Source organism: Manis pentadactyla, chromosome 9, assembly GCF_030020395.1.
Source record: "Manis pentadactyla isolate mManPen7 chromosome 9, mManPen7.hap1, whole genome shotgun sequence".
Lineage (NCBI taxonomy): Eukaryota > Metazoa > Chordata > Mammalia > Pholidota > Manidae > Manis > Manis pentadactyla.
In genome coordinates, this window is record NC_080027.1 from 16,424,190 (window position 1) to 16,485,137 (window position 60,948).

Consider the following 60,948-nt stretch of genomic DNA (forward strand, 5'->3'; position numbering starts at 1 on the left):
ATTGAAGAAGACTGCATTTTTTGTTTTCATTTTCCTAGAGAATGGCAGCTTTCCTAAGCCTGTGGTTAAAGTGAGGTGGTGATCATTCCCATTTTATCAAATGCTAAAGTGGTTGAGGACTGAGCTGCCACTTTATGAAGACTGAGCTCACCTCTGGTGACCAGCACCTACCTTCCTTCCTGCTGCTGCCAGCACTGACAATGCCTTGGAGCTCGTCTCTGGGTGGAGTGACAGGGTGCACTATTGCCCAGGTGTTACCAGAGAGGGGTCCTGGGTCTCATTGTGAGAAAGAGTTCAAGAATGGACTCAGAAGAGCCATTGAGCATTAAGAGTTTATTGGAGAATTAGAGTTGAAAAGAAAGGAGAGATACATGCCCTAGGGTTGGGGTGTGGGCAGACCCCAAGGGGGTCGCTCAGAGAACAGTAGGAAGTTTTTTTTACATGAAGGGAGATGAATATTCACAAAATGAGATTAGGTTTCAAAGTGGATGGGTGGAGTCTTCCTGGAGTTCCTGCTTGCTCCACCCTTTTGACTGTAATTGGTTCCCAATGGAACTGTCATGGTAGGGGGAACTGTGATTTTTTTACTATGCTAATGATGGAGAGATGTTATTTTCATTATGTTAATGGCCTTTGGGGTAAAGTTTGGGTCAGTTTCTCCTCCCTGTTGGAACCAGCCAGTTTGGGCCAGTCTGTTACCTATATTCTCATTTCATGTCCTGTGAGAACAGCTTACATGGCATTTGTAGAATATAAGCAGGCATCTAGGTGAATGTAAATAGTGTCTGAAGTCCCTCTTCATGTCTGTCTATCTATCTGTGACACAAGCACCACCAGAATACATATATACTGGGAAGTTTCTTTTTCCTTTGCCATCTTACCTTTGTCTTTTATCAGCAGATTTAGGGGACATATACAGTGAGAGTTAATTTTCATATAAAAAATATTGCTGTTGCTTTTGCAGGCTAGTCCAGATTCCAGTCCACCTCACTTGCCTCTGCTGAGGCTAATAGTGTGGCTAGCCTCTTTTTGACTAGATAAAATTTCTTTGCTTTGAGCTGGCCTGTTCCTCTGTCCCCCTGCACCCAAAATTAGCAATTGATCCCCAAAGTTACTGTCACTCACTAACCACTTAAGTAGTGCTCTTAACTCATGAGAACTTTCTTGAATATTTTGCTTCTTGAAAGTCTATAACTATGTATGAAGATTGTACTGTCCAAAATTTTCTTTGAGACAAAATGTCTTCAGTTCTTCTCACATCCTAAACTTAGCAGAACCAGTTTCTGATTATTTTAACCATGGACAAAAGAGGGAAATACAATCATTACCCAGGACATCACACAGGTAAAAACATACAACATATCAGAAATTATATCCCTGCAAAATATTTAATTAAATAAGAGGGATACTGAAATCTAGGGTTAACCAATGACACAAGTTTATCCAACAGTGAAGCTCACAGGTGGTATGTGCCAACTTTCCAAGAAACTTTTCTCACATTTCTTCTCTTCATGTGGTCAGATGACCAAAAGTTACTAGAAATCTCAGGAAATGTGAAATACAGAAACCAACATGAAAAAAAAATGCAGAACTATGTAGAAGAAGAAAGTTTGACCAAAAAAACCCATTAATACTTTCAGAGGTATAAAAAAAAATGTTGCATTCATGAAATGAGAACAGAAGACTCTAAAATGGAAACAGAGAACAAAGAGCTCTCTTAAAAATAAAAAATGATAGCTAAAAAGAAAATATCAGTAGAAAGGTTGGGATCTTAAGAAAATCAAAATATGGAAAAAAAGAGCAAGATAATAGAAAATAGGAGACAAAATATAATAGAAGTAACAACAACAATAATAATGAATGGATACTTCAGTAGGTTCAATAGCAGTTACAGAAAGAGAAAAGAGGGGAGAAAATAATTTAAAAATTTACATTTGAGCACCCAGAAAAATTGGTGAAAATAAATTCACATGAATAAAGTTCAGAACAGTTGGTACAACTGAAATATCCTTTAGGATTCTAAGGGGAAATAAGTCAAGTTACACATAAAGGACTAGAAGTCAGAATGGCTTTGGTCTTTTCAATAGCAAGACTGGAAATAATACAGTAAGGCCTCAAATATTCAGAAGAAAATTGCTCTAATCTAGAATTTTGTAGCCAAGACAAACTATTCAGGAGATATAAGTTAAAATATATTCAGACATACACACTCTCCAAATTTCCCATGTGCTTTCTTAAGAGACTAATGAAAACAGGAAAGGATGCTCAAACTCGTTAGTCATTAAGGAAAATGTAATTTAAAGCCACAATGAGGTATCACTAAAAATTAGAACAGTTAAAATGGAAAAGTGATAATACCAAATGCTGGTGTGGATGTAGAGTAATCAGATCTCTTGTATATAGCTGGCGGGAATGTAAAAATGGGAAAACCAGTCTGGAAAACAGTTTGGCAGGCTCTTAAAAAATCTTACATGTGCTTACTGTACAACCCACAATTACACTCTTAGACATTTATCCCAGAGAAATGAAATCTTATTTCCACACAAAAACCTGTACATGAATGTTCCTAAAAGCTTTGTAAATACATGAAACAGCCCAAATATCCTTCAATCAATGAATTGTTAAACAAAATCTGGCACAACTATACAATAGAATAATACTCAGCAATTGAAAAGAATGAACTATTGATACAGGAACATGGACGGCCCTCAAGAGAATTATGCTTAGTGAAAAAACTTAATCTCAAGAGTTTAAATACTGTATGATCCCATTTATGTAACATTCTTGAAATGGCAAAGCAGGGAGAACAAATTAGTGGTTGCCAGGAGACTGACAGGGCTGGTGGTGAGGTAGTAATATAAGAAAGTAGCATGAAGAGTTTTTCTGTGGTTATGAAACAGTTCTGTGTCTTGATTGTGGTGATGGTTATAGAAATACATATATAGGATAAAATTGTATAGAACTAAACACACACACACATATGGATGCCAGCTTAAAGATGACAAAAACTGAATAAGGTCTGCCGTTTAATTAACTGTGATGTACCAGTGTCAATTTCCTCATTTTGATATTGTACTACAACTATATAAGATGTCACCATTGAGGGAATTTGGGTGAAGAGCATATCAGATACTCTATCTTTACAGATTCAAAGAACTTTGAGCAAAATGTAAATTTAAAGCTTTACAGAGCTGGAAAAATAAAAAATATTGAAGTATGAAACAAAATAAAGTATATATGTATATTCATTTTTATTTCTGTGTTAAAAGATTATCCAGGAAACAGTTCTTAGGAACCCTAAAATCAAGAAATGTCATACCTATTTATGGTGAAAGTGGGAAAAAAGCTGAAGTGTGTGTGTGTGTGTGTGTGTGTGTTTCATAACAAGGGAGGGCAGCAGGACAGTAGTAGATGAAACATAAAGTTAAAAGACTATGAAAAAAAAACTCAGGATGATGGAAAAGAGGTCCTTGGATTATAGCTATGTACCAGTAGTGAAAGACGAGTAGGCCAGGCATCTCCAGGAGAGACTCCTTCAAAATGAGGAAATTGATGTGATTTGTAATATGAATCAGTGTGTTAAGAGGAGATGTAGAAAACTGGTAGGTGGTTTGGGGTTGGAAAGCAAGAAAAAAAAGAAAGAATGGAAGGAAGGAAGGAAGGGAGGTGGGGAGGAAGGGAGAGAGGGAAGGAAAGTAGGAAAGGAAGAAAGGAAGGAACAAAACAAAAGAAACAAAAAAGACACATTTCCAGGGGGAAAAATACTATGCAGGAGAAAGGAAAAAAAATTATTGAATGTCTCAGCTCTGATGGAATATAGAGTCATAAAGAGATAAATAACTCATATCTCTGTGCCCAAAATGATGAGTTTTATAGAGAGGATGGGGGATGGGAACTATCTCTGTGATGGTTGGGAGTTGGAAAGAGCAAACATCTTTATCTTTCATAGTGGAAGATTAGAACTTCTCAAGTTTGTTTAAGATAAAGGCTTCACAGAAAATGGTAATTGTCTGCTGAATGGCTCAATTAGAGGTATTTAGAGTTCCAAATGGGGCTACCTGTTACTCAAGGTAATCCTATATGACCAGTTGATATTTTAAATCGTATGAATTATGTAATTACAATTATTGAAACCTTAAAAAATGACTACTTTGGTCTCATGTGTCACAAAGCAAGTTAATGTATTAAAGGCAAAATAATACACCAAAACATATTGAATCTTTTTTTCTTCCCCTTTTATTACTTATTAGGGGTGTGACAGGAAGAATGATGGCCCTTAAGAAAAATTCCATGTCCTAAATTCCACGGCTGTGAATGTGCTATCATTCATGCCCGTGAATATGTTAACAAAATTCATGGCAAAAGGATCTTTGCAGATAAACTTAGCAAGATTACTTTAAAATAGGGAGATCATCCCAGGTTAAGTGGGCCCAGTGTAATCATGGGACCCCTTAAAAGCAGAAGCTGGAGAAGTTTGAGAGGGACCTGACAAATCATTGCTGGCTGAAGATGGAGAAGAGCACATGAGAAGAAATGTAGGTGGCCTCCAGGAGCAGAGAGCAGCCCCCAGCTGACAGCTGGCAAGGAAACAGGGACCTCGGGCCTGTAGTTGCAGGGAACTGGGTTCTTCCAACAATGAATGGACTTGGAAGAGGACCCCAGGCCTCAGGACCACAGCCCCGGCCAGTACTCTGATTTTAGCTAAGTGAGGTCTGAGCAAAGAATCTAACTAGGCTGTCCAGGGTTTCTGACCTACAGAAACTGAGAGGTAATAAATTTGTGTTGTTTGAGCAGCTGTGTTTGTGGTAAATTGTTACATAACAGTGGATAATACAAGGGGAAAAAGGCTAGGTTCTTCCCATTTTGAGCAAGATTTGAAAATTTTTGTCTTAGCAACGATTATTCAGAATAGGCTAAGTTCTGTGACAAACAATCCCATTCTTTCCTTGGCCTCGTTCAATAAGATTTCTCTCTCAGGTTACAATCCAACTGATGCTCAGCAGTGGATTTAATCTATGTAGTTCCTTATGGGCCAGGCTCAGTTCTGCAGTTCTCAGCATCTTCTGGGTCCTGGATTCTCTACATTTGGCCAGTACATGAGGGAACAGAGATTGTGAGAATAATGCAGGGGGTATTAAAGGCCAAGCCTGGAAGCAGTGAGCTTCACCCACCAACATTCCACTGGTGATACTCACCTTCTCACCTACATACATGCAGAGGGGGCTGGGAAGTACAATCTAGCTATGGGTATTTAATCTAGTAGGTGAAAGTGCCCCTTCTGTACAACCAGCTCATTTTTCCTACAGTGTCTTGGGAACTGGAGGTATAAGGTAGTAGCATTGGAAAATCCTGATTTTACCAAAAACAAGCCCTAACAGATTCTAGGAAAGACCTATTAGGTTTGGAATAAGATAGTTAAAACAAATTATATTGCCTTTATGTAAATCATAAATGCTCTGGCTCCCTACAGCCTTTTGCACCTTGTGTTATATACAAACTACTTCACATATTTTTTTTTTTTTGTAGATAATTATTTTTTATTGAAGGGTAGTTGACACACAGTATTACATTACATTAGTTTCAGGTGTACAACATAGTGATTCAACATTTATATACATGACAATTCTAGGTACCAGCTATCACCATACCAAGCTGTTACAATATCTTGACTATATTCCTTATGCTATACATTACATCCCGGTTACTTATTTATTTTACCATTGGAAGTGTGTACTTTTTTTTTTTTTGTGAGGGCATCTCTCATATTTATTGATCAAATGGTTGTTAACAACAATAAAATTCTGTATAGGGGAGTCAGCGCTCAATGCACAATCATTAATCCACCCCAAGCCTAATTTTCGTCAGTCCCCAATCTTCTGAGGCATAACAAACAAGTTCTTACATGGAGAACAAATTCTTACATAGTGAATAAGTTACATAGTGAACAGTACAAGGGCAGTCATCACAGAAACTTTCGGTTTTGCTCATGCGTTATGAACTATAAACAGTTCAAATATGAATACTGATTTGGTTTTTATACTTGATTTATATGTGGATACCACATTTCTCTCTTTATTATTATTATTTTTAATAAAATGCTGAAGTGGTAGGTAGATACAAGATAAAGGTAGAAAACATAGTTTAGTGTTGTAAGAGCAAATGTAGATGATCAGGTGTGTGCCTGTAGACTATGTGTTAATCCAAGCTAGACAAGGGCAATAAAACATCCACGTATGCAGAAGATTTCTCTCAGAACGGGGGGGTGAGGTTCTAAGCCTCACCTCTGTTGATCCCCAATTTCTCACCTGATGACCCCCCTGCGACTGTGCCTGTCTTAGGTTGTTCCTCCCTTGAGGAATCTTACCCGTCTCTGGCTAACCAGTCATCTTCCGGGGCCATACAGGGAAATGTAAAGTTGGTAAGTGAGAGAGAAGCCTTATTGTTTGAAATGGTTAGCTTTTGATTTCTTTGCATATTTATGCCCTGTAGCTTCTATGCCCAGCATTTGTCTTGAGGTATCTTTACCACTTGGAAGAATTATGATACTCGGTAAATTTGATATGAGGCACGAATTCTATTTAAGGGTTGTAATTAGGAAGGAAGAAGAAAAGCTATAGAAGTAGCAGGCGGAAGAAAACATGGGAAGATTGATTATTTCTTTGACATATCTTCTTGTAGAGTAACTTCAGCCTGTATAGGTTTTAAGCTACTACTTAAATTGCGCACACACATTAACATAATAGGAGTATAGTTACATAACCAAAGCATATCTGTAATTACCAGCCATCTCCAGTGAAACCAAGAAAACCAGTTAGGCACCTTAGGCATTTGTGAAAACTTATCTATGATATGGTGGATATTGTCCAACTGAACTTGAACAGTCTGAGAGAAATCAGACAAATTAAAACAATCCATTCCTGGGGAATGTTCACATCCCTTATGTTCTTTTAACAGTAAATAGTCTGTAGTTGTAAGATTTTGGAGCGCTACAATTTGCACTTCTTCTAATTCTTGGTTGAGTTCCAACAGTATAGATCCAGTCAAATTTGTTGTTTTACTGTATGCACAGGCCAGCTTAGATATCTCCTTCATTCCCATGGCAAGTCCAGGAACTGGTGGGATGAGTGCATCTACAGCTGTAGCAGTGCGTGGATCTTTGTTGGGGTTTTTTGATGATCATCTTCTGGCATGAGTCTTCCAGAGAGTGCAGATGTTGGAAGTTCTTTTTCATATCGTATCTTAGTTCATTTTCGGGGTAGCCCAATTAGGCTTTGATCTTCTGTATAGACGCAAACAGACCCTTTGCCTACACTTTTATATGCCCTTTATACCCTTGTGTAGAACTCATTGGAGGTTACCACACAGGAACTGCCCTTTTTTTTTTGTTTTTTTTTGTTTTGCTTTGTTTTTGGTATCACTAATCTACACTTACATGACGAATATTATGTTTACTAGGCTCTCCCCTATACCAGGTCTCCCCTATAAACCCCTTTACAGTCGCTGTCCATCAGCATAGCAAAATGTTGTAGAATCACTACTTGCCTTCTCTGTGTTGTACAGCCCTCCCTTTTCTCCTACCCCCCCATGCATGCTAATCTTAATACCCCCCTACTTCTACTTCACATATTTGTATTCCCTTATTGGCTTCAAAACACATTTGATGTTGTCAATTCTAGATCCAAAGTCATTGATGGGACATTACATGTCATCAATGGATGAATATTAGTAACTCAGAAAGAGGAGAGAAATGGGAGGATGCCATTAGGAAGCAAAGAGAAAAAAGTGGGAGTCTTGCAGATTGGAAAGGTCCAGGAAACATTAAGGTCTCTAACTTGCTCCCTAGCATCATTACCAGTGGGATGGAAAAAGAGGACATTTTTTTTACATTTATTTTTTCACATTTTGAGTCTGGACTCTAGGCATTGTATTCTTGCAATTTTAGAAAAACTCCCATGTTCCAAGTGTGGTATAGAAGCATCAAATTCATAGGACACATAGGGCCTAATGTGAACTGGGGCAGTGAGTTTCTCAGTGGTAAGTGGCATGGCCCAGTCACAGATGACAGGAATCATCTCTCCAAAGAGTCGGTATTATTTAAGACCCCAGGACACTTGTTCATGTGTGTGTGTTGAATAGGTATGAGGCTGAATGGCCAGGAATGACTGTGGATGGAATTCTCAAAAAATTTGATTAAGAATTGCAAATATATATTTTCTGAATACCCAAGTTTATAGACTGCAAACTAAACCCATTATACAAGCACCATACAAACATGTGCTAATCTAGCTGAAGGAAAAGAGGGAATTATTATTATTCAGAGCAAGTTGAATACAGAATGGCAACCATTTAGGAACTGGAGGCCAACTCAGGGAGGGACCCTACCCAGACTGAACAACCTTGGGAAGCTCAGGAAGCTCATTCTTATGACAGAAACAAAAGCAGCAAGGAGCAGATAGCCCGTCTCTCCAGCCCTGTGCCTCGTTATTCTACACATAACTTCACTCACCTCTAGGTGGAGAGTCCAGTCTTCCATTTATGCTTTTAAAAATGATTTACTGAATACCTACTAAAAGCAGTCCTCTATGCAGAATTCTGTAGAAGACACAGATATGACACAGTCTGCAATTATTCATAAGGACATGAGAGAACTGCAAGGATGTATGCGATTTCAAAAAGGAAGTTAGAGAGAGATCCCTGTAAATACTTAGACTTTCTGAAACAGGAAGAGAAAAACACAGAAACCAACAAGGGTGATTAAGGTTATAGAAAGAAGGGATGGTTAACAACTCCAGATGTATCAGGAGGAGGACTGAGGGTAACTGATAGCTTTTGAGCTCTCAATTCCTTTTGACCACGGAGGAAGAAATATACATAATAAGGGTTGAGAAATTAGAAGTAATGAATGCAGGCATATCGATGGGAGCTAGAGCTTGACTCAATATATGACAGTCTGACATTCTTTTTATTATGACATCTGTATTGCTTCCCTTCCCTGAATTCTACTTCCCTGTGTCTAGGTAAATTTTACTGTCTCCCTATATGCTACATTCTGTACTCACTACCACATTCTATCTCATTAATAACTGAACAAACTTAAGAGTATATATTCTCAACATAAATTTGGGGAGGAGGGAGTAAATTGGGTGATTGGAAACAGCAAAACAGGGGAATGGGGGATTGATTTTTGTTCCTTTTGACAATCTTGGTTCTTGAGTCCTTAGAGAGTCTGCATAGACTTCTTCCTGGTTGAGTTACTGAGCAAATAAATACACAGAGGAGGAGGCAAGAAATATTTGCACCATAGAAAAGTAGGTCCATTAAATATTTAGCTGTGAAATGAACTGGTGATCATCAATTCAAACACTAACATTGAAAACAAAGAGTTTAAATGTGAATTATTCCTTCACCCCCAGAAAGTTCTGATACAGTATTAATGTTTATTGTTGTTTTATTTTAATTAAGGAGAAAACCTCTAACTGTTCTCCATGCCTTTCATTTTCTGGTGAGTGAACAAGGTAGCAACTACACTTGAGAACATAGGTTGGAGGAGATTATACTATTTTCCCCTAATTTGGTTCCATTAATTGGGAGAAATGTTATTCAGTCTTCAAATTGCTGTTGATCTTTTGGATGTGAGGTAAGTGTTGAAGTCAGATCTTTGTATGAAACTGAACAAATTGAAATGTGTTGTGCATCTTGCTCTGAATCTATACTGGACAAATAACATGTCTTGTACTGTGCTTTGGCAGAAGGAACAGTGAAGATCTGTCCTCATGTCTTCTGATTGCAGGTCACTTGGGTTTTGGCACTGACATTTTTGGGATGGTATGTCCTGGTATGATATATATTGGGGTGGTATATCTTTGGATGGTATGTCCTGGGATGGTATATCTTGGGATGGTATGTACCCTGGTTTGATGCCGGTTGTTTTCATATCATCTATTTGCATATCTTCTTTTTCAGTACTTGTGGATTGAAGATCTTGTTGGTCATCATCTTGATACCGACTATCTTGAAATAGAGCATCTTGTAATTGCTGATCTAGGTGATGTTGATTTAAGACATTCAGAGTTTGAGTTTAAGACATTCTTGACATAGAGCTTTCTGCTTCAGGGATTTTTTTCTTTGATAGATCTTGGGTTTGCCAGGCTTAGGATCCCCAGTTGAGGGAATCCTGCATTTTGAATTGCAGTTCTTGTGCTTTGTTTTTCCAGTCTTGAGTTCTCTGGTCTTGGGATTGTTGGTCTAAAGATTGCCAGCCTTGAGTTTTCCAATCTGGAGATTGATTTATTGGGGATTGCCAATCTTGGTGTAGTTGCTTTGCAGATTTCTCCTCTAGGACCTGCTCATCTTAACCTTGCTGGTGTTGGGTTTGTTTTTTGGGGGATTGCTTCTTATCAGCCTGTTGATCTTTATCTTGTTTAACTTTGGATTCTTCCTTTGGGGATTGCTCCTCTTTGCCGTGTTGGTGTTTAGCTTGCCCCATTGGAGATTGTTTTCTTCAGGGATTGCTCCCCTTGGGCCAGCTGGTCTTCAGCTTGCTGATACGGGGGTTGCTGCATGGTTTGCTTAATATAGACTCGCTTATCTATGGAGTGCCTCTTTGGGGATAGCCAGCCTTTGATGTATGGGTCTAGGGATTTCTTCCTTGGGGATTGCTGGTCTTGGATTTGGACTAGACTTTTCTTTTTTGGAGATTGGCAGCCTTTGCTTTTCTGGCTGATGGAGAGCTGCTTTTGGGGATGGTCAGTCTTTGCTTTGCTGGTCTAGGGCATGCTGTTTTGGGGATTTCCCTTCTTGGCGTTCCTTCATACATTTCCATTCTTGGGTTAGTAACATGACTTCTGATTGAATGTTTTGATATGATATATGTATAAATTGCTGGTCTTGAGTTTGGACGTTTTGTAGCTGAAGATCTGGGGATTGCTGATGTAGGCATTGTATATTAGGGTACTGCACAGCATGGAATGTTGGGTCTTTGTACTGGCAGAACTTGTACTTGGGGAAGGCATGTCTTGGGATGGTACATGTTGGGATGGTATGTCCTGGTATAATATATCTTGGGATGGTATGTCCTGGTGTGATAAATCTTGGGATGGTATGTCCTGGTGTGATAAATCTTGGGATGGTATGTCCTGATATGCTATATCTTGGGATAGTATATATTTGGATGGTATGTCCAGGGATGGTATGTCTTAGGATGGCACGTCTTTAGATGCCAGGTTGTGAGACTGTGTGACATGGAATTGTGGGGCTCCAGATAGCAGGGTTGTACTGGCAGAATTTGGGCTGGCAAAGTGTGGGATTGCAGGTCTTGGGGTGGTAACAGTTGGAGTTTTTAATAGAAGGGGATGATATGGCTTGGGCCTGCAGCAGTTGGGTTTGTATTTCTGGGGATTGTACGATAGCATATTGTAGGTCTTCATCATTCAGTTGTCTACTGTGTATGATATTTTCTGAGGGCCTTTTCCTTTTATGTGGAAGTTAAAGGTTTCCACTCAGTTTGTTCCTTATAAAGTTTTAAAGGTGGATGGATATTTTTCTGTTGTTCATCAGGCACAGATAGAGAAGATGAGTAGTACACACTGCCTCTCCTCCCTGAATGTTGGAAGGCTAAAGGATCTCTTGAGACTCTTAATTTGAAGAAAGTATAAACTCCAAGGAAAACAGGTTGTGTGTTTCCTGTTGAGTCATCACTGGAAAACTCTTCTTGAAGCTCAAATTGAATTATAGCATTTTCTTCTGGGACAGATAATTCACTATCTTGTGTAACATTCAGAGGCGAGAAAAACACAATCTATAAAACAAGTGGGGGAAATGTTACTATAACAGAATCATCTTTGATGTTCTTTCCTCTTGTCTTTCTAAATGATTTTTTTATCTCTGCCTTAAGACCATAGATAGTAAATAACATCTGCATAAGGAGTCAGAAAGCAAATATGAGTGCTGCCTTTACTATCAACATATTGGTTTTATTTTGGACAAGTCGTCACCCTTTATTATCTCAAGTGCTTTATGGGAATGTAGAAGAGGACTTAATTCTGAGACAACCAGGAAATGCTTCACAGAGGAGGTGATATTTGATACCCATCTTGATGGATGAGTAGGAATTCATCAGGCAAAAAGTTAAGTAAGATAGAAGTCAAAATCCAGGTAAAGGAAACAGTAGAAACAGTGCATACAAAACACAAGGTTGTGATGCAGCAGTGTGAGGGCAGATGGTTAGCAGTTATTTGTTGTTGGATGGTATGTCCAGTGTCACAAGCTGAATATTTGTGTCCCTCCAAGCTGTTATGTTGAAACCTAGTCTCCAATGTGACGGCATTTAGAGTCTTTGGGAGGCTATTAGATCATGAGGGTGGAGCATTCACAAATGGGATTAATGCCCTTATAAAAGGGACCCCAAAGAGCTCCTTTGCCCCATCCTCAATGCAAGGGCACTGAGAAGACTGCCATCTGTGAACCAAGAAGCAGGTCCTCGTCAGACTCTGAATCTCCCAGCACCTTGATCTTGGACTTCTCTGCTTCTGGAATTGTGAGAAATACTTTTTTTTAAGTTACTCAGTTTTTGGTATAGCAGCCCAACAGACTAAGACAGAAATTGGTACCTAGAAGTGGGAGTGCTGCTAAATCAAATACCTAACAACGTAGAAACAGATTTGGACCTTGGTAATAGGTAGACGCTGGAAGAATTTTGAGGTACATGCTAGAAAAAGGCTTATATTGCCGTTAATAGACCATTAAGGGCAATTCTGGTGAGAGCCCAGGGAAAAAAAAAGAACTCTCCAGAAAGCTTCAATCTTCTTCGAGAATACCTAAGTAATCCTGAACAAAGGTAGAAATATGGATGGTAAAGGTCATTCTGATGACAGCTCAGACAGAAGTGAGGAATATGTTTCTGCAAATTGGTGGAAAGGTGATCTTGGCTATAAAGTGTCAAAGAACTTTGCTGAATTGTGTTTGTGTTTTGTGGAAGATAGAACTTATAGGTAATGAAATTTAACTGGAGAAATTTGCTATTTCTTTTTTTTTTTTTTTTAAATTAATGAATTTATTTATTTATTTATTTATATAAATAATTATTTTTTATCGAAGGGTAGTTGACACACAGTATTACATTACATGAGTTTCAAGTGTACAACACAGTGGTAGAACATTTATATACATAATTCTAGGTTCCAGCTATCACCCTACCAGGCTGTTACAATATCTTGACTATATTCCTTATGCTATACATTACATCCCGGTTACTAATTAATTTTACCATTGGAAGTCTGTCCTTTTTTTTTTTTGTGAGGGCATCTCTCATATTTATTGATCAAATGGTTGTTAATGACAATAAAATTCTGTATAGGGGAGTCAATGCTCAATGCACAATCATTAATCCACCCCAAGCCTAATTTTTGTCAGTCTCCAATCTTCTGAGGCATAACAAACAAGTTTTTACATGTAGAACAAATTCTTACATAATGAATAAGTTACATAGTGAACAGTACAAGGGCAGTCATCACAGAAACTTTCGGTTTTGCTCATGCATTATGAACTCTAAACAGTCAGTTCAAATATGAATACTCATTTGGTTTTTATACTTGATTTATATGTGGATACCACATTTTTCTTTATTATTATTATTTTTAATAAAATGCTGAAGTGGTAGGTAGATACAAGATAAAGGTAGAAAACATAGTTTAGTGTTGTAAGAGAGCACATGTAGATGATCAGGTGTGTGCCTGTAGACTATGTGTTAATCCAAGCTAGACCAGGGCAATAAAACATCCACGTATGCAGAAGATTTCTCTCAGAACAGGGGGGTGAGGTTCTAAGCCTCACCTCTGTTGATCCCCAATTTCTCACCTGATGGCCCCCCTGCGACGGTGCCTGTCTTAGGTTGTTCCTCCCTTGAGGAATCTTACCCGTCTCTGGCTAACCAGTCATCTTCCGGGGCCATACAGGGAAATGTGAAGTTGGTAAGTGAGAGAGAAGCCTTATTGTTTGAAAAAGTTAGCTTTTTACTTCTTTGCATATTTATGCCCTGTGGCTTCTATGCCCAACATTTGTCTTGAGGTATCTTTACCACTTGGAAGAATTATGATACTCGGTAAATTTGATATGAGGCACGAATTCTATTTAAGGGTTGTAATTAGGAAGGAAGAAGAAAAGCTATAGAAGTAGCAGGCGGAAGAAAACATGGGAAGATTGATTATTTCTTTGACATATCTTCTTGTAGAGTAACTTCAGCATGGATAGGTTTTAAGCTACTACTTAAATTGCACACACACATTAACATAATAGGAGTATAGTTACATAACCAAAGCATATCTGAAATTACCAGCCATCTGCAGTGAAACCAAGAAAACCAGTTAAGGCACCTTAGGCATTTGTGAAAACTTATCTATGATATGGTGGATATTGTCCAACTGAACTTGAACAGTCTGAGAGAAATCAGACAAATTAAAACAATCCATTCCTGGGGAATGTTCACATCCCTTATGTTCTTTTAACAGTAAATAGTCTGTAGTTGTAAGATTTTGGAGCGCTACAATTTGCACTTCTCCTAATTCTTGGTTGAGTTCCAACAGTATAGATCCAGTCAAATTTGTTGTTTTACTGTATGCACAGGCCAGCTTAGATATCTCCTTCCTCATTCCCATGGCAAGTCCAGGAACTGGTGGGATGAGTGCATCTACAGCTGTAGCAGTGCGTGGATCTTTGTTGGGGTTTTTTGATGATCATCTTCTGGCATGAGTCTTCCAGAGAGTGCAGATGTTGGAAGTTCTTTTTCATATCGTATCTTAGTTCATTTTCGGGGTATCCCAATTAGGCTTTGATCCTCTGTATAAACACAAACAGACCCTTTGCCTACACTTTTATATGCCCTTTATTCCCTTGTGTAGCACTCGATAGAGGTTACCACACAGGAACTGCCCTTTTTTTTTTTTTTGCTTTGTTTTTGGTATCACTAATCTACACTTACATGACGAATATTATGTTTACTAGGCTCTCCCCTATACCAGGTCTCCCCTATAAACCCCTTTACAGTCACTGTCCATCAGCATAGCAAAATGTTGTAGAATCACTACTTGCCTTCTCTGTGTTGTAGAGCCCTCCCTTTTCTCCTACCCCCCCCATGCATGTTAGTCTTAATACCCCCCTACTTCTCCCCCCCTTATCCCTCCCTAACCACCCATCCTCCCCAGTCCCTTTCCCTTTGGTACCTGTTAGTCCATTCTTGAGTTCTGTGATTCTGCTGCTGTTTTGTTCCTTCAGTTTTTCCTTTGTTCTTATATTCCACAGATAAGTGAAATCATTTGGTATTTCTCTTTCTCCGCTTGGCTTGTTTCACTGAGCATAATACCCTCCAGCTCCATCCATGTTGCTGCAAATGATTGGATTTGCCCTTTTCTTATGGCTGAGTAGTATTCCATTGTGTATATGTACCACATCTTCTTTATCCATTCATCTATTGATGGACATTTAGGTTGCTTCCAATTCTTGGCTATTGTAAATAGTGCTGCGATAAACATAGGGGTGCATCTGTCTTTCTCAAACTTGATTGCTGCGTTCTTAGGGTAAATTCCTAGGAGTGGAATTCCTGGGTCAAATGGTAAGTCTGTTTTGAGCATTTTGATGTACCTCCATACTGCTTTCCACAATGGTTGAACTAACTTACATTCCCACCAGCAGTGTAGGAGGGTTCCCCTTTCTCCACAGCCTCGCCAACATTTGTTGTTGTTTGTCTTTTGGATGGCAGCCATCCTTACTGGTGTGAGGTGATACCTCATTGTAGTTTTAATTTGCATTTCTCTGATAATTATCAATGTGGAGCATCTTTTCATGTGTCTGTTGGCCATCTGTATTTCTTTTTTGGAGAACTGTCTGTTCAGTTCCTCTGCCCATTTTTTAATTGGGTTACTTGTTTTTTGTTTGTTGAGGCGTGAGAGCTCCTTATATATTCTGGACGTCAAGCCTTTATCGGATGTGTCATTTTCAAATATATTCTCCCATACTGTAGGGATCCTTCTTGTTCTATTGATGGTGTCTTTTGCTGTACAGAAGCTTTTCAGCTTAATATAGTCCCACTTACTCATTTTTGCTGTTGTTTTCCTTGCCCGGGGAGATATGTTCAAGAAGAGGTCACTCATGTTTATGTCTAAGAGGTTTTTGCCTATGTTTTCTTCCAAGAGTTTAATGGTTTCATGGCTTACATTCAGGTCTTTGATCCATTTTGAGTTTACTTTTGTATATGGGGTTAGACAATGGTCCAGTTTCATTCTCCTACATGTAGCTGTCCAGTTTTGCCAGCACCACCTGTTGAAGAGACTGTCATTTCGCCATTGTATGTCCATGGCTCCTTTATCAAATATTAATTGACCATATATGTCTGGGTTGATGTCTGGATTCTCTAGTCTGTTCCATTGGTCTGTGGCTCTGCTCTTGTGCCAGTACCAAATTGTCTTGATTACTATGGCTTTATAGTAGAGCTTGAAGTTGGGGAGTGAGATCTCCCCTACTTTATTCTTCTTTCTCAGGATTGCTTTGGCTATTCGGGGTCTTTGGTGTTTCCATATGAATTTTTGAATTATTTGTTCCAGTTCATTGAAGAATGTTGCTGGTAGTTTCATAGGGATTGCATCAAATCTGTATATTGCTTTGGGCAGGATGGCCATTTTGACGATATTAATTCTTCCTAGCCACGAGCATGGGATGAGTTTCCATCTGTTAGTGTCCCCTTTAATTTCTCTTAAGAGTGACTTGTAGTTTTCAGAGTATAAGTCTTTCACTTCTTTGGTTAGGTTTATTCCTAGGTATTTTATTTTTTTTGATGCAATTGTGAATGGAGTTGTTTTCCTGATTTCTCTTTCTGTTGGTTCATTGTTAGTATATAGGAAAGCCACAGATTTCTGTGTGTTGATTTTGTATCCTGCAACTTTGCTGTATTCCGATATCAGTTCTAGTAGTTTTGGGGTTGAGTCTTTAGGGTTTTTTATGTACAGTATCATGTCATCTGCAAATAGTGACAGTTTAAGTTCTTCTTTACCAATCTGGATTCCTTGTATTTCTTTTTTTTTTTTTTTTTTTTTTTTTAATAATTATTTTTTATCGAAGGGTAGTTGACACACAGTATTACATTACATGAGTTTCAAGTGTACAACACAGTGGTAGAACATTTATATACATAATTCTAGGTTCCAGCTATCACCCTACCAGGCTGTTACAATATCTTGACTATATTCCTTATGCTATACATTACATACCGGTTACTAATTTATTTTACCATTGGAAGTCTGTCCTTTTTTTTTTTTTTTTTTTTTTTTTGTGAGGGCATCTCTCATATTTATTGATCAAATGCTTGTTAACGACAATAAAATTCTGTATAGGGGAGTCAATGCTCAATGCACAATCATTATTCCACCCCAAGCCTAATTTTTGTCAGTCTCCAATCTTCTGAGGCATAACAAACAAGTTTTTACATGTAGAACAAATTCTTACATAATGAATAAGTTACATAGTGAACAGTACAAGGGCAGTCATCACAGAAACTTTCGGTTTTGCTCATGCATTATGAACTATAAACAGTCAGTTCAAATATGAATACTGATTTGGTTTTTATACTTGATTTATATGTGGATACCACATTTCTCTCTTTATTATTATTATTTTTAATAAAATGCTGAAGTGGTAGGTAGATACAAGATAAAGGTAGAAAACATAGTTTAGTGTTGTAAGAGAGCACATGTAGATGATCAGGTGTGTGCCTGTAGACTATGTGTTAATCCAAGCTAGACAAGGGCAAGAAAACATCCACGTATGCAGAAGATTTCTCTCAGAACGGGGGGGTGAGGTTCTAAGCCTCACCTCTGTTGATCCCCAATTTCTCACCTGATGGCCCCCCTGCGACTGTGCCTGTCTTAGGTTGTTCCTCCCTTGAGGAATCTTACCCGTCTCTGGCTAACCAGTCATCTTCCGGGGCCATACAGGGAAATGTGAAGTTGGTAAGTGAGAGAGAAGCCTTATTGTTTGATAAAGTTAGCTTTTTACTTCTTTGCATATTTATGCCCTGTGGCTTCTATGCCCAGCATTTGTCTTGAGGTATCTTTACCACTTGGAAGAATTATGATACTCGGTAAATTTGATATGAGGCACGAATTCTATTTAAGGGTTGTAATTAGGAAGGAAGAAGAAAAGCTATAGAAGTAGCAGGCGGAAGAAAACATGGGAAGATTGATTATTTCTTTGATATATCTTCTTGTAGAGTAACTTCAGCATGTATAGGTTTTAAGCTACTACTTAAATTGCACACACACATTAACATAATAGGAGTATAGTTACATAACCAAAGCATATCTGTAATTACCAGCCATCTGCAGTGAAACCAAGAAAACCAGTTAGGCACCTTAGGCATTTGTGAAAACTTATCTATGATATGGTGGATATTGTCCAAATGAACTTGAACAGTCTGAGAGAAATCAGACAAATTAAAACAACCCATTCCTGGGGACTGTTCACATGCCATATGTTCTTTTAACAATAAATAGTTTGTAGTTGTAAGACTTTGGAGCGCTACAATTTGCACTTCTCCAAATTCTTGGTTGAGTTCCAACAGTATAGATCCAGTCCAATTTTTTTGTTTTACTGTATGCACAGGCCAGCTTAGATATCTCCTTCCTCATTCCCATGGCAGGTCCAGGAACTGGTGGGATGAGTGCATCTACACCTGTAGCAGTGCGTGGATCTTTGTTGGGGTTTTTTGATGATCATCTTCTGGCATGAGTCTTCCAGAGGGTGCAGATGTTGGAAGTTCTTTTTCATATCGTATCTTAGTTCATTTTCGGGGTAGCCCAATTAGGCTTTGATCCTCTGTATAAACACAAACAGACCCTTTGCCTACACTTTTATATGCCCTTTATACCCTTGTGTAGAACTCGTTGGAGGTTACCACACAGGAACTGCCCTTTTTTTTTTTTTTTTTTTTTGCTATCACTAATCTACACTTACATGACGAATATTATGTTTACTAGGCTCTCCCCTATACCAGGTCTCCCCTATAAACCCCTTTACAGTCACTGTCCATCAGCATAGCAAAATGTTGTAGAATCACTACTTGCCTTCTCTGTGTTGTACAGCCCTCCCTTTTCTCCTACCCCCCCATGCATGTTAATCTTAATACCCCCCTACTTCTCCCCCCCTTATCCCTCCCTACCCACCCATCCTCCCCAGTCCCTTTCCCTTTGGTACCTGTTAGTCCATTCTTGAGTTCTGTGATTCTGCTGCTGTTTTGTTCCTTCAGTTTTTCCTTTGTTCTTATATTCCACAGATAAGTGAAATCATTTGGTATTTCTCTTTCTCCGCTTGGCTTGTTTCACTGAGCATAATACCCTCCAGCTCCATCCATGTTGCTGCAAATGATTGGATTTGCCCTTTTCTTATAGCTGAGTAGTATTCCATTGTGTATATGTACCACATCTTCTTTATCCATTCATCTACTGATGGACATTTAGGTTGCTTCCAATTCTTGGCTATTGTAAATAGTGCTGCAATAAACATAGGGGTGCATCTGTCTTTCTCAAACTTGATTGCTGCATTCTTAGGGTAAATTCCTAGGAGTGGAATTCCTGGGTCAAATGGTAAGTCTGTTTTGAGCATTTTGATGTACCTCCATACTGCTTTCCACAATGGTTGAACTAACTTACATTCCCACCAGCAGTGTAGGAGGGTTCCCCTTTCTCCACAGCCTCGCCAACATTTGTTGTTGTTTGTCTTTTGGATGGCAGCCATCCTTACTGGTGTGAGGTGATACCTCATTGTAGTTTTAATTTGCATTTCTCTGATAATTAGCGATGTGGAGCATCTTTTCATGTGTCTGTTGGCCATCTGTATTTCTTTTTTGGAGAACTGTCTGTTCAGTTCCTCTGCCCATTTTTTAATTGGGTTATTTGTTTTTTGTTTGTTGAGGCGTGTGAGCTCTTTATATATTCTGGACGTCAAGCCTTTATCGGATGTGTCATTTTCAAATATATTCTCCCATACTGTAGGGATCCTTCTTGTTCTATTGATGGTGTCTTTTGCTGTACAGAAGCTTTTCAGCTTAATATAGTCCCACTTACTCATTTTTGCTGTTGTTTTCCTTGCCCGGGGAGATATGTTCAAGAAGAGGTCACTCATGTTTATGTCTAAGAGGTTTTCGCCTATGTTTTCTTCCAGGAGTTTAATGGTTTCATGGCTTACATTCAGGTCTTTGATCCATTTTGAGTTTACTTTTGTATATGGGGTTAGACAATGGTCCAGTTTCATTCTCCTACATGTAGCTGTCCAGTTTTGCCAGCACCACCTGTTGAAGAGACTGTCATTTCGCCATTGTATGTCCATGGCTCCTTTATCAAATATTAATTGACCATATATGTCTGGGTTAATGTCTGGATTCTCTAGTCTGTTCCATTGGTCTGTGGCTCTGCTCTGGTGCCAGTACCAAATTGTCTTGATTACTATGGCTTTATAGTAGAGCTTGAAGTTGGGGAGTGAGATCCCCCCTACTTTATTCTTCTTTCTCAGGATTGCTTTGGCTATTCGGGGTCTTTGGTGTTTCCATATGAATTTTTGAATTATTTGTTCCAGTTCATTGAAGAATGTTGCTGGTAGTTTCATAGGGATTGCATCAAATCTGTATATTGCTTTGGGCAGGATGGCCATTTTAACGATATTAATTCTTCCTAGCCACGAGCATGGGATGAGTTTCCATCTGTTAGTGTCCCCTTTAATTTCTCTTAAGAGTGACTTGTAGTTTTCAGAGTATAAGTCTTTCACTTCTTTGGTTAGGTTTATTCCTAGGTATTTTATTTTTTTTGATACAATTGTGAATGGAGTTGTTTTCCTGATTTCTCTCTCTGTTGGTTCATTGTTAGTATATAGGAAAGCCACAGATTTCTGTGTGTTGATTTTGTATCCTGCAACTTTGCTGTATTCCGATATCAGTTCTAGTAGTTTTGGGGTGGAGTTTTTAGGGTTTTTTATGTACAGTATCATGTCATCTGCAAATAGTGACAGTTTAACTTCTTCTTTACCAATCTGGATTCCTTGTATTTCTTTATTTTGTCTGATTGCCGTGGCTAGGACCTCCAGTACTATGTTAAATAACAGTGGAGAGAGTGGGCATCCCTGTCTAGTTCCCGATCTCAGAGGAAATGCTTTCAGCTTCTCGCTGTTCAATATAATGTTGGCTGTGGGTTTTTCATAGATGGCCTTTATTATGTTGAGGTACTTGCCCTCTATTCCCATTTTGCTGAGAGTTTTTAACATGAATGGATGTTGAACTTTGTCACATGCTTTTTCAGCATCTATGGAGATGATCATGTGGTTTTTGTCTTTCTTTTTGTTGATGTGGTGGATGATGTTGATGGACTTTCGAATGTTGTACCATCCTTGCATCCCTGGGATGAATCCCACTTGGTCATTGTGTATGATCCTTTTGATGTATTTTTGAATTCGGTTTGCTAATATTTTGTTGAGTATTTTTGCATCTACGTTCATCAGGGATATTGGTCTGTAGTTTTCTTTTTTGGTGGGGTCTTTGCCTGGTTTTGGTATTAGGGTGATGTTAGCTTCATAGATTAAGTTTGGGAGTATCCCCTCCTCCTCTATTTTTTTGAAAACTTTAAAGAGAATGGGTATTATGTCTTCCCTGTATGTCTGATAAAATTCAGAGGTAAATCCATCTGGCCCGGGGGTTTTGTTCTTTGGTAGTTTTTTGATTACCTCTTCAATTTCGTTGCTGGTAATTGGTCTGTTTAGATTTTCTGTTTCTTTTTGGGTCAGTCTTGGAAGGTTGTATTTTTCTAGGAAGTTGTCCATTTCTCCTAGGTTTCCCAGCTTGTTAGCATATAGGTTTTCATAGTATTCTCCAATAATTCTTTGCATTTCCGTGGGGTCCGTCGTGATTTTTCCTTTCTCATTTCTGATACTGTTGATTTGTGTTGACTCTCTTTTCTTCTTAATAAGTCTGGCTAGAGGCTTATCTATTTTGTTTATTTTCTCGAAGAAACAGCTCTTGGTTTCACTGATTTTTGCTATTGTTTTATTCTTCTCAATTTTATTTATTTCTTCTCTGATCTTCATTATGTCCCTCCTTCTGCTGACCTTAGGCCTCATCTGTTCTTCTTTTTCCAATTTCGATAATTGTGACATTAGACCATTCATTTGGGATTCCTCTTCCTTTTTTAAATATGCTTGGATTGCTATATACTTTCCTCTTAAGACTGCTTTTGCTGTGTCCCACAGAAGTTGGGGCTTAGTGTTGTTGTTGTCATTTGTTTCCATATATTGCTGGATCTCCATTTTGATTTGGTCATTGATCCATTGATTATTTAGGAGCGTGTTGTTAAGCCTCCATGTGTTTGTGAGCCTCTTTGCTTTAGTTTATTTCTAGTTTTATGCCTTTGTGGTCTGAAAAGTTGGTTGGTAGGATTTCAATCTTTTGGAATTTTCTGAGGCTCTTTTTGTGGCCTAGTATGTGGTCTATTCTGGAGAATGTTCCATGTGCACTTGAGAAGAATGTATATCCCGCTGCTTTTGGATGTAGAGTTCTATAGATGTCTATTAGGTCCATCTGCTCTACTGTGTTGTTCAGTGCTTCCGTGTCCTTACTTATTTTCTGCCCAGTGGATCTATCCTTTGGGGTGAGTGGTGTGTTGAAGTCTCCTAGAATGAATGCATTGCAGTCTATATCCCCCTTTAGTTCTGTTAGTATTTGTTTCACATATGCTGGTGCTCCTGTGTTGGGTGCATATATATTGAGAATGGTTATATCCTCTTGTTGGACTGAGCCCTTTATCATTATGTAGTGTCCTTCTTTATCTCTTGTTACTTTCTTCGTTTTGAAGTCTATTTTGTCTGATATTAGTACTGCAACCCCTGCTTTCTTCTCACTGTTGTTTGCTTGAAATATGTTTTTCCATCCCTTGACTTTTAGTCTGTACATGTCTTTGGGTTTGAGGTGAGTTTCTTGTAAGCAGCATATAGATGGGTCTTGCTTTTTTATCCATTCTGTTACTCTGTGTCTTTTGATTGGTGCATTCAACCCATTAACATTTAGGGTGACTATTGAAAGATATGTACTTATTGCCATTGCAGGCTTTAAATTCGTGGTTACCAAAGGTTCAAGGTTAGCCTCTTTAGTATCTTACTGCCTAACTTAGCTCGTTTATTGAGCTGTTATATACACTGTCTGGAGATTCTTTTCTTCTCTCCCTTCTTGTTCCTCCTCCTCGATTCTTCATATGTTGGGTGTTTTCTGCTGTGCTCCTTCTAGGAGTGCTCCCATCTAGAGCAGTCCCTGTAAGATGTTCTGTAGAGGTGGTTTGTGGAAAGCAAATTCCCTCAGCTTTTGTTTGTCTGGGAATTGTTTAATCCCACCGTCATATTTGAATGATAGTCGTGCTGGATACAGTATCCTTGGTTCAAGGCCCTTCTGTTTCATTGTATTAAATATATCATGCCATTCTCTTCTGGCCTGTAGGGTTTCTGTTGAAAAATCTGACGTTAGCCTGATGGGTTTCCCTTCATAGGTGACCTTTTTCTCTCTAGCTGCCTTTAACTCTCTTTCCTTGTCCTTGATCTTTGCCATTTTAATTATTATGTGTCTTGGTGTTGCCCTTCTTGGATCCTTTCTGTTGGGGGTTCTGTGTATTTCCGTGGTCTGTTCGATTACTTCCTCCCCCAGTGTGGGGAAGTTTTCAGCAATTATTTCTTCTAAGATACTTTCCATCTCTTTTCCTCTCTCTTCTTCTTCTGGGACCCCTATAATACGGATATTGTTCCTTTTGGATTGGTCACACAGTTCTCTTAATATTGTTTCATTCCTGGAGATCCTTTTGTCTCTCTCTATGTCAGCTTCTATGCATTCCTGTTCTCTGATTTCAATTCCATCAATGGCCTCTTGCATTCTATCCATTCTGCTTATAAACCCTTCCAGAGTTTGTTTCATTTCTGCGATCTCCTTTCTGGCATCTGTGATCTCTTTCCGGACTTCATCCCATTTTTCTTGCGTATTTCTCTGCATCTCTGTCAGCATGTTTATGATTCTTATTTTGAATTCTTTTTCAGGAAGACTGGTTAGGTCTGTCTCCTTCTCTGGTGTTGTCTCTGTGATCTTTGTCTGCCTGTAGCTTTGCCTGTTCATGGTGATAGGAATAGTCTGCAGAACTGGGACGAGTGACGGCTGGAAGGACTTCCTTTCTTGTTGGTTTGTGGCCCTCCTCTCCTGGGAGAACAGCGGCCTCTAGTGGCTTGTGCTGCGCAGCTGCGCGCAGACAGGGTTTCTGCTTCCTGCCCGGCTGCTATGGAGTTAATCTCCGCTGTTGCTGTGGGCGTGGCCTGGCTCGGGCAGCTACTCCAAAATGGTGGAGTCGCGTTGGAGCAGGAGCTGCTGGGAGGCTATTTATCTCTGTAAGGAGCCTCCCTGCTCCCTGCAGCCCAGGGGTTAGGGTGCCCAGAGATCCCGGATTCCCTACCTCTGGATTAAGTGACCCACCCTGCCCCTTTAAGACTTCCAAAAAGCACCCGCCAAAACAAAACAACGACCACAAAAAAAAACAAGAAAAAAATTTTTTTTAATTAAAAAAAAAAAGGTGGTCGTTCGTTTTTCTTTATTCTCCGGTGCCAGCCTCAGGCCTCTGCTCACCGGTCTTTCTGCCCTGTTTCCCTAGTATTGGGGTCCCTGTCCCTTTAAGACTTCCAAAAAGCACTCGCCAAAACAAAGCAGCAAAAAAGCAAAAAAAAAAAAAAATGGTCGCGCGCTTTTCTTATGTCCTCTGTCGCCCAGCCTCCAGTGCCTGCTCACTGTTCTTGCTGCCCTGTTTTCCCAGTATCGAGGGCCCTGCACTCTGGCCCGGATGGCTGGGGCTGGGTGTTCGGCAGCCCTGGGCTCCGTCTCCCTCCCGCTCTGCCTGCTCTTCTCCCGCCGGGAGCTGGGGGGAGGGGTGCTCGGCTCCCGCGGGGCCGGGGCTTGTATCTTACCCCCTTCGTGAGGCGCTGGGTTCTCTCAGGTGTGGATGTGGTCTGGATATTGTCCTGTGTCCTCTGGTCTTTATTCTAGGAAGGGTTGTCTTTGTTATATTTTCATAGATATATGTTGTTTTGGGAGGAGATTTCCGCTGCTCTACTCACGCCGCCATCTTCCGCCCCTCTAATGAATTTATTTATATTTTTTTGAAGAACATTATGTGTACTAGGCTCTCCCCTACTGCAAGTCCCACCCACAAACCCCGTTACAGTCACTGTCTGTCAGCATAGTAAGATGTTGTAGAATCACTACTTGTCTTCTCTCAAATTTGCTATTTCTAAGCCAAGTGAGTGTTGAATGTTAGGCTTGGCTCCTACTGATCAGTTTATAGTAAAATACGAGGAGAGAAATGATTGAAAAATAAAATTATAAGCAAAAAACCCCAGACTTCACAGTTGGGAAAATTCTCAGTCTATTCATATTACAAAAAATGAGAACATTACGTGTATGGCCAAATGACTGATTTGATAAGGAAATTAGTATGGATCAACCATCTCAGCAGTAGCCAGAAGCTATTCTCCAAGGCAATAGAAAAATGACCCTAAAGGAGAATCAAAGATCATCAGGGCTGCCACTCCCAGTACAGGTTCAGAGTGCATGGGTTCAGGAAGAAGAATGGTTTCGAAGGATGGCACTGGCCCTCTGGTTCAATATAGAACCAGGGTGCCTTGACCCAGTGCCTCATGGGTAGGGCCCCTGCAGAGAGCTACTGCACTGGCTGTGCCCAGAGGAGCCACAAGGATGTGGCTGCCTCTACCTAGGTTTCAAAACACAGAGCTTCTGGACCAAGCTGTGACCTCAGGACCCCAGCCCAGTAGTGCCACTGGCATGGAATGCCAGCCTAGGAGAGCCACTGGGCCCAGAAAGAGAGTTATTACTTTAGCCCCTTCCTGTGGAGCTGTGGGTGTGATGTCACCACCCTAGTGTGTTTGTAAGTCAGAGAATCACCAAAAAGAATTATCCTTGAATCTTAAAGTTATAGTTGTTTGCCTTATTAGGTTTTGGACTTGGGAACTGTCCTTTCTTCTGTCCTATTTCTTCCTTTTGGCATGGGAATGTCTGTCCTATGCCTGTCCCACCATTATATTTTGGAAGTTTGGTTTCATAGTGTGTTCGGTTTCATAGGTTCATAGCTAGAGGGGAATTTGCTTAGGATGAATCACATCTTGAATCTCATCCATCTCTGATTTAGATGATATTTAGATGAGACTTTAGACTTAGACTTTAAAGTGGAAGCTGAAATAAGATAAGACTTTTGGGGCTATTGGGATGGAAATGATACATGTATTTGGGGGGCAGGCAGAAATGGAATACTGTAGGCTGAATGTGTCCCCTCTAAATTCATATGTTGAAACTTAATCCCCAGTGTGATCATATTTGGAAATAGGACATTTGGGAGGTGATTAGATATGAGGGTGAAGCCCTCAAAAATAGGATTAGTGCTCTTTTATAAAAGAGACCCCAAAGAGCCAAGACCATTCAGTGGGGAAAAGGGTAGTCTCAACAATGTTGCTGGAACACCAGATACCCACATGCAAAAGGATGAAGTTGGAGCCTTGCCCTACACCAAATACAAAATTTAACTCAAAATAGATCAAAGATATGACCCTAAAAGCTAAAACTTTAAAACTTATAGAGGAAAATATTGTGGGAAATCTTCATGACATTGGATTTGGCAATGATTTCATGTATATGATACTACAAGCACAGACAACAAAAGAAAAATAGGTTAGTTGGACCTCATCAAAATTTAGAACTGTTGTGCATCAAAGGATACTGCCAAGAAAGAAAAGACAATATAGAGAATGGCAGAGAAAATTTGCAAATCATGTATCTAATGAGGGATTCATATCCAGAATATGTAAAGAACTCCTATAATTAAACAACAAAAATCATCCAACTCAATTAAAAATGGGAAAAGGACTATAGTAGACATTTCTCAAAGAAGATGTACACCTGGCCATTAGGTACATGAAAACATGCCCAACATCCCTAATCATTAGGAAATGCAAACCAAACACAATGAGATACTACTTCATACCCATTAGGATTGCTATTATTAAAAAAAGAAAATAACAAACATTGGCAAGGATGTAGAGAAATTCAAACTTCTTGGTAGAAATGTGAAATTGTTCAGCCACCATCAAAAACAGTTTGGCAATTTCTCAAAAGCTTAAATATAGAACTACTATATAACCCATGAATTATACTCTTAGGTATATATACAAAAGACTGAAAGCAAAGACTTGAACAGATATTTTCACACAAATGTCCCTAGCAGCATTATTTACAATAGTGAAAAGGTGCAAAAAACCTGTGTCTATCACTAGGTGATTGGCTAGAGAAAATGTGCTATATACATGCAGTGGACTACTATGCATCCATAAAAGTAATGAAATTTTGAAAAGTGTTACAACATGAATGAACCTGGAAAACATGTTTAGTTAAATAAGACAGATGCAGAAGAGCAGATAATAATGATTCCACTTTTATGAATTATCTAGGATAGGCAATAGATAATAGAAAGTAGAAAGAGATGTAAAGTAGAATAAAGGTTTCCAGGAGCTAGCAGGAGGTAAGGGAAGTTACTGTTTTATGGCATAGAGTTTGTATTGTGATAATGAAAACATTTTGCATAGATAGTGGGTTACATATCATTATGAATGTATTTAATGCCACAGTGAATTGTACATATATAAAATGTAAAATAGTATTTTATGTATATTTTGTCACAAAAAAGATACTCTAAAGCTACAGAAATTAAGACAGTGTGGAATATGTGGAAGGATTGATGTCTAGATCAATGGACAAAGTAAACTGTCCAAAAGAGACCTATAAATAAGAGGTCAGTTGATTTTCAAACAAAAGTGCCAAGGTAATGGGGGAAAACATTTTCATCATGTACTGTTGGAACAGCTGCATATTTCCATGGTGGGGTGAGGTGGAGGTGCAGGGGGCACGAACTTTTAACCTTATGTCACAACTATACGTAATTGTTAACTCAAAATCTATTTTAGACCTGAACATAAAAGCTAAAACTATAAAACTACTACAAGAAATAAAGGAGAAAATCTTTACAATCTTGGTGTAGAAAAGCTAACAGTCTTTGTTAGAATTCCTTAACGACTAACCATAAAAGAAAATAAATAATAAATTGGACTTAATCGAATGTGTTATTTGATAGAAACTATTAAGAAAACGAACAGGCAAGCCAAAGCTGGGAAAAATATTAGCAATATATATCTATCTCAAAAAAGGACTTATATTAGGAATCAGGTTCATAAAACTCAGTAAGATATACGGTACAATAAAAGTTGGCTAAAGATCTGAACAAACATCTCAAATATATATATATATCTATATGTACCTATATACACATACACAAATGGACAATAAACACAGAGTCTCATCATTTGTCTTCAGGGAAATGCAAATAAAAACCACAGTGAAGTGGCAGTACATACCCAGTTGAATGGCGAAATTATTAATACAAATGAAAATTGCAGGTGGTTGTGATTATATGGAGCAACTGTATCTCTCATACTGCTGATGAGAATCCAACATGGGATAGCCACTTTTTGGAGAACTTTGGCATTTTCTTACAAACATCCACCTGCCATATGACCTAGCAATCAAATCGTAGATGTGACAATCCAAGAGAAATGGAAACACGTCCACATAACGATGTGAGCTCAGATATTCATGACAAGCAAATGTCCATCAAAAAGTAAATGGATAAGCAAATTGTGGTGTGCCCTTATATAAAAGTGACAAACTATTGGTGCGTGCAACAGCGTGGATGAGCCTCATAAACATGTTGCTGAAAGAAACCAGACAGGAAGAGTACTTACGATTCCATCTATATGAAATTTATGCAAGTAAACATCAATCAAAGTGACAACGATGGTGACTGCAAAGAGGTTCCAGGGAGCCCTTTAGGGTGATAGGAATTCACTCTCTCTTGATTGTGTCAGTAGCTAAGCAGGTACATACAATTTGTCGAAACTCCTTGAATGATACACTTGAAGTGGATGCATTTTATTGTTTGTAAACTATACTTCTATAAAGCTGATGTAAAAAACAGGAAAAAAAATCTTCCTAACACAGGGCTATTACTTGGGATTTAGAGAGCAGGCTGTGGAGCCACATTGAGTCCAAACCCTGATGTTATATGATACTGGCAAGGTTACTTTTTGTGCTTTGGTTCTGTCATATGCAAAATAAGGATGTTTCAATAGTTTTGTTAAGATTAAGTTGGTGCAAAGTGATTTTAACAGTGACTGACATAGTATTCAGTAAATGTAAGCTATAAAGATTATTATAAATAATATGAGTATCACTGTTAAACATTTTTCTTGTCTTTTTCTCTGGTGAGGGAACTGTTTCACCCACCCTTATGGCCCAGGTATAAGCTACTCATGTTACAGTAAATTGGGTTCCCATTAAGTCTGATTTTTCATATGTTTTGGCAGGAAATAAGGAACTGCGTGTGGAGAGATGACTGTGGGTAGCAAATAGGAAGAGAAAAAGAAGCATAGTTGTCTCAAAGAGTGGAGAAGCCATCAATTTTAAGCTTGTCCCTCCTTGACTTTCCTAAACTTAGAAGTTTTTGTTCAGTATCTTCAAGTACTGCTCTGCCCATGAATAGTCCAGAGGTCACCTTGGAGTTCCCCACTAGGGGTCCATTCCCATAACAACATTGAACGCACCTCATTTGACCTTGTCCAGTGCTGGCTTCTAAAGGAGGCGATAGTCACAGAGATGCTGAGTTCTGCTATGCTGATGATCAGTGAGACTGACAAAATTCCCTGAAAATAATGAGATTAAATTTATGGCATTTGGAGTAAAAACTATATAATTTTAAAGATATAAGCCAAGCACCACTTAAACTGTATGAACAAGTATGGGAAAACCCGTATTTTAGATGTTCCTGTAGCCATCAGTGATGGAACAATTTTCATTTTATGTCTTTCTGACAAGCAGAGGTTAACAAAATCCAGGGCCTATAAGGGCCAGGTAAACATCCCAAATTAGTGAAACAATTAGGAGGGGAGACAGTAGAGAATAAAGGTATTTCTAGGATACATCCATTACTTAGTTCCAGGCAATAGTTGCCCTGTGGGAATATGGGCCCCATGCTGCCCGGTCTTTTTTCTTTCCTAAGAAAGCTGGGTATACGTATTTCTAGTGTGAAATTTTCCAGTTACTTATTCACTTGTATGAACCAAACAGAACATACCTACAGGCTAGATATATCCCACACATTGCCATTTTGCACACTCTGTTTTAAGGTAATGCTTAGACCAAGGAGCAGCACGGAATAGCATGGTGTCCAAAAAGCTTAGACTCCAGAGACCAAAAGAGCTGGCTGCAGTCACACTTAACCTTGGACAAGTGACTGAGTCTTTGTGAATCTTGGTTTCCCTGCAACATATCCAAAAGTTTGGATTTTCTGTTTGTTGTTAAAACCACAGTGTGTGAAGTGCCTTGTAAATTTACAGATTTACTGGCTTCACCTGTTGAATGAGATAGACCTGGTCCTGGTGTTTGTGGAGTGTACATCATAGTAAGGGAGGCAGTAACAAATAATTAGGCAATTATCTACTTAACTAAAGGAATTAACTAAGTTGCGATAAGTGCTATGAAAAACTATTGGGAACTCTGCACTGTTGTCATGGGAGATATGACCAGGTCTGCACTGGGAGGGAGAGAGGTGCGATCCAGAAGGTTCTCCTCAAAGAAGTGATGTTTAAAACAAAACAGAAACAGACTCATAAATATGGAGAACAAATTGGTGGTTGCCATAGGGAGGGGGTGGAAGATGGGAAAAATAGATGAAGGGGATAAAGAGGTACAAATTCCCAGCTATAAAATGTCACCAGGATGAAATGTACAGCATAGGAAATATAGTCAAGACTATTTAATAACCTTGTACAGTGACAGATGGTAACTATACTTATTGTAGTGAGCATTTCATAATATATATAATTGTCAATTTGTTATAAACCTAAACTAGTCATAATACGCCTAAAGTCAACAATACTTTAATAAGAAAAAAACCTTAAATAAAAAATATAAAAGAAAAAAAGAAGCAATATTTAAACTGAAATTAAGGAATAGTTACTTGGGTAGGTAGAAAAGGTAGGCCCTGGGGTGGGGAACATTTGAAGCAAGAAAAGGCTGGTGTTATGCTCATGGGGCAGTGAGAATTTGACACTCCAAGGATTCCAGGAAGTGGCAGGAGTGTGGAGTGGGAAGGATGAAGACCTGGCATAATGTTGGAAAGGCAGGCAGGAGAGATGCTATAGGGTCTTGCAAGCTTTTTAAAATTTGACTTTTAATTTAAGATTTAACATGAACCGATTGAGTAATGTGCTCAGATTTGCATTTTTAAGTGATGACTGGCTGCAGTGTAGAGTTCAGTCCAAGAGATGTCTAAAGCCCATTGTTCTGTCTTTTTTAAAGCTTACTTATAACCTTAAGGTTACAGGAAGGAATCATGGAATTACAAAAGTGAGGTCTTGGGAGAGATTCACCAGGATTCGGTATGTAGGAACTAATCCTGCGATCCCCATCCATGCAGGGCAGGAAGTAGTGGAGTTCCATGTATCTGGAGATTAACCCTTTCAGTATATAATTTCTTCCTGGCATGTACTGACATAATGTACAGGGTGGCCTCCTGTCCAGTGGGTGGGTAAGGATTATAATGTCATCTCATATTCTTGGCCCAGTTAGGACAGGATTTTGTGCTTTAGATTTTTTTCTGGCTTTTCTTAGTAGCCTTTTATGAGTCTTACTCTTAGAATTTACGGGAGCATCCTTAAGCTCACTTTAATGGGTGATCGTGAAGAATAAATAACATCTTGTATTGAGAAACTGACAGGTCTTTGCCTTTCCTTCTTTATCAAGGGAGACAGTTTCCCATGATTCCACTGCACTTCCATCCAAACAGGTCACATCTCAGTAACACTCTAGAGCCAAAGCCTTCAAGATGTGGCTCCCAGAAATAGAATGAAGCCCCATATTTGCCTGGAGAATTAGAGGAAATTCTTTTTGCAATCATTGACATACATAGAAATAATGTCATTGAATGCTTGCTAGAAACTTAAAATTATACCTACAATTATATTTCCTAGTATATACATCTCATCTGCTTTAATGAATAAAATTGCTACCTGGGTACAAAGTTATTTATGCTCTAAAATGATTAAAATACTTTCGTAAATGGCTGAAACAGCTTCTCTCACTGTATTTTGGTTTGAGTATTGACTAAACTCTTTAGATCCTTCTTTTCCTTATTAATGCCAAAAGGTAAACTTTAATTCAATCCATGTCAATACTAGTAGTAACTAAAACCTACTGAGTATTTACGCTGTGTCGGGTAGTGTTCTAATTTAATCCTCACAGCAACCCAACAAATCAGTATCTTTATCATTTTCCACATGAGGAGAACTCAGGCTCAGATATAAGGTTAGGCCAAGGTCACAAGCTTATAAGTGACAAAGCCAGGATTCACAGCCAGACACTGTGGCTTCCGAATGACACCTGGAACTCCTCTCTTAGAGTGCTTAGCACAAAGGTAGTGACATTTCTGTGGAGTTATTTTACTGTTTCATTTCTAGACTTTGTATTAGATCACAACCCCCACCTAATTCTAAGAAGTGCAGTTCACCCCTTCTCTCTGAGAGGGCCTCCTTTACCAATACCCTTAGCACCCCACATACAGTATGTGCTCAGTAAATATCTTTTCAAAAATTGTGGAGTTTTACAAAACAGTATGCAGGAACCTCATTAAAATTCATGCATGCAAGTCACGCAAAACCACATTGGGAAAGTTGTGTTGTGAAATGGGGAGTGAGGAGTTGTTCTGCTTGATTTTCTACAGTGTGGGCTGTGCAGTTTGATAATCATATTCAATATTATATAATTCATATTTGGAAAACACTACTGGTTGTATTTGCAATGCAGGTTATAGAAAAGGCATAGAATATTTATGTTTATCAAGAGAGAGGAGGGTTTTTTCATTATTTCATCCTTTGTTCATGGAATGATTCATTCATTTCATGCCCACTCTGTGTTAAGCATGATTCCCTGTTCTGTGAATGTAACAGCAACTAAAACACAATATCCTTGTCCCCTTGGAAGGGCATGTTCTAGTGGAGGAAGCGCTAATGAGTCTACCCTCAAAATACTGTGGCACAAGATTAGGAACCAAGACTCTGGGGACTGGATGGAAATAGCACTGAACTAGGAATTACTTAACTAGGTGAGTGATGCTCATGAAATTGTCTCTAGGGATAATAAAGGGTCAAACCATCAAAATCATCCTAAAATTCTCAAGCTATGGGAATCTGCAATGCTGTGAAGTGCTAGCTAGATGTGTTTAAATTATTACCCACTCTCAAACTCAGTCTCCTTATCAGTGGAGGGAACGTAGTATATTTGCCCATCAAATCTCCCAGACTGGAAGGAACAAATGACTTGCTATACACAAAACTTAAACACTGCACCCTTTAGAGTAGTTATTACTATGATGATGGCAGTGCAGTGACCAAATGGGCCCACTTCTCTTGCCGTGGCAGGGCTGCCTGCTTTCCTTCGGGACCCTATTCCTGGGGTCCATTGCTCTAGGACTTTGTGCAGTTCAAACCAGTTTTTACAATAATTTCCCTAAAGCTCCTAATGTACAGTACTCACAATAAATGCTTCCCAGAGTAGATATATGGTGAGGAAAACAAGGGGAAATCCTTGGGAGAAATGGAAGGAATTAAAAGCAAATATAGTTCCAATGCCCACAGTGACCAGGGCTAGTAGGATCTGATGGCCTGTGAGAAGAGAAATGGGTGCATGCACCGTCCCCGGTTCCCTGGGCATCCCGCTACGCTTATGTCACCCTTCCCTCCTCCTGAATGCCTTCCTTGTCCATTTACCAGCCTCTCTCAGAGTTTCAGGGCCCCATGTCTCTTTCCTCATTACACTTACCTGGTCCTTCAGGTTTGAATCCTTCACTCCGTATGCTGTTCCCTGATATTATCCATTTATCTTATATCAGACTGATTGCAAGCTTCTTGAGGACAGACTACAAGCTGTTCAGCATTTTTTCTCCTGCCATAGTGCCAACATCCTGTTATTATCCCCACCCTGTATTTTCCACATTCAATATGTGCTTTTGGAATTGAGGCTCCGGCCAACCATCTAAAAGTTCATGAAGTTTGCTGACGAACGGAGAAACTGGGGTGAGGTTATGTCTCACCTCCCCTTCGCCCCAGAGCCTGACTGGAGCTGAGAGGAGCCCAGGGGGCTTCTCAGCCCGTGAGGGGTCAGAGGGAGAGGGATGCGGTGGCTTTTCTCAGGACAGAGCTGCCCCTCAAAGCATCCTGGGGTTTCTCCCCAGGCCACATTTCTCTGGCACCGCCCCTCAAGTAGAGAATTAAACTAAGGATTTACTAAAAATGAAGGCTATCTGCACAGCTCCCCTCATATGAGTTCTTAGCACTGAGCCCTTAGTGATTACTTTGTACTAGAATCACAGAACTGCAGTCACTGAGTCATAGTGTCTTAGAATTCTATAGCATAATCCAGCCCCCTGTCTTCCCAGGGAAGGATCCATTTACCTAGAAGACTCAACTTTCTTGTCAATTTGTTTACAGATGGCAGACACAAAATAAGTAGATGGCATATGTAAGATCAAATTCCAGTATCTACATTCATGAGCTATAAGGGAACTTATGGGATACCCACTATATCCAGGCACTGTAGAAGGTGTTTTGTTTTAACTTGTATTAACAGTGTTCTTTTAACAGTTCTACACTTCTGAAACTTAGGTAAAGAAAGGCTGAGTTGCCCAATGTTACTACATACTAAGGGACAGGGAAAGGAATTAAACCCCACTGTCTGTCTCCAAAATCCTTGTTGTTTCTACTCAGCCATGCTTCCACATGCTTTTGAAAGGAGTTTCCCACTTGTAGTTGATGAGTTGTCTCCCTTACTATTTAACCATATTCTTCTATAGATTAAAAATCAGTCATTAAGAAGGTATAGGACCAGATGTAGTTGCCACTTTAGTGGAGCACATTTTACCTTTCAGAAAGACAAGTAGAACTAATTCTATTCAAGGCCTTCCTGATTTAAACTATACAAATACAAGTAAAACAACCTAAGAAGCCATTTAAAATTTTGCCTTCCATGTTAATCCTTATGTCCTATTATTGGTTATGATTTAAGCTCTCAAATCATAAAGGCAAAAGGTCTCACAAAGCCAAAAAATATGTGCAAATATTACCTTGAGTATTTACTAGTTTGTGGTAGCCGTGGCTAGCAGGGCTTCTCGGCCTCGGCACTGCTGGCACTCGGGGCCTGATAGTCCTTTGCTACAGGGAGTTGTTCTGTGTGCTGTAGGGTATCTGTCAGCGTCTTTGACCTCCGGCCATTACATACTAGCAGCACAACCCAGCTGTAGCAACCCAAAGTGTCTCCAGACATTGCCAAATGGCCCCAGGCTGGAGGTGGGGGGCAAAGGCCAAATCATTCCAGGTTGAGAAGCACGGATGTATAGAAAGAATTGCAGACTGTGTCCTCTGTTAATTTTTCCTGATAGAATGCCTCTTTGTTTTTCACATCCAGATTCAGAGAAGGTATGTGTTTCTCAGTACAACATTTTCCTCCTGCCCGTGTTTATCCAGGTGAATTTTAAATTATGTACCTAAAGTGCAACACAACATTTTAAACAAAACAATGTGTGGGACACGTCTGTATTTAAACTCTAAGCAGAACTGATAGGCCCTCAGAATCTTGTGAAAAAGTTTCGAAAAGCATGGTATGTCAGTAAAAGGGAAGGGCACTTGGGATGGTGCTGACGCTGTTGCAGCCACAGACTGCAAAGCGTGTCCGCCACCTTGAAATTGATGAAGGGAAACCTCACTGACATGGCTTCAGGGGCCAGCAGGGGGAGCTAATCGCAGACCCCTACCCTGGAGGAGAAGAAAGATTTCTGCCTTCTGCCCTAGTAAGAGCCCAGCCAATGGAGGAGACTGTCACAACTCAGCCAATGACAAGCCATGATATGTGAAACTCCCAATTTCCTCCAATGAACTTTTCGTTTAGAACAGCCCTTCCAACTTGGCCCTTTTCCTCTATAAAAAAAAAAAGAACATTTCTCTCCCTAGTTTTCTGGACTTGCCTGCGGTTTTGCTATAGCTTGCTTCTCCTGAATTGCAATTCTTTGCTATTCCCGAATATACCCCTTTTTGCTGGTTAAACAACTGACTTTCATTTTTTAAGGTTAACATTGTCAACCATTGTGATTATTTGGTAATGAAAGAATTGAAATATTTTGAGCATTTGAAACCTAACACGTTAATTTACTGCTCATATATAGATGTCTTATTGCCTTTTACTTAAGTTTTAGGGAATTGGATGGAGTTTGGGTTGACTAATATATAGCTTTTTTTTCCTTTTAAAATGGTGGTAAAAACTGCCTTCATGCAGAATACCTGATTTTTAGGAGTTCATTGCTGATGTTAAGCAGGAGAAGCTTATAAGCCTATCTGCCTTGGTCATTTCAAAATGCATCTCATTTTAATGTTTCAGCTAGGTTATAGTTGTCAGCCTCTCCCTTTTCCCCGTTTTCGACTTTCAAGCACCTTAAAGATGGAAACTCTAATACTGCAATCTGTGGACTCAGACCAGAAGGCAAGAATAGGCTAATTCCATGAAGAGGTGAAATGGCAGAATCCTTGTGGGGCTACAGTCTTCTTGAGTGGAAATGATATTCCCTCTTTCTTTCCCCCTGCAGAAGACCACTGTTCCTTGAGTTTGGCAAATAACATAGAGCATTTAGCATGTACCAACACTGCTCTAAATAAAATGAGACATTTAATATTTCATTAAATTCATCCTTCTGCATGTGCTACCATGTCACTCTCCCCAAACCCTTGGGAGATAGGTTCTATTATCATATCCATTTTAAAGATGAGGAAACTGAAGAGCAGCTACTGCTGGTAAGTGGGGGAGCTGAAATTTGAACTTGGCTTTTCCACTTGCATTTTCCACCCAACAGTTCAGGGTGTATGAGTTTTCTATTGCTACATAACTTACCACAAATTCAGTTACTGAAAACAACACGTTTGTTACCTTTTAGTTCCTGTGGGTCAGGAGTTGAGGCTTGGCCTAGCTGGTGCCTCCTGATCCCACGTGGCTGCAATCAAGGTTTCAGCCAGGCTGCGTTTTCATCTGGAGGCTCAGCTAGAGAAAACTCACTTCCAAGCACATTCAGGTTGTTGACAGATTTATTTCCTTGGGGTTGTATGACTAAGGGCTCTGGGTCTTGCTGGCTGGGAGGCAGAGGCCACCGGCAGATCCTAGAGGATGCCCTCAGGCCTTTGCTTCCTTGATGTGGCTGCTCACATCATGTCAACAAGGAGAATTTTTCACCTGAGTTGGCTAAGATGGGAGGAAGGACTGGAGAGTTTGTGGTAAGGGTCTGAGTATGTGTGGCCCAGTCCCTCATGTTGCACTACCTTTTTGGAGAAACTGCAGTTTTGTTTTTTTTTTTTGTAATCAAGAGTGAGAATGCAGTTTTACTGTGTATGCCAATATCTGCAGTGTCTGCTTGGACTTGGTTGAAACCATTCATTCCTGCGCTTACTGTGAGCTTATTAGACCTTCCCTTTGTGGTTCTTGCCTGATTTGTTTCTCAAAGTACATGTGGTAGTGAGGCAAAGGAGAGTCAAGAATGATTCCCAAATTTATGACTTTAGAAATTGAGTTGATTGTCATGCCATTTATGAAAGACGACCAGTTTGGGGTTCGGGAGATGGGGTGAAGGAGAGTTACAAACGAAAATGCAATGTCTTTAGCACACCATCTATCAGTTTGAAATATTAGTCCAGATAATTCTGAATCTATTCCAGATAATGCTATTTGGAATATTATTTCAGATAATTCTAGATATATTTCTCCAGATATCCTGAAGAATATGTCTATTAACAGCAAAAAAACAAATGTAAGAAACAGATTCTGGATAAAATATAATTTTATTGCATTGCTTAATTTATGGAATTGGAATAAGGAGGAATCTCTGAGATCCTCCATCCCCAGTTTAAAATAGTAATACACACGTGCACATTGGAAAACACATAAATAGGAGCTAAAAATATCAGTGTGTAGTAGTAAGGGTCCTAATGTAGTTTACTGAGTAGTGCAGGTAGACATACAATTAACAAACAAACAAAATAAAATATATAATGTCACTGGTAGTAAGGGTTATGGAGGAAAAAGAAGCAAGGATTGGGAAAGAGGGTTGTAATTTTATGTAGGTTGGTGGTAGAAACTTTCATTGAGGCTGAGAGATCTGAAAAAAGACCTGAAAGCAATGGAACTAATTGTAAAAAAAAAAAATGCATTGCAGATAGACGGGCCTGCAAGTGTAAAATTCCCGGAGAAAGACTATGTCAAGTGACAGCAAAAGACCCAACATTACTGGAGCAGAGGGAGAAAGGGAGGGTAGTCAGAAGACCCCAGAGGAAATGAGAGTTGAGATCCTGTAAGGGCATTTAAGGACACTGGCTTTCATTTGGAATGAAATGGAATGGGTTTGAGCAGAGGAGTGACATGGTCTGATCTCAGGTTTAAGGAAACCCTGCCATCTGCTGTGGAGACTGATTGAGTGGGGGATACTCGGTGGGCTGCTCACTGCAATCATGCCAGTGGAAACAATGGACCCCAGTACTTGCAAGTGGTGAGACGTAGTCAGACTCCATCTATTTTGAAGTTAGAACTAGCAGGTTTTAACGACGAATTAGATACAGTATGTAAAAGAAATAAGAGCATCAAGGATGACTCCAATGTTTTTGGGAGATGATGTTTTAAACGAATTTGGCTATGGAGAAGTGAGAGATGGCTCAATAACTAGACGGGCACAAGAGGTCAAAACTAACTTTTTAAAAAAAGTTTTTATTCAATTATAACATAGAACCAAGAGAACAGAAGTCATCTATGTGCAGTAACAGCATCCAGATCAAGGAAAAGAATATTTCCAGGAACTTTTAGGCCCTCTGGGTCCCCTTCCAGTCACTACCCCCAAAGGTAATTGCTATCCTGATTCTGATACTATATATTTTGCTTGTGTTTAAACTCTACTTTATGTATATGGAATCACAGAGCATGTGCATTTTTAATACACGACTATTTACCCCCTGAACATTATGCTTGTGGGATTTATCTCTATGGCTGCATGTAATTGTAGTCTGTCCACTCACGTATGCCATTGTCTGAATATGCTACAAGTCTTATTTGTCTCTTCTACTGTTTATAGGCATTTAGGGTAGATTCCTTTTGGGGACTGTTATATATACTTCTATGACTATTTCTGTACATGTCATTTGGAAAATATACATATTTGTTTCTGTTGCACATTCCCCTCTGGCACAGGACCCAAGGCTTAGACCCAGGGGGCAATATTAGGAACCTCTTTATTGGGTAGGTTGTGTGCTCTTTATTCCAATACAGGAATAAATTTGATATTATTTTTAGATATCTAATAACTCATTTGGTCTAAACTGAGATGGCAGAGAGAGCATTGTGGTTAATTTTAATCTTTGAATCCAGATATTTAAGAATAAAGTCATTAAATGAGATAGAATATTAAGCCATATTTAATTGACAAAAATTCAGTCCCTTCAATTGACAGAAATGGAGTCATAAATTTAAAAAATATTTTTGATGAAAATATTCTTGCAATCCCTAATATCTAATACTAATGCAATATAAGTGTGACAATAATGCAGAAACAGGGCCTGCATGGCCCCACAACTTAGCTAGGTCATAGGAACATAGAGTACACATTTTCTCCTCATATTTATAGATAGATAAATCACTTTCTGATAGTTTACCCAGAGAAGTTTATAAAGTTTATGGCCATCTTGGAAGACTCACTAATAATATTTTACTAATGTGGGCTTTTGGGAAATTATTTTCAAGAGCAATAAACTTACTCATACTGAGCAAGTGTGAAACAAAAGCTATTTTGGAAAGTTTACTTCAGTATCTAAAGTAGGTGAAATGTCAGGAAGGTCTAATCACACTTTATCATAATCACTGAGTTGCTCCTTTTTCTTCCAAAGCCAAGAATTACTCATATCCATGACCTTGTAGAATTCTTTTTGACATGTTGTATATGATCTTGTGACTGAAGCAAGGGAAATGCACTCTACAAAAGATAAAATTTGTTAGTAGCTTTTTAATTCTGACTTTGGAGGAGACTTTTTTGATACATATTGATAATTCACTCCTCCCAAATGTATAGTCATAGCTCTTCCAATTACCATAATATGTAATTGCATCAATATGAGTTCAAATGCCATTCTCCAGTCTGCTAATCACGTTACCATTTCCTAATAAGATCAAAATTGAATCATAATTTATTCAGCCTTCCCCCCCTTTTTTTACTATAGCTTTTGATATATGAAAATATTTAAAAATCATAATGTCAAGCCCTCAGAGAGAGTAGGGAAGAACACAGGAAAGCATAAATAGAACAGAGGTGTTTTAGTCAAATCTCATCACATTGCAAGGCAACTGGGCTGTGGGGACTCTCCAGGGAGGCAGGTGGCTGTGTTCATGACAGGAGGGAAAGGTGCAGACTCTCATGCTCAGCCTCTTGGTCCGTGTCATTCATTGTCCCTGGGATTTTACCTAAGCCTTGGCTCTTTTACAAGGAGTTGGGGCAGGTGATTTCTGAAGCCAGCTAGGTTCATGTGAAGCAATTCTCTGACTGATTTGCTGCCCAGTAGGCACCAGCTGATTTCAGATGATCAGCGTGTCGTCATGAAGGAGCCTATTCATTGAACTCTTTTCTGACTATAAATGTCAACTTCCATATGTACCTTATGCCCAATAATTGGCTCCTCTTTCTGCCACTCCTCAGACCTTGCTCATCATCACTCAAATCTTGGGACCCAGCAGGTACCATGTGACATTTCAGAGTACTTACGCCAGGGTTGTTAGAGTAGACCTGTTTCCACCAAAGGACAAAAGCGAATGCAGCTTGTAAGAGCTCCAGCACAGTGAAGATAAACATCACCACCAGCACACCCTGTAAATCAGGACAGGAAGGTTGGTGCCATACACTAGACAAGAGGCTGGGGGTGAAGGCTCTAGCAAAGCAGAGAATAAGGGACAGAGTACACTGTGTAATTCTCTGTTCTGCTTTCTCTTTTGGATCTCCTAACAGGTTAAGGGAAATAAGCAATACTAGTTTCATCTCAGAACCTTGGTATCCCACATTCTGAGATAACATCCTTCATTTATCTCTAGTTGCTTTTATTATTTTCTTTTTTCTTTGGTGTTTTTATTGTTGTGATGTTTCTCAGTGTGGATTTGTTTCTATTCTTGCCGTGGTCTCAGTGCCTTCCTTCAGACTGAAATCTTATGTTGTTTTTAATTCTGAAAAATTCTCAGTTATTTCTGTTTGTCCCTTCTCCCATGCTGGTCTACTGGAACACATATTAGGTGTGGGTTAAACTTTTTCACTTTGCTGTATTCTCTGTCTTCTCACCTCTCATTCATGTTTTCCAGATTTTCATCTTAGTGTGTTGTGTTCTGTGTAATTTAATCAGCCCTAAATTTCATGTCACTCTTAATTTCTTTGGATGTGTTGAATCTACTAGTTAACTGATATACCAAATTTTCAATTTCAAAGATTACAAATTCTCATTTCTAATCATTCTATGTAGTCCTTTTTCAAACCCACCTTCTTCCTTCCTGTCATGTTCTTTCATATTGGTTTCAATTCCTTTTTTAAATCTATTATCATTTAAAATACTTTTTCATTATAAATCTTTTAAAAATGATTGCATAATCTCCAGTATTTGGGCAACTAACTTTCATGTTTGTTCCATGTGCTGCTGTTCCCCATCTTTTTTATGTTTTTCAAAATATTTCTATTCTTAGGTAACTTCAAAGTGTGGGTGGTGGAGGGAGATTCTTTGACACGTAGGAGATTCCTAAGCTGGGTTAGTGGATGTCTCCCTGGATGGTAGTTTTAGGTTTGCTTCTGATAGAACCTTAGGAGTTTCACTGATCCAGGAATAGTTTTAAGTTAACCCTTTTATTTGAGATTCTTCTATTTTACATGTAATTTTGGATTTGGATACCATTCCTGAACCAGGCGTGGTGAGATAATTTCATCTTGGAAGCCTTTATGGCAGAGTTTCTTAAAGCCTCTTGGGGTATTAGGCAGAGGGCCCCTTGTCTTAATAAACAGGGAACATATCCAGTGTCAGACTGTAACATTTTTGTAGGGCACTCAGTGTGCGCTCCCTGCTTCCTGTGGGTCAAGAACCTCAGACCCCAGCCGCTAGCATCTGTGTTCCTACCCAGGCCTCCCTGGTTTTCTGGTCTCAGCTCCCATTTGGTTTCCTGGCTTTAGGGTCCTTCACAGTTTTTAGAACCTAAGATTTCTTTCTTCCTCGATATTTTTCCTTCCTTCTTACAACCTTAGATACATATGTTTGATTTTTCGATGTGTTACTTTTGCCCGGGTTGTCTGTGTGTTAGTTAATAAAGAGAGTGGGCCTTTGGAGTCTGCTTAGTCTGCCTTGTTGCAACTTCTCCAGTGTCACAGGAATTTTTCTTTGACTCCAGGTAACTGAGAGTGGGAGGCAGTTTGATGTGTATCGAGATTAGTTATCATTATATTAAACCGCCAAGAGCCAATGGGGAGGATGCCTTATGCACTCCTTTGCCAGATGCCTGCCTGCACCCGGGTTATTCTGTCTCCTGGGCATCTTCATGCTGATTTCCAACCAGATGGGTCTCTGTGCTCCTCCACTTCCTCAAGCTCCTGTATCAAAGGGTTGCTTTTGACAACCTTTGAGTCACACGGGCAGACTCACGGAAGGCTGTGAGTCCAGAAACTTGCATGCATCCTCTGAGATTCATGAGACAGATAGATCCAAGGGAATGAAACATACTGCCTTTGTTTCCTCAGCTCCTAGGAGGCAGTGTCACAAGGGAATAAATCTTTCTCCTAAAGGGCCAACATTTATGACTTGGCCTATGTATAGAGGATTGACTAAGCCAGGATTGTTCCCATCAACAGGTGGTGACCATCAAGTTTGGGGGAAAGGTGCCAAGAAAATGCTGCCCAGAGATGTTGGCATTTCTGCTTGAAGTTGAATCCCCATCTCTCTGGCAGCCCAGCTGAGCCACAAAATAATAATTATGTGTTTGGATTTAAGATTCAAGTTCTGTACCTAGCACCCTCCTCAATTTCCTTTTTTTAACTGCATAAACATCTCCCATATTATGCAATCTGCTGATGGGCTTCTTTCAATCAGACATTTTTTTCTCTGTTTCCAGACATTCAGACCAACAGGACTAGAAACTGCTGAACAAGTATAGATTATGCAAAGGAGAGACACTGAGATTTCACATGACAGGATGTTAAATCTGAAACTACTTACTATTAGACTGACACTGGCCAGGAGACAGTCCTTGACTTCGTGTGTTGAATAATAATACCCCGAATAAGGCAGTAAGGATAGAGAGTCCTTTTCTGAGCCACACCGCCGAGAGGCAGTCCAGAGGGCTACGAGGCTGTCAGCGAGGAGGAAGAGGCCCACTCCAGCGACAACAGCACTCACTGCATTTGAGATCAGGCTGCTCGTGGCCTGCAAGAGAAATTCTGCATTGGGATCTCATCACAGAAGCAGCATGTGATGCTGTTAACCCTCCATGCATTGCAGGGGTGCTTTCCTGAGTCCGTTTCCCCTCTAATCTGCATACTCCTATGGGGCACAGACTGTTTTATTCTTCCCTTCTCACTGTCAAGTCTATCACCTGCTGTAAGTAGTGAATATTTGTTGAATGAGAGAATGTATGAACATTCCTGCTTAGGGAGAGGGTTCTGGCTCCTTGACGCTCTGCAGCGCTGGAGACAGAGGTGGTACTGCTCATGCCACTGCCAGTATCTCCCTTGACTTCCTCAGCAGCCATAAAGTCATTTTATTGATTTCAGGGCTTCTGGAATATGACCTTTAGTCCCTCCTGGAAAGATGGAGTTATTGCTTCTCTTTCCATAGAGAAGCAGCTTTAGAACAAAGGCAGAAGCAAACTGGGGAAGTTGGAATACCTACCTAAAGGTGAAGCAGGCCTATGAGAACCACATTCACCTCCTTCTCTTCTGGGTCACATTCTACATTTTGGGGGAAAGAGCTCTCATAGGATATGATTCATCTGCAAAGGCACTGATGTGCCAGGCTCTGTGCCAGGTTCCCAGCACGTGCTCTTTTCTGTTTGAACACTGTCTTAAGATACTCTGTGTTGGGGAGGATGGTTGCCCTGCCCTCGCCGCCCTAGCCCAGTACCTGCATAACTTCAAGTGCTGAGTCCCTGAAGGAGGAGCAGACTGAATGGGCAGTGCCTTTGCACAGACCTGCCATGTGGGAATGGAGCCCCATGGTGTCTGTGTCCTGTTTGCAGAGCCCACCTTGGGTCAGGTCATCCCAAGTGTCACTTTCCCTCTCAGTGCACTTAGGGCTCTTGGGAGGCCATTGCTTGGGATCCACGTGTTCATCTTCCACATTTTATAAATGTAGCCCAGAGGAGGAAAGAACATTTTCAGGCACACAGATGGGTCAGTGACAGAGCTGGGATGGGACATTGGTCTTCCTGATTCCATAATCTGGCTCCATCCAAGGCTGTGAACTCTTCAAAATCCTGTGCACTAGTTCTGGGGTTTAGACTCTGGCCTCAAGCTTCAGGAACATGTGCCAGCTTCATACACCACCTCGCATGCCCTCATCCGTGCCTAACCAGACCCTGGGTCTTCCCAAGTCAGGATGTGGCTTTCCCTAAGTCATCTCTGTGGGTGCGCCGCAGGGGAGGGGATCAAAGACCTCAGCTGCTCCCCCTGCCAACTCCTGGGACCTTTGTCAGGGAAGTGGCTACCATCTGAGCATTTCTTATTTCTGAGTGGGTAGAGGAGATATCTACAGTATATAATCCCATACACTTCTGCCTCTGATCCTGCAATTTATAGAGAAACTGAATCATTATGAGGCAGGATTTTCTAGAAAAAGGATCTCCAGGCTCTAGCTGGGATGGTCTTCTGCCCTATTCAGGGCAAAGATAACAAGTTGTAAAGAATCCATGGAATATTAAAAAATTTCCACTGCTTAAGCAACTGAGGTGAACCTCCTCCAAGCCTGGAATGTGATCCAGGAGCATCACTGTGCAGAGGAAAGAGCCCTGGTCTGGAAGGCAGGAAATCTGGGCTTTCCTCTTGGTTCAGCCAACAGACCAGTGGGAAGAACTCCTGCTCTGAGTCCTATTTCCCTGAACTGTCAAATGGAGATTTTGAACTAGAAGAATTAACTCTGAAGTTACTTTTATTCCAATCAGCTATTGATTATTCTTATACTTACAAAGGGCTTAGTTGCTTTTTTCCCAGAGATAATTGAGAGGGATCCAGTAATGGCAAACTGCTCAGAAAAGAGAGAAATTGTCAGTTCAGTTTTCTTGTGGAAGTGTGGCCACCATGTTATTGTCAATCACTCAATCAATCAATGATGTAAAACTTTTAGGGGCATAACACTGTGGGAATGGTGTGGGCCCATATTGATAGAGGCCTGATTTCTGCCCATGGGAGGCTTACATTGACTTTGAAGAGCAGGCAGATGCACAGAGGGGCTGGATTTATGTTGGTGAAAATCACTATGAGCTGAGAAGGCCTGGAGAGAGAATGTGCATGGAGGGAAGAGAACATAGCTAAATTGCAAGGGTGGAAGAGAAAAGTTTGACTTAAAGGGAGAGCAAGTTGGGAGCAGCCAACAGAAGCACTTAGGAAACGGGCCCTGGAGGCTTAAGGTGCACAAACAGATGGGCTTCAAGCCAGTGGTGTCGGTGGCCTGCTGTAGACAGGGAGTTGAGGAAAGTGGGAAGTACAGGGTCATATGTAAAGATTCTTTAGTCATAAAGGCCAGAGGTCAGTATGTGACCCCGGTGGTATGTAGGATCCAGCTGGTGGAGGGAGGATGCTCTGAGAAGTGGGAATACTGGTTAAGCTTGTGGTTTAGGGATTAGGCGGTCACTGGTGAAGAGGGTCCAGTCTGAGCTAATTGATCTTTCACAGGGGAATGTGGGAGCCACACCTACTGGTTAGATAGAGAAGTCAAGGACAGATTATGTTTTTGGGGCAGGAGTAGGGCCTCTGGGCATCACTGCATAGCTTGTATCCACACAAGGACTGTATCCATACAGAGGTGGTGCCTTGGTAAAATTTGCCCAGAATTTTTCTCCTTTGTACAGGATATACTACATGGAAAAGAAGTGGCACTTTGTAGAAGGCATATGGAGGCCTCAGATGGTCTCTAAATAAAAGGGTCCACTAGGCCCTTCTTTGTGGGCCCTTAGATGGAAGGCAGCCAAAAAGTCTTCCAAATGCTCAAAATTTGCCTCTGAACATATAGCAGGAGTGCCACTTCTTCCCATGAATTTTACCGTTGCTACTTTAATTCTCTGAAAAGCTCATGGCATCTACCAGTAGTGCTGATAGTATTTTTTAAATGACCTTTTGCTCTCTGCCTGACAGGTGGATCATCCTTAAACTGGAGGGAATCCAATGGCCTCATCAAAGGTCCAAAGAAGGATGTAAAAAATCTTCCACTTTCCAGAGGTAGGCTGTACAGCCAGGTAAGCAATGCCCTTGCCTCTTGCCCCAGCCAGCCTGGCATGCTCACAGACGGGGATGGATTAAACTCCCCTGCGGCTCTCCTGAATTGGAGAGACAGACGTGGGACAATAACAGAGGGAAGGTTGGACGCCGTGGCCTTCTCCCTTCTCCCTACCTCATGGGACTGGGTCACCCCATGACTTAGCACCCAGTTAGCATTTAGAAAATATTTCCTCTTGGAGACCCCGCTTTACTCACACACAGAGCACCTACAAATGGGTACTCAGACATCAGAACGGTGGAAACTGCTGGCTTGAAGTGGGGGGAATAGGGAGCAGAAACCAGAATGGCCCCCATACTTGAAATCATCAGGCAACACAGAATCTGGATAATCTACAAGAGATAAAAGAGACCATCTAGAACACACTTTAAAAGATGAAAGTGATTCTTTGAATACACATTGTGAATTATAAAGAATATGAAAGTGTTAAAATTTGTCATACTGAAAAGGAAAAAAAAATGCAAGGAGACGAAAGACATTTTCTAAGATAAAGCCATGTGTAACTTTCTTCTCGGATTTGTGAAGCTAGCAAATCAAAGAGTGATCATATGCACATTTTAACTTTATTTTGAGAAAGGTAGTTGGCAATGTTTTTTTTTTTGTTCTAGGAAAAATAGATGCAGAAAATTTTCTGGACAGTAGCCCAGTTAGATAGATATTGAAAGCCAGGGAGTGTTTAAAAAAGGCTCAATTCCAATTGAAAAAGAATAGAGCAGGAAGTCTTTAGTGCCTTAATTCATCTTATCTTATTCATCATTCGATTTTTAATTATAATTACCATTTTTGTGACACCAATGATAATAATATAGTCTGCATTTATTTGATACTTTCTACATTCTGGTTATTTATGTCACTTATGGATGAGAACAACTTTAAAATAACTTGTATAAACCCACACAAATGGCCAAGTGGAAGAGCTAGGATTTCCACCACAGCCCTCAGTCTTACTTGCTGTTACACATATGTAAAGATCATGCACACGCAGGAGAAGTGACTTAAAGAACATACAACCATTCATACAATTAGTATTTATTGAATCTCTATTGTGTGCCAGCCACTGGGGGAATAACACAAATGAAAATCACTGCCATTGGACACGCATCACGTCCTTTACAGGTAAGTTCCTTAGAAAGTAGAATGAGTTAAGAGCAAAGTCATAGAAAAGGAGGCCTGAGAAGTACTGGGAACCTGGTGCAAACTCTGTAGGGCTTTGTAGGCTACTTGACCAACTTTGTCTCTTATCCTGAGTAAGAAGGGAAGTCCATTGGATAATTTTGAGTGAAAAGAGTTACATGATATAGCTGATATTTTTGAGCGATCATTCTGCTCGATATGGTGAGAAGATATTGGAAGGAAACAAAGCAGGGGATCAATAAGAAGGTCATTGCAATAATTCCCATGAGAGAGGATACTGGTTTGAAAGCTGTTGATGGTAGAGGTACTGAGAAGTAGTTGGATTCTAGATGTCCTATGAAGGTTAAAGCTACGGTATTTGCTGGCAGTTTAAATGTGGGTTATGGAAGAGAGGAATGAAGGTTGCCTCCAACGGTTTTGACTTAAGCATCTGAAATAATGGCGTTGACATTGATCTGATATGGGGGCTATTGTATGAGGAGTGCGTTTGGGGAGGAACATCAGGATTTCAGTCTGGGATAGGTTAAGGGAGAGATCTCTAGTAGATATCCAAGTGGAGATGCACATAGGCTGTTAGATTATATGAGTCTCAGGTTTGAAGGAGAGATCCAGGCAAAGGACATAGTCTTTTTTTTCCAAATCCTAAGTGGAGATAATATTTAAAGCCATATGACTGGAAGAGGACACCATTGCCGCAGATATAGAAAGAGAATGGGATCAAAGATGAAGTTATGGTGCCCTCCAGATTGAAGCTCAGAGAAATAAATAGAAACAGGAATGGAGCAGCCAGGAGGGAAGGAGGAAAACCAGAAGAAAGTGATGTGTAAGAAGCCAAGGAAATAAAACATTTGAGTAGGAGAGAGTGGTTGACCACATCAAACACCTCTATTAGTTCAAGAAAGTTAACAGTGGAGGCTTGGACATTAGATCAGTTATGTGGAGCCATGAGGACAAATACCACTGGATATGATTCAAGAGAGAACATCATTCAAGAGTAATTAGAGACACTGACCTCCTACCCTTTAGAGGAGTGTTGCTGGGAAGTGTAGCTGGAGGGTGTGTGAAGTTAAAGTATTTGTTTTTGCTTTTTGTTTTCAAGATGGAAGGAACTGCAGTAGGATTCTTTGCTCATGGAATTGATAAAAAAAAGTGCAGAAAGAATGGGGAGAATTACTGGAACAAGTGACAAGGGGTCTCTGCACAAAGGCAGGGTTATCATTAATTAGAAGATGGACATTTTATTCTTTGTAATGGGGGAGTGAAGAAAGAATATAAGATCATGGATGTGCATTATTGTAGAGGTGTAGCAGCTTGTGGACATTCTCTCTAGAGTGCCTCAATTTTCTTAGGATTTTAGGAAGCAGGGTAGTCAGTGGAGAAGGAAGAAGCATTAGAGATTTTTGAAATAGTTCCCTGGGGTAGTAGGAAAGTGGAAGGATGAGAGAAATATGTTCTTTTTAGGCAACTTTTACAAAAACTGGTATGTGTGTGTGTTCAACCAAGGTTAGTTGCATTTATTTAGGTATAATATGAGTAGGAAAACAGGCAGAGTTAGAATTAAACCAATGTCACAGTTTTTCCTGAAGAATGTGACAAGGAGGAAAGGACAAGGCTGTTGAGGGCATTCACGAGAGAGTGAACTACGGGCTCTTGGCTAGGTTGGGGAGGAGGTGAGCTTATAAGGAAGTGACGCTTTTTGAGGAAGGGATATTATCAGTAAATCTCAGGGAGGTCAAAAAAGTTAGTCAATGTAGAGTTAGACAGAGTGATCTGGAAAGAGTGGACTTGGTGGTTGGTGTATGGGATGGTTGAATTGTAGGTAATGATGGGTTTACACCATTAGTATGGATAAGGTCCAGGAATGTTTGTCTAAGGAAGGATGGACAGGATACTTGTGAAGAAGAAAGAGGTCAGGGAGCTGAGAGGAAGAGACACTGGGAGGAGCATAAACACGAGTATTGAACCAGCTGAGGCTTATAATAAAAACCCTACTGGAGGGAGAGATCGTGAATGAAGAGCCAGTGTCTTGAGGGGAGGAGGTCAATTACCTGGAGAGTAAAAGAGGTGGGAATGCACTGGAATTTGTCTCTGTGTCTCTAATACACCACATGGACTGTGAGAAGGGAGCTTTTTTGTTTTGTGTCTTTTAACTATATAGTTCACAGATTATCCTAACTATGTAAAATAATGGCTGGCACATTGAAGGCACTCAGTTAATGATAGATGAATGTATGAATGAATAAACATTTATAATATCTCCTACTGATTGGTGAAGCAAACAATGAAATGTGTTTATGATTCTCGGCTACATGTAGGCTAGATTGTAAGGTGCCTGGGCAAAAGGAACGAGAGAGTTGAAAGGCAGATCAGCCTGGAACTGGTTACCAGAATGAAGTAAATTAAGGAGTATTGGTAAGGCAGAGTGACAGTCATTACTTGGTTTTATTTTCCAGCAACATATTCATCATACAATTTTTAAAGGATGATCACTTTTCAAATTTGCCAGTGCATCCTTTAATGTTATTTTTTACAACACTGATTTTTTTTAGATCTTTAAACTAAGCTCAGTATTCTTAAATTACAATTCTATTATATCTCTGTTATTCCTAATATTAGAATTATCTAAAAATACCTTTTGAAGTTCATGACTGTCTAAAAATACTTGAAATAATGATTATTTTCCAGTGTTCAAAATATAAACAACACTTCAAATATCTTTTTGGGGAAGAAGACTGGATTAGGGTTTTTCTAATAATATGTTAAAAAGGATGTTTATGTTATTTTTTGTAAGTGGGAGTGAATTGCTTAGTAGGATGGCATGAAATCCTAAAGTAGGAGTTTTTTAGAGGTGAGAGGAAAAGATTGATCTAGAAATGTTCACAAGAAGCAAAAAAGATACTGCCTTTCCTTCCATGCCTAGAGGGTTGCCGTGGAAGCAGTGCCTTCAGGAATTAGATTACTGTTTGCACAAAAGATAAAGGTTTCCAAAGTTGGGAATGAGGAGGAGTTGGGTCTTCAGAGGGGATATTAAGAACCATGTGGGAATTAAAGTCCTGGATATGAAGGATGATAGCTTAGGACACAGGGGTGTCTTAAGATTATGCAGGTGACCAGGGAGGAAATACATCATGAGATTAGTCCAGAGCACCTCATCTCAAAATGTTAAGGAAATGAGCTCAGAATAAGAAGATCTAATGTAATCATATTGACTAAAATCATACAGTTAAATCCAAAATCTCTACTATATTAAAGACAAGTGATAAGAGACCTTATTACTATAGATTTCAGGTGGAAAAGACCTACTGTTTTCAGTTATTTTACAAAAAGGCCTGAGCAGGAGAGAGTCTATCTATACAGCCCCACTTCATGTCCCAATTAACCTGGAAGCAGACAGGAAAGAAAATGAAAGATTCCTCCAGGTGTGTTGTAGAGCTGTAGTCCGGGTCTGTGCATGATGTTTTCCCTGGTGCTCCCCTTATGGTGAGACGGACTTACTCCAAGAACTGTGGCTTCTTTTTGCAGACCTTTCTGCAGGTTTTCCTTTTGGTAGCTGTGTCCAGGTTTCTCTCCGTGGGGGATAATGATGCCCTGCAGAGTGAAGGCGTCAAAGGCTTTCTTGGTCTTGGGCTGCAATAACATGATGCTGATGGTTCTGGAAGAGGCAATGAACTCAGTGAGCTCAATTAGGGCCCAAGGTTTGACTTAAAGATACGCAACTCCCAGGAATCAGACTTTGTAGGAGCGTAATATTTTTCTCCATTGGATGATTTGCCTTTAAGGAACAAAGCTGGCTGTGGGGGAGCAGTGGAAGCACTGGAAAGCTATGCGTGCTTGGCACAGTCCGTCACTGTGGACAGGAAGCAAGGCGTGGGGCTAAAACTGTAAGCGTTTTGAGGAGGCCCAGATTAACAGTTGAACAATTCACGTAGCATTTGCTCTGCAGCCTTGAGTGTGTCCAGCTCCCTCTCCCTCAACGACCCTCACTTCCAGCCTCCCTTCCTTAGCCCTGTACCTCTGGTTCACCTGTGGTACATTCCCGTGCCGCACCTCCCAGTACTGTGCTTTTATGCTACCCCTGTCCTGCTTGGTCTTCCATCAGAGTCCTGTTTACTGTCCATTGATAAATTGATAATCCTATTCCACATTCCTTCCCTGTATAGAGCCTGTCCCACCTAGAATGACTCCTTTACCTTATTAGCTTAATAATTGCATATACGAACATTTATTTAACTCCTGCTGAATTACAGCACTAAGCCATAGTACTAACCTTAATAACAACTTAAATGTTATTAAATGCACTTTATACATCAGAAACTCAGGACAACTAAGTTCAAGTGATCTTTGTTAAACGATACAGTCACACAGAGCATGAAGTGCCGGTGCTTAGTTTGACACATAGAAAGTGTTTAAAACGCTGCAGCAAATACAGTTATTAGCCTGTATTTGCATAACTGGAAGTTGTATAACCGGGTCAGTCTGACTCAGAAGCTTATGGTATTTTTCTCAACACTACACTAACTCCCCTCATTAACTTCCCCTTCCTTCCTCCCTAACATTGGCAGCTCCGGGGTAGGCTCGAGGAGCAGGTTGTCTGCTGAGCCCCAGCTCAGCGGCACTCCTGGGCCTTTGGGGTGTCAGCAAAAGAGTTCAGCCACAGGCAGGCTCCCCAGGTCTCTTCTCTGCAGCACGTTCTCTGTCTTAAAGGTCCCAATTTAGACTAAGGTTCGTGGTAATCTGATGGAGCCACAGTTCTGTTCCCTGACGCTTTACCTCTATCTCTTAGTGTTCTAGGAATGGTTCCAGGCTCTCTCAGGTGGAGCGCATAGCACACAGAGATTGGAACTGGCATCAAAATCTCATAACTGGTGGGGAGATGGGGAAGGGCATTGGGCTGGGAGTCTGATGCCTCAGCACAGGGTTGTACATCTGAACAATGGCTAGGTGAGGTAAGCTCGTACTCTATACTCATCAAGTATCACTAAATTCACCATAGGCAAGTTATTTCAGCCACTTCATAGGTTTGTGGTGAGGGTTAGATGAGATGATGTGTGTAATGAACTCAGCATAGAGCAGGGCACATGATGAACTCTCCACACATATTAGTTATATCCGAAGCTCACTGGAATTTCAGCTCTCGTATTTATAAGCTGGCCACAAGCAGGTTATTTCCTCTCATTCATCCTCTGTTTCATTACCTATAAAATAGGCATATCATGAAGGACTCTTGTGAGGATTTGAATGAGGTGGTGTACATGAGTGTGCTTTGTCATGCCTCTGTGATGTGCAGGTGCTCTGTAATACTCAAAAAGACGTCGGTGGCCACTACTTCATTTCTACTCCTACATCTTTCCCCTGGTTAAGTTTCTTATGCTCTCAGGGCATCAACTACCTTATTTGAAGAGTTATTAAAAATAAAGTTCTCCTTGTGTAATGGGCTGATTTTCACTTTTTGGGCTGAAGTATGGAATATGGGCAGAAGTGTGGGTGAGGCTACCTGAACAAGGAAAGGAATAGTGTTGACACTAAATCCTTGCGGTAGAGCTGGGGCAAGGATGCTGTGGTGGTTCCAGGCCCCCTCCACTGAGCATTCCAGCACATCTTTAGAGCCAGAGATTCTATGTTTCAAAATGAAACAATAGTTCCTAATAAAATGAAAACAACTACTAGCATTTATTGAGCACCCACTGTGAGTCTGACACTTTATTAAGAGTTTTGCATAGTCTCATTTAATCTACACAGTGACTCTCAGAGATAGGTGCTGTTGTTACTTAGGGAGGCGAATAGTTTGCATAAGACTTGTATCTAGCATGTCGTGGAGGCAGGTTTGAACCCAGGCAGTCTAATGCCAGAGCTCTTCGGTCCCCTAGAGATGTGGGCGTACTCATGGAGCTACAGGACCAGCCCCTGTGTCCTTCCTCCCTTAGAGCTGAAGTCCATTGGCTGCCACTCAGCAGCTCCACAGTCACTCACACGTACATTTCTGACCTTGGGGAATGTGGGTTCATGGTCTGTATGTCCAGAGTTGGTCCCACAGTCTCTTAACTTGGCTTCTGCCTTACTCCCTGTAGTTTAAGAGCCCAGATGTGCCAAGTAGACCCCTTCTTCTTTCTGTTCTTAATAACAAGTTTCTCAAAGTTCATATGTATTGTCACATACTGCAGGACTTCCTCCTTTTAAGGCTGACCTTGAGGACATGTGCTAAGTGAAATAAGCCAGTCACAGAAGGTACAAATACTGAACGATTCGGCGTATAGAAGGTATCTAAAATAGTCAAATTCATAGTAGCAAAGGTTAGAATGGTTTTTGCCAAGGTCTTGGGGAGGAAGAAATGGAGAGTTGCTGTACAAGGTGTATAACATTTAAGTTATGCCAAAATAAGCTTTAGAGATCTGCTGTGTAACACTATGCCTATAGATAACAATACTGTATTGTACATTTGAAATCTAAGAGGGTAGGTCTCATTGAAAATAGATTGCATTTAAAAAATAAAATTGGGAAGAAAGAAAAAAAAAGATTGAACCCCAATTAGAAAAAAAAAGGCCTCATAGTTCTGGATTCCTTCCTGTATTTTTCAGTTCTTATTCCCAGAAACTACCAGATGTGCTCTCTCCTAAGCCTGAAGCTAGGATTTGGAAGCCTAGTTATTACCTTCTAGCTCACTGCACTCTCAGATATTATGTACATTTATTGCCCTTTATTGTTTTTTAATTGTTTTCTTTAAAAGAGTACATAACCTAGCAACTATAGTAGAAAAAGGAATAAGGTTGTGAAGGAAACAGAAAGTTCCCTACATCTCAACTACCATGCAACTGCTGCTGTCTCATATATGTCTTTTACATTCTCTTTTTCTCCTCTCTCATTTTGTCTCTCTCCTTCTCTCTGTATGTATGTTTACATACATTCAAAATCCTACGCTAACAGAGTCATTCTGTCTGTGCCATTCAGAAATCTTCCTTTTGCACTCAATGCTATTCTTGGATATCTTTAACACTAATGAATATAGATAATAAAAGCCCTAAATTTAAAAGCCAAATGGTAAATTCTGACACATGCTGCAAAATGGATGAAAACCCTGAAGACAATCTGCGAAGTGAAATAAGCCAGTCACCCAATGATTGTACTTCTGCGAGGCACCCAGAGCACTCAGATTCAAGGAGATGGAAAGTGGACTGATGGCTGCCAGGGGCCGAGAGCAGAGGGGAAAGGGAGTTAGCATTTAAGGGCACGGAGTTTCAATTTGGTAAGATGAAAAAATTCTGGGCTTCAATTGTGGTGACGGTTGCACACCAGTGTGAATGACTAAATGCCACTGAACTGTACACTTAAAAGTGGTTAAAATGCTAAATTTTTGTTATGTGTATTTTGCCACAAAAAAAGCCAAGTTGTATATTCAAATGAATAGGTGTTCCAAGATTCATTTAACCAGTCACGTACTTGTGGTTGTTTAGGTTATTCCTGTTTTTTTGCTATTATTTGTTACCTTTACAATCAATGCCATAAGGAACATCTTTGCCTCTTTGCTGTACCTCACCTTTTCAATTATCTTCTTAGAAGTAGATTTACTGAGTTTAAGGCTATAATAGTCGAATTGTGACACATATTGCTAATTTTTAGGAGGCATCCTGAATAACCAAGATTGTTCATGGCTTTATGAGGTGTCTCTGGACTGATGCCAGCATCTCCAACACCACAGTCCAAGGGGGAGGCCTTGTCCTTACACATTCACCAAGTGGGGACAAACTTGGGGTGGCCCACAACCTTCCAAGACAGTTCTGAAATCCTCACTTTGGGTTCAAACCATAGGTTGAAGGACTGCTCTGCACACAGCAGTTTCCTCTGTTACAGAAACAGCATAGAACAGTGGGGCACTCCTGCAGGATTTCATCTAATTGCACCATACTTGCTGAGAGCATGTCCTGTGTGAGACTGAGGGACATACCACAAAGTGCAGACAATTGTGGAAAATTACCACCTCCAATCTTGAAAGAAACCTAAGGATCATTTCACCTAGTTCTCTTATTTGGAAAGTGTGTACACTGAAGCCCAGAGAGGGGAGCTGACTCACCAATTCATTGCAGGTCATCAGCACAGAGACAGGAATCTGATTCCTGGCTGGCTTTTCAAAAGACAGTAATCTCTCCCCAAATGCCTGATCCAAACCAAGGTACCTACCTGTTCTTGCCGCCCAGTCTTGGGTGTTGTGGCTGGTGGGCCAGCTCACCTCTGGGGAGCCTTCAGCCAAAACTTCCTGCTAGGCTGTTCCTGCTGAATGATTTTGCTGCTCTGCTCTCCAACGCTGAGACTTCCTGTCCCTTTCTCAGAGCAATTTATGATTACACAAGATAGGGGTTTCGCTGTACTTACAGTTAAATATAAAAAATATCTCTGCTTCCTCTTTCTAAATTTCACGGTCTGAGAATGACATGAAAATGAAGTAACACATAAGGGAAGGAGCTTGTGAAGACTAGTGAGTTCTGTGCCCTTGTTAGTGGTCATTTCCCCCATTCCTGTAGGTAATTCAAACACTTCCTCTTAGCCTGAGTTTTCTTATCTACTAAATGGAGATGGATAATAATTCCCCTATATGGCTTTTGGGAGAATTAAAGAGAAAAGATGTAAAGAGCTTACAAAATGTAGGCACCCAATAATTACTAGTGATAATAATTATGTTCATTTTGAGTTTGGGAGAATTTATGTATTTTCCCATTTCCAGGCTCTTGGCAAACTGAAAGTGACCTATGGAGACTCCTGCCTTATTATTACTTCTTTGGGGCTGCCTCTTCCTCTGTCTTTGGCTCCATATCTTCCTAACTTCGTGCGCAGGAAGTCCAGACACATCTTGGGAAGGATGTCAGTGGATTGGCATCAGAGGCAGAGCCATCGAGGCCGCAAACAAGCTCCTATTCTGGGAATTACGGGTTGTTGAAGGGATGCTGTTACCACCCTCACATTCCCTTTAAGGCTGCCTGGAGAACAGCTCTGAAGGCGAGGGGTCAGGATGGCTCTGGGAAGTGCAGCCTGTAACAGCAGCCAGCAGCCTGCGATACCCCATGGTTCTCTACTTCCTGAAGGCTGGCAAGGCTGTTCCCTGAGGGAGGAGCACATCTAAGCCAGGGGGCATTAAGAGACTCATAAATACTTGGAGACAATTCTAGTCCAACCCTTTTGTCCTCCATATGAGGTGACATTGCTGAAGGACCATAACCGCAGTTCACACATCCGGTCAGTGGTCCAAACAGGACTGGGATCCAAGCCTCTTGGCAGCTCGGGCTCATGATTGTACTTTGGCAGCAGTCTGTCACTGTCATTATCTTCATTGCAAGACCAACGTTGTCATCATTTTCACTTCAGAAGACCTTCCTGGTCCAGACCTTCCTCCGGGTCTGTGACCTGCTTTGAACAGAATGGCAAAGGAAAGGTCTCCATCATTGGGCTTCTCTCATACATCTTCTGCAAGCCAAAGAGGTGACCCTAAACCAGTAGTATCAATATTTTTATCTTATGTTGAAAAATTAATATTCAGACACATATGTACATATATATATATGAATATACATATATATGGTAAATGTTTAAAAAACTTTCACTTGATTTTTTTGATACTTATTATCCTCAGTTTATCATTAGGGTAATTTTTAGTATATCCTAAAATTTGGGGTGTATGCAGTGATTAATTTAGCTATAATATTTTTCTGTTTATACCATGGATATAAATATGTACTAATCAAAGCCTCATTTGTAAAAATATTCATCCATGAGGATGTCAGAACTCTGATGTTGCTGAGCTGCTCAGCACTGTTTGCAACTAAATTGAACAATCTTCGTAGTTAATTTAGTTTCAACCAAGTTTACATATGAAAAAGACTTGCTTAACTACCATGTCACAGGTAATTTATCTTCGGCTTTTATATGCATAACTCTGTGTACATATGTTGTAGGTTAGGATTTGCCAGGATTAGATCAATATTATAATCAAATGTTTTCAGTTAATTTCCAAACCCGTATTTGCTTGCATGGCAACACTATTCATTCTCTTTATATATATGCATATGTATGTGTATCTGTGTACATCGGTGTATAAATGTGTGTGTGTGTGTGTATTTATATTTTCTTTTCCACTGCTAGGAATGAAAGAGAAACTAGTGACAAGAGGACTGAGACTTGGGGAAAAGGAATTGAAACAGGAGATGGAAGAAGCAGTTACAAGGAGAAAGTGAGAGGCGTTCCCACTGGGTCCCCTCGTCAAAGGGGTTGAAAAAGTTCTGTTTAGAAAATTAAAACTTTACAAATCAACATTACAAAATCAAATTGGGTGATACAATCAAGGCTTAATCTTGGCCTATGCAATATGAAATAAAGTGTATGTTTTCAATTTTTTGACAGCATGCACATGATTTAAGATTAAATGATTGATAGTTTCTGGCTTATAATTTCTTAATTTATGGACAAGATGACATAGTTTTCACGTACTTATGTAGTATTGGTACATAATATAGTCAGTACTCTGAAATAAAATTAATCTCACATATAAAAACTTATTAATACTTTTGAGATAATACAAAATGTTGGCTAGAAGTAGTTCTTCAGCCTCATATCACTTTTTTGTTCCCTTTTAGTAATGCATATCTTTATATAATTTCGCTTACCTTAATTACTTCATACATAGATGCTCATTATTACCAAAAGCAAGAGAACGTGGTTATTTTTTTATGTTACTTTTTAAGTCCAAGAACTATAAATTTTACTCAAGTCATGAAGTAACAATAAGTACCACAACTAAGTTGTTCAGAAATTTTACATACACCTGTGTGTAGCGGTATCTAAATCTGAGATCATTCTTTTAAATATTCTTGGTTATTTGTAAAAACTGCTCATTTTGGGGGAGGAATATCAGTGGATAGGTTAGCATGATCAACACGTTCATAAATATATTCCTTGATAAGTATCTCTTAATATGAATATCATCATCTTTGATCCAGTGTGTACAAATGATTCAAAAAATAAAACTTACAGAGTTTACAGAAACTGCAGAGATTAAGCAAGCAGAAACTTTCTCTGTTAAGTGTGAACTTCAGATCCAGGACCAAAAGGAACTCTTCAATATTCCCTGGTTGTCACATGGTGGTTTCTGCATGTATTGTGCCCCGGACAGTTGTAAGGTGTAAACATACAGAGGGTGTCAAACAAACTCCCTCCTGTGCTGCTGGGGATGTTACACACATATAGTACACTGTTTTTTCCCCTCCCTTCCTTCTTCTCCCTGTAGTTAATTTTTAAAAAGTTTTTCCATTGGTTGATTTTGTAATTTAAATAATTACTTCTGTATTTGTAAATGATGAGTACGCTTGCCTGTGTGTGATTGTGTGTGCTAATGTGTGCATGGATAAAGGAGTATCAACCTCTTGAAAACCAGAAGCAGATTTCCAGGGTGCTTTATATCCTCAGATGTTAGCAAATGAAGTCATTCATTTGGGGTTGTACAGGTCGGCAATATGAAAAAACAAAATAACCCAATTGGAAAGAGAAGGGAGCTTTGAAAAGCTTTCTTTGACTGGAAGAAGTTGATTTGTGGGAAAATCAGTTAAACATCCAGTCAGTTCTCTCAGATATGAAGTGATTATAAAAAGATCTTCAGAATTTTTGTGAGTACTAAGTCATAAAGTCATATGTATATAAATCTGTATTAAGTGGCCAGCACAGAGTCTGACATATATTAACATTCAGAAAAATTGTATTCCTTGTACAATATCTTCTCCCACTCCCTTTGTAGAAAAGTGTGCTTGATCTTTTAGATTGATCTCTGGTCTCTATGTGCCAGTAGAGTAATGTAGAGAAAATGTTTTCCTACATTTACTCTAAATCCGTTCTCCTGTACATTGATAGGAATAAACTCAGCCCTATTCAAAGAGTCCTGGTGTCTAGATGGCAAGTGACTCATTGTGCTAAACTTGCTTCAAGGGTGCAGTCTAGGATTTCCCAATTTCCCATCCTCCCCACCCCAAGCCCATGAAGCTAGGAAAAGTGGAAGTGCATCATCTCAGAACTGTAATGACCCTGAACTGAGATTTTTTTCCTCAGAATAGGCAATGCAGGGTCTGACTGTCTAGGAGAGCTTCCCCAGAGCCGCAGTTTGCTGTCAGTTTGGCATTCGGTTTTGGTTATTGTTTTGCACTCATGGGTTCTTTATCCCCCCTGCTTAGATTCTCATGTTATGACAGCAGAATGAAAGCTAAAGTATCTTTTCCCCAGCCTCACATTTTCCAGGTGGAGAAACTAAAGCCCACAGATTAGTTGGGGAGTTGGGAGTGGCTGGGATGGTGTCTGATTCACACCATCTATAGTTTGGTGATTTCTTCATGCCTTTCTGGTCTTTACTGCAGTTAATGATTCTTTATGGCAAGTGCTCTCTGCTAAAATAATTTGGGAGGTCTCTGTCTCCTGACTGATCACCTAAGCTACTTACTTATCTCTCAGGTCACACACTTGGTAGTTAGTACAGTCTGAATTTGGATCCAGAAAAGCAGACTTCAGGGACCACGCTCTAGCTACTCTGCTCTATTATTGCTGCCGAACTTGCTTATTGGTCCTCTTGACTTGAACAGCTGATCCCAAACCTATTGTGAAACCTTTCCTTCCAAGTGAATGTGCATGGATGGTCATTTGATAGTACCCTTGATGTGTGGGTAAAACACAGCTGATGGACTGACCATTCAGTTGACGGCGGGAGAAAGAATGAGACTGGTGATGAGGGAGTGAGGTTGGTGAAAGAGCCAGATGGTGATGAGCTGAGCATCTGCACTTGGCAGAACTTGAGGCCAGACATTGCAGTGTTGCATGTTGGGAAGAAGTGTTGCATAAAGTGGGGCCCTATTCACGCCACTCTCAGCAGCTCTGCCAGGCCTCCTGGAACTTCACAGTGTCCTTCCTGAAGAGGTGTAGAGGCCCAGTATTCCTCCCAAAATTCCAAATGGAAAAAAAATGGGCCTTCCTCTTCATTCATTCATCTGAGTGCCTCTTCTGTTCCCA

The 60,948-nt window shown here is 40.0% G+C and overlaps 2 protein-coding genes across 2 annotated transcripts; both read right to left on the reverse strand.

The window, feature by feature from the left end:
* Positions 1-8,625: 8,625 nt before the first annotated feature.
* On the reverse strand, positions 8,626-33,928 carry MS4A14 (membrane spanning 4-domains A14). The gene is given in 9 exon segments (XM_036917238.2): positions 8,626-8,713; positions 9,909-10,041; positions 10,357-10,454; positions 10,516-10,754; positions 10,756-11,014; positions 11,276-11,481; positions 11,483-11,797; positions 29,764-29,862; positions 33,752-33,928. Coding segments are annotated over 9 exon segments (1,614 nt in total).
* Positions 33,929-39,690: 5,762 nt separating this feature from the next.
* On the reverse strand, positions 39,691-56,253 carry MS4A7 (membrane spanning 4-domains A7). Its single transcript, XM_036917231.2, has 7 exons — positions 56,095-56,253; positions 51,418-51,574; positions 46,986-47,120; positions 45,481-45,537; positions 43,519-43,725; positions 41,046-41,147; positions 39,691-40,262 (listed from the first exon to the last, which is right to left on the reverse strand). Exons 2-7 carry the CDS (start codon positions 51,559-51,561, stop codon positions 40,188-40,190), a joined length of 720 nt encoding a protein of 239 aa, XP_036773126.2. The 5' UTR covers positions 51,562-51,574; positions 56,095-56,253; the 3' UTR covers positions 39,691-40,187.
* Between the last annotated feature and the right edge of the window lie 4,695 nt (positions 56,254-60,948).

Coding starts and splice junctions, on each gene's coding strand:
- MS4A7 (XM_036917231.2), bottom strand. CDS start 51,561: ATGTTATTGCAGCCCAAGACCAAGAAAGCCTTTGACGCCTTCACTCTG. Junction 47,121..51,417: donor AAGAAGCCACAGTTCTTGGA/GTAAGTCCGTCT, acceptor TATCTCTTGTAG/ATTATCCAGATTCTGTGTTG. Junction 40,263..41,045: donor TCTACTCTAACAACCCTGGC/GTAAGTACTCTG, acceptor TATCTTTTGTAG/AGTGCATTTCCCTTGCTTCA.